The sequence below is a fragment of the Mustela nivalis genome (genome assembly GCF_964662115.1).
Source record: "Mustela nivalis genome assembly, chromosome: 10".
Taxonomy (NCBI): Eukaryota; Metazoa; Chordata; class Mammalia; order Carnivora; family Mustelidae; genus Mustela; species Mustela nivalis.
The window spans coordinates 82406444-82478532 of record NC_139029.1 but is presented as its reverse complement, the minus strand read 5'-3'; the positions used below and the strand labels follow the sequence as shown (position 1 = coordinate 82478532).

General features: G+C 39.1%; 2 long non-coding RNA genes across 2 annotated transcripts; both read left to right on the top strand.

The window, feature by feature from the left end:
• The first annotated feature begins 36754 nt into the window (after positions 1-36754).
• On the top strand, positions 36755-65364 carry LOC309842375. Its single transcript, XR_014299624.1, has 4 exons — positions 36755-37017; positions 37208-37309; positions 61787-62131; positions 64327-65364. It is a non-coding gene; the product is annotated as an uncharacterized lncRNA (long non-coding RNA).
• Positions 65365-67428: 2064 nt separating this feature from the next.
• LOC309842374 lies at positions 67429-70325 on the top strand. The gene is made up of 3 exons (XR_014299623.1): positions 67429-67694; positions 68478-68616; positions 69327-70325. It is a non-coding gene; the product is annotated as an uncharacterized lncRNA (long non-coding RNA).
• The last annotated feature ends 1764 nt before the right edge of the window (positions 70326-72089 follow it).

The following is a 72089-nucleotide window of genomic DNA, read 5'->3' as shown; positions in this document are numbered from 1 at the left end:
CTCTTGCCCCACATCCAATTAGTCAGAAAATCTCATTTGCTCTGCCTCTATACTGCATGCTTTATCTGATCAATTGTCATCTCCACTATTAGCACCTTGGTGAAAGCCCACGATTATCTCTCGCACCCTTAATTAGTCTCCCTGCTTCCATCCTTACTCCTTACCATTTGTTTCAATAAGGATTGATTCTTGTAAGGCATAAGTCAGATCATGTCAGCCCTCCGCATAAAAGTCTCAGTATAAAAGCCAAAATATTAACAAAGGCTTGCAAATTCCTATATGAATTGGGCCCCTATTCATTTCTGACCTCATCTTCTATTATACCTTCCCTCCTACTCACATAAGCTCACATAAGTGTACCACTTCAGGGTCTTTGCATAGGCCACTTCCTGGAATTCTCTTCCCTGGATACACACAAGACTAGCTCCCTCATTTGCCATAAAGCTTTTTGAACATCCCTTTCCCAATGAGGTACACCAGTCCACCCTATTTAAAATTGTATAGCATTTCTGTCCTGATCATCTTACCTTTTCTGTTTTTGCATAGTGTTTGCCACCTTCTAATACACTATATAATTTATCTCTTTTTTAAAACAATTATTTTTTGTTGTCTGTTTTTTTCCACTAGCATGTAAGCTCCATGGAGTCTGGGATTTTTGCTTTATCCACAACCATTCAGTGATGGCTATAGTGGATGTTCAATAAATATTTGATCAGCAACTTGACCTGAGAAACTGAGAAATGCATTCAATATCATCTGTTAAATTTATTGATCAAATTGCTTTACTGTGTGAAATATCAGTTTACATTGGAAGTTTGGTACTAGAACCATATGTTAAATCCGATGCCTATTTTTAAAATATCCTTTATTAAAAAGATATATATACACACATATATACCGCTGTGTGTGTGTGTATATATATACATACATTCATATATATATATATATATATATATATATATATATAAATGAATGCTTTATATATATATATAAGCATTCATATATATATATGAATGCTTCTATCACCCCTATTGTTACCCTACCATTAGCTTTTGTTGAAATGGTTGTTATTTTAAGAGTTTGCTATAGAAAAATCTTTGTTTTAATCTACATTATATTTAAAAGCAGCATTCTTTTGGTAACTAAAACCTAAAATCATGCATTTACTCTAAAAAGAGAAGTTTGAAGGGGTGATATGAGCTTCATGCCTTGGAATTTGGCATTGAGGAGTCCCCGGAATTCTCCAACTGCTGGAGACCTAGCTGAGAGCTAAGAATAGTGCAGAACGTAAACTTCTATAGTAGCAACTGTGAGAGGAATTTTTAGAAGCAGTGTGAGACTATCGCACTGTCAGAGAGTTTGAGAAATGGCACTCTTTAATTGTAAAAAAATATATTTTTAATTATTTTAATTATATATTTAATTATTTCACTGTCCTATATTGAAATGGAAAAGGTAGTAGGACCCTGCATTCTGGTGTCATTAATTACCTCTCTTCATTCATGTCTTACTTAACATTACTATGAGGGAACATAGAGCGAAGGTTTCTATTTGGCAAAAGACATGCTTATTGCCATATTCCATAGGAGTACCATCAAGTCTTCCCAGAAATGCATGTGACAATTTTATCTGACATTGTATTATAATTTGTTAAATTCGTTTTAGAGTCAGGATCCTCATTGTTTGCTTGCAGGCTTTCAAGGTTGGGTTCAAGGAAAGTCTAGGAGATTCTGGGAAGTACAGCAGTGTCGGTTTGGGTTTCCTTCTATTTGTTCTTCCAGCATTTATTTCCCTTTCGGCATCTTGCAACTTGTGTCCAGTTTGGAGGGGAATCCCACAGAGCCCTCCCTTCTTCAGGAAGTGCCTTATGCTTGGGCTCAATCTGGCTCCTTCCCCTTCAGTGGAAACCTATTCTTAATTGGCCGATTGCTGTCAGGAAAAAAAAAAAAAAAAAAAAGGAGTCTGCATGTTTTCTTGTGAAATAAGGAAATCGGTCCAGATGATATCCAAGATCCCCTCCTGTTCTAAAGTCTGGTGATTCTATGATTTTGTCTCTTTTCTGGGAAAAATGAAAACTACCGATTATAAACTTTCTCGAGAACATGGTCATCTTCCTCATGTTGTGGAGTTATTTTTTTTTTTGTTTTGTTTTGTTGATCTCTCTCTCTCTCGCTCTCTCTCTCTTTCTTTTGTATTCTTGGAAATATTAACTGGACTTGAAATAGTATTCTGCTTATGGTACATTTCACAGAAGACAGGTCTGTTTCAGACCCAGTTTCTGTTTCGATTCAAGCCCAACAGGGACTGATGGACAGTTTGGTGGCTAGGGACTTGTCCCACTCTTGGTGAATGCATTGCTTTACGGCCACTCTTGGACTCAGTGCTTCTCCACTCTTGGACTCAGCAGGGATCCCTGAGTCCTCCATAGGACCATTTTTTGAAAGGTGTAGTATTACTGGTCATCTTATGGTTTGACAGCCATGGTCCTTGCAGGCGGCCCTTTGTGAGACCATTCCATGGACTTGAAGGAAGTAAACGAGTGTTATTGTCCATCCTGAAACCCACAGGCCTCTGCTGAGATGAATTGTTGGCAAACTCTCCTTGAGATCCCTGACTTTAAAGGACTCTAGGGAAGGTAAAAGATTATAGTCATTATCCTGAGGCAAAGCTGAGCTAATTTTGCCTGGATCTGACCCTCTGGTTCCAGGGAGTCTAGTTATTCCAACCCTGTCACTACGATGACACCCTCTCACGACAACATTGAGAGTGTGATTAGCTGCTGACCCCCCCCCCCCCCCGGCACGTCCCCAGGATTTCCTTTAGAGTTCACAGATATTTCCCTGGAATTTAAAACGCGCCTTCTGAAACTCGGGGCCTTCCATTCTTTGTCAATCATCTCCTCTTTGTCGCTGGGCAGTTGCAGGCACCAGAGGGGGAGGCCAGAGCTCACCAGACACAGGAGTCTGCAGGGAGGCGCAGGGCAGGAGCCCCAAGAGGGAGAGGACAGGACAACAGGTGCCAACAGCCAGGGCACAGGCAGGACTATGTTCTCCCAGCAGGGGGCTCGGGGAACAGAGGCAGACTACCTGCAGAGCCAGCTCATGAAGTGTCATGTTATTTTCCAGAGCTTTCTTCTTTGTTTCCGTATGACTGGCAGACACCCACAGTCACACTTGATTAGAGTATTACTTTCTTCCTTACCAAGGCAGTTTTATTCTCGAAACCTGGTGAAATATTATAAAGAAAACTGTCATGATGTGCCACTTAAAGAGGCCCCATGAAGGAAAACAGATTCTTCAAAAGAGAAGAGATGATTTGGATCAAGTTTTCTCAGTACTAATATGACTGCCTGCCTTTGTGATGTAGAATGGATTTTCGGTGTGAGGGGGATTGGAATAATTTGGAATTACTATTTTTAAGGCAAACTGGGTGCTTCAGCTGGTTAAGGGTTAAGTGTCTGGGGCGCCTGGGTGGCTCAGTGCGTTAAAGCCTCTGCCTTCAGCTCAGGTCATGATCTTAGGGTCCTGGAATTGAGCCCAGCATCGGGCTCTCTGTTCAGAGGGAAGCCTGCTTCCCTCTCTCTCTCTCTCTGCCTGCCTCTCTGCGTGCTTGTGATCTCTGTCTGTCAAATAAATAAATAAAATCTTAAAAAAAAAAAAAAAGGGTTAAGTGTCTGCCTTCCGGTCAGGTCACGTCAAGATCTCAGGGTCCTGGGATCGACTGGGGGTTGGGGGGCCCATTGCATTACCTCCCTGTTCAGCAAGGAGCCTGCTTCTCCCTCTCCATCTACCCCTCCCCCTGGCTCTCCCAGTGTCTCAAATAAAATAAATAAAATCTTAAAAAAAAAAAGAATGCCAGTTTGAATTAAACAATGATTTTAGCACATGGATAAAAATGGGGAGTTGGCGTTCATTAGGAATGAAATGATTTGGCAGGATCCACTTAAGTCGTAGCTGTCAAAGGGCCTGGCATTTCCTGAGGAGGAGAAGGAGCAGAGAGTTTGAAAAATTCTCCCTGCTTTCTAAGAGTTAATCCTCAGGACGTGCCCTTTGTTGAAGTCATGCCTGCTACCTGAGATGGTGAGTTTTAAAAAAATGGACTTGCTTCAAAGGCAGCATGGGGAGTATAGCGCTGTAACCGTGACTGCTCCTCTGCCCAGATTTCTTTGAGGAGACTTGCCCTCTCCTAGGCCCTTTCACGCTTCTACACGGCTGGGGCCCTGGGCACACTGTGTGACACTGTCTTCAGGAGTTTCCTTGATGTACACCGATGTGCGGAACTGAACTTGAGTGAAGTCTGGAAGGCAGGACCAGGAAGGATTTGGATGTGAAAGTATCAGCACAGAAACCACATACAGCATACCAGTCGTACATTATTCTTCGTGAAGGGATCTTGTCTCTTGTGCTCCACGGCTAGGACTTTTTTTTTCTTTACAACCACTTCTCTTTTTAGTTTTTCTTCACTAAAGTTGCTTTGTCCTGACTTGCTCCTTCTATTAGAAAAGACCTATTTATAACACATATAGCTTTGTTAGGCTTGGAAACCCTGACTCATCGTTCTCCTTTTTAATAACGACCTAGGCTGAATCCGTGCCTCTGGACAAAGTACTCTTTTTTTTTTTTTTTTTTTTTAAAGATTTTATTTATTTAACAGAGAGATCATAAGTAGGCAGAGAGGCAGGCAGAGAGAGAGAGAGAAGGGAAAGCAGGATCCCTGTTGCCCTGTTGAGCAGAGAGCCCGATGCGGGGCTCGACCCCAGGACCCTGAGATCATGACCGGAGTCGAAGGCAGAGGCTTAACCCACTGAGCCACCCAGGCGCCCTGGACAAAGTACTTTTGATGGTACTCAGCTTTTGCTCTGGGGAAGAGAGAGTGACTAAATTTTATTTCTAAAGAACTAAAAGAGCTAGAAATTATTTTGGTAACAATAATAGGCTTAGCCTATATCTCTGCTCAAATGTAAAATGATAGTGAGAGTAACACTCGGTGAGAACTTGCTAACCCCACACAGCGTACTTTCCTTACATATATTGACACTTTCAGTTTTTACTTTAGGGTAAGTCCTATTAGCATCACCTCAAGGGAAGAGCTAAATGGTTAGTGATCTAGGTTCAGTATCTGAAGCAAGAATAAAAGGAGGGAAGGGAGACCTGGGTGGCTCAGCTGGTTAAGTGTCTGACTCTTGGTTTCTGCTCAGGTCATGACGTCAGGGTTGTGAGATCGAGCTCCACGTTGGACTCTGAGCTCAGCACTGAGTCTGCTCGAGGTGCTCTCCCTCACCTTTGGACCTCCCCCACTCCCTCTTTCAAATAAATAAATTAAAACCTTAAAAAAAAATGCAGGAGGAGGAGGGGTGGTCAGTTCCGAACAGCATGTGACAGGGGCTCTGTTGGATCCAGCTGCCCTGACACGAGGTTGTGTTCTGGGGACAATGGCGAAGCACATGAGAATCAAAGGAGAAAATCCGTGAATTACAAGTGTAGGGACACACTGTGGCTATGACTGTCATCCGGTCCAGTCTGGATGTCACTGCAGCAGCGGACAGCTGGTTAGCTGGTTACAAGAACTTTGACAGGGAGCCCAGCTATGGTGCTAGTGGACTGATGTGCCTTTTCATTCTCTCTTTTCCCTAACACTTGTTGGGGGGGGGGGCGGAAATGACCCTTGAATTGAACTGTGAAAGCCCTTGTTATTCTCGGACAATTCAGGATTAGGACTGGATGCTATTTTTAGGAGATGGATACTGGAGTTCCTGCTGGGACCAGTGCAGTTTCTAGCAATACGCTGGAGAGGTAAAGGAGGTCTGACTGTATTGATGCCAGAAGCTGGAAGAAGGTCTTACATCTATGAATAGACCTTTCTATGGGTCATGACCTCATCTAGAAATCTCCAGTGAATTCCCACTGCATATGGTTTTAACCTTCAATTCTTCACACCAGCTTCCAATTTTTTTCTAGTTGTTCTTTTGGGATCCAGTAGAGATCTTTTGTTGGATCTAAGAAGTCTCATTTCTATTTCCTGAATATGCTGTGCTTCCTGATTTGAAGCTTTGTTCCTGATTTATTCTGTGGTCTTTGAAAAGAATATCTCTTCCCCTCCCACTATCCAAATTTTACCTTTCCTCCACTAAAAAACCCCAGTGCCCTTCATGAAGCTTCTCTTTAGTGCATACGTAGCTCTTCTTTCTTTGAATTCCTCTTACACTTGCTATCTACATTGTTCCTTTGTTTCCCTGAGAATAAAGTGCTAATTATCATTAATTACCTACTCTGTATATTTATATCTCTTCACCTTTACAAAGCTTTATATTCTGACAGGATAGGGCTTACAAGACTTACCATTTCTTTTGTACTCTCCACAGGGCAGCTTTGATCAAAGGAACAAAAACTATGCACTGAACTAGAAGACCTGAATTTTAATCCTGGCTCTGCCATTTCCTAATTATGACCTTGAGTGACTTTTTCAAGCCTTAGCTTCTCCATCCATAAAATGGAATTAAATTGATGATAGCTATCTCACACAGTTATTATAAATATTAAACATCGAAGATAATCAAAATTAAGTGTGCAAAGACCAGATACATGTAAATTACTAAGAATATTTGCTCATAAAGTCTTTTTCAAATAAATGATTATTACCATAACCACACTTTTTTTTTTTTTTTAAAGATTTTATCCCTTTATTTGACAGAGAGATAAAGAGAGAGCACAAGCAGAAGGAGAGTGAGAGGGGGAAGCAGGCTCCCTGCTGAGCAGAGCACCTGATATGGGGCTCGATCCCAGGACCCTGGGATCATGACCTGAGCTGAAGGCAGACGCTAACTGACTGAGCCACCCAGCTGTCCCTGTAAGGGCTTATTTAGCCAGAGCAGCCCCACCTCGGTTGAACAGCCATTTTGTTGTTCATGTAGTAAAACTTAAATTGACCCTGACCGCCCAGAGGAAGTTATTTAAAAGCAAGTCCGGGAAACCAGTCCCAGGTAAAAAAGCCCAAATACAAAGGTGGGTCAGGTCAGGTGGAAATAACAGCCCGAATGCAGGGATGAGTTGGGCCAGGTGGAGACTTCCAATCAGTAGAACGTGCATACTGTCTCCCTAGCTACCAAGGAGTGTGGGTCCCGCCCTTGGGGTGCCTTTTGGGCATCCATTCTGACTAAGGTGATAGTCTAATTCAAATAGCTACTATGGGGTGAATTGTAGTACAATTGGCCACCCGTGCGTGACCTAGCATGACTGTGCAACTTTCTCTGTATGTTGCAATCTCATTGGCCACCTGTGTGTGTCCAGGCTCAACCACATGGTCTTTGCTCTATAAAAGTTAGTCTGTGAGGCTGGGAGGGGTCTGTGGCAATTCTACAATCCAGCTATGCTCACACTGTCAGTTCCTTCATTAGGGCTCAACTCTACTGCCTGGGAAGGATTCTCCAAGGCTCTTGCCTCTGCTCTCTGGGCTCCTGCGTCTACCTTCTGAGTCTACCTTTTTCATACAGAATGACTAGTATTCACAGCTGAGTGGTTTTTTTCCAACCTGCTTCTCACCCAAGCTGTTTGGGAATACAAAGGTCTCACATTTTGTGTTGTCTCTGTCCCTTAAAATCCAAGAAGATATAATTCTTTTTAAAGTTTTGTGAGTTTTTAAGGAATTGATTTATAATCCAGTCTATTAAACTGAAGTTACACAAACACATTTTTCAAGATAGGGTCCCCTTCACCTTGCTCTTCCTTCAAGGTTACTGAGAGATGTCATCCAGAAAATAATGAGCCACAAGGACAGACAAATGAGTGTTTATTTAGGATTAAAGAATTTCAATTCAGGGAGATACCTAAATAGTGCTCTTGCTTACAGGGAGAAAGCAAGAGATTTTTATGAGGAAAAGGAAGCAAGGTTGGGGAGACTGCATAAGTTAAGAAGAGAAAAAAATGTTTTCTTTGTGTGTTCAGAAACTAAGCTACTCTGGGTTATACATCGACTGACCACTGATTCTATCTTCAGAAAGTCCACAGCCATCGGTCTTGTGATCAGGATGTCCATTCTGCTGACTTCTCAAACAATGGTTTAAAACAAGTGTCATTTTGCCTGGTCCAAAGGTTTCAGCCCAGTTCAAAGAAAGGTGGATTAAGCAGTTTCTCTATAGCAGCTTCTCCATCTTTATTTTAAAACGGCACCAGTCATGTCAAGTTTTCACCAAGATATCCCCTTTTAGAGTCTTCAGGGATTTTTGTTTAAAGCAGCAAATCTGTGCCTCTTAGTCTTAGACCTTAGAGGACCTTTTGTCTGACTGAGTAGTTTTTCCAGGTACTGCCCGAGCTCTTTCTAAAGCCGCAAGAAAGGATATTACGGTTCTCCACTGGGTTTGGCCTTTGTGCTGGAGTGGCTTTTTGAGAATCTTGGGAGGGGTAAGAATGGGAGGGTTTCATTTTTGAACTCAGCAAGCCTTGGTTTCTTTATATTTAAATGTTTTTCTTCAGCTCATCTTTCCTCTCACATTTTCCTGTAAGGAGCAAAAAGAAGCCAGGTGGCACTCGCAACAACCTGCTGCAAATCTCCTTAGCTAGATCCTCTAGCTCGTTAGATACATTTTCTACTTTGCCCATTACTGCAGACAACTGCTCACATTTCTGTCACTGTGTAACAAGGACACTCTTCCCTCCAGCTTTCAATTACATTTCTCACACTTAGCTTTTTATTTTTTCTTTTAAAGATAGACTTTATTTTTAGAAGTTTTAGGTTCATAACAAAGGTATGCAGAAAGTCGAGTTCCCAGGTGCCTTCATCCCCAGGATGCAGTTTTGGAATATAGGTGAGGTTTGTTGGGATGGGGTCCAGAACGGATGGTCAAGAAAGAATTCTTGAGACCTCTTTGGTGCAAAAAGGTGGTTTTATTAAACCACAGGGACAGGATTCGTGGGCAGAAAGACCTGCACTGGGGTTTTGAGGAGCAACTAATATTCTGGGTTGGGGAAGGTAAGGAAAAGGAAGATTTTTTAAAAAAACTTCCTAATGCTAAAGAGAACCTACAAGATCCTGGAGGCCTTGCTATTGTCATGTTAAGGTTATTTTCCCTCTAGCAAGGCATTACGATTAAGATGGTTGGGAGCTTCCTGGAGGAAATGTCACACACATTCCACCCAGGAGTTTGGGGTAGGGGGAAGTTGCAAGGTGTCAGCTCGAGGTTTGTCCTCAAACAGCCTTCTGCTCCCTCATCACCCAAAGAGACACAGCCCTCCTTCCCCAACCACAGTGGTATATTTTTTACAATTGAACGAACCTACACTGACACATTATCATCCGAAGTTCATAGTTTACATTAGGGTTCACTCTTGGTGTTGTATGTTCTGTGTAGGCTTTGTCAAGTGTATGATGACATGTATCCACCATTGTAGTATCACGCAGTGTAATTTCACTGCCCTGAAAATCCTGTGTTCTGTCTATTCATCCCTCCCTTCCCTCTAACCTCTGGCAACCATTGATCTTTTACTGTCACCATAGTTTTGTTTTTTCTAGAAATGTCATACAGTTGCAATCATCCAGGATGCAGCCTTTTCAAACTGGCTTCTTTCACTTAGTGATATGCATTTAAAGTTCTTCCAGGTCTTTCCATGGCTTGACAGCTTATTTCTTTTTGGTATGGAATAATATTCAGTTGTCTGGCTGTACCACCGTCTATTTACCCATTTACTCGATATTTTTTATTTTTTATTTGTTTTTCCTTTCCTTTCCTTTCCTTTCCTTCTCTGCCCTGCCCATCTCTTCCCATCCTATTCTATCTCATCCTATCTTTTTCTTTCCACTCACTATTTTTTAAACTCTTACCGAAGCAAATCAGGCCTTCACAGCAGTCTCTTCCAAGTCCTTATAGGTTCTTCTTCCTTTTTTTTTTTTTTTTTAATTTATTTGACACACAGAGGGATCACAAGTAGGCAGAGAGAGAGGGGGAAGCAGGCTCCCCGCTAAGCAGAGATTCCCAGGACCCTGAGATCATGACCTGAGCCAAAGGCAGAGGCTTAACCCACTGAGCCACCCAGGCGCCCCCAAGTCCTTTAGGTTCTTACAGACATTTTTCTCAAGGTCCTTCCAGTTTCTGTCTATCAGCACATCTCAAGCCACTCACTGACATTTTAAATTTTTGTTACAGTACTATCCGTTCCCAGGTACCTAAATGTATGTCAGTTAGAGTCTGATCAAAGAACCATTACCTAGCTCTATGACTGTGTCACGTCTTTGTCCTGTGTTCATATTCATATCCGCACCACATCCTCATCCATATCCAAATCCATACTATTTCTATAGCTGCATCGATATCCATATCTACCTATCATCTACATCATCTGTATCTATCTCATTATCTATCCCTTAATATATAAAAATCAACACACACACACACACACACACACACATACTGTAAAGAAATTTATTTTAGGGATTTGACATCATGCAATTGTGAGAGCTAATTGCACAATTTATATGCAGCTTTTGTTTCTTTGTCTGGTAATGGCCCTGATGTTCACAGAATAGGCAGTTGGAGGGGGAAAAATACACAAAATAGTCCTGAAGACAAACTGACCCTGAGTCACTCCCTTCCTGACTCCCTTCAACTCCGGGGATGGGTGTATCCTACAAGAGAAGCTGGCATTCTTTGTCACAGAGCTAAACGTGCACCTGGCTCAGGGTTCGCAGAAGCTGAAGTGGAAAATCTACTGGAAGATGGAGTATTTTGTGCACTTGGCTGCTGCTCTGTGCCACCCAAGGGAACAGCGCAGAAGCACCATGTCCAGGAGGTGCAGCCATGCCTTAAGCCTGACACTGACTTTCCTGGCACAAAAGGAAGACGGCTGCTTCTTCTCTTTTGCCTTTTGTCATCTCTTGGGCTCCAGAGTCACCTAGTCCTATGTAGAGAAGGGAACTCTGAGAGACTTAGCCAAGTTGACTAGTACAATAAAACAAATTCACCAGACTGGACCATGCTCTCCCCCACCCACCCCATAGACTCTTTATTTCTTGTTAACTGCAAGATAAGATGCAAATTCTTTTCATGTTGCATTAACTAAATTCAATGGAATCCTTGTTATTTGATGACAGTTTTAAAAAACTTTCTGAAGCTTTGAAAATTTTTTGAAATGTTTGTTCAATTTCTATTCAGCCCTCGTTGAATTCCTTACAGTTTTTTTCCAGTCTCATTAAACCCTAACTTTTGCCTTATGCTTCTTTCTCCTGCTACTGAAATGTCTTTATTTTATTTTATTTTATTTTATTTTATTTTATTTTATTTTAAAGATCTTACTTATTCATTTGAGAGAGAGGAAGAGAGTATAAGCAGGGAGCCAGTTGCAGTGTTCAATCCCAGGATAGTGACATCATGATCTGAGCTGAAGGCAGATGCTTAACTGATTGAGCCACCTAGGCACCCCTATCCTGTTACCAATGTTAATTAAAGTAAAGGGATGTAGGCTAGATCAGTGTTTCTCAAACCTTAGAGTGTCTGAGACTCAGCTAGAGGCCTTATTAAGACAGAGATTGCTGGGTCCCACCCCCAAGGTTCCTAATTCCACAGGTATACAGAGATGAGAAGGATGTCCTTCTGGTAAATTCCAGGGTGATGCTAGACTGCAGAGGTCTTAGTGGCAAACTAGGGATGGGCATGGAGATTGAACCAAGGGAGGCTGAGCATGTACTATGTAATAACTGGGTTTTAGGGAGAGATCCCATGTTTTAAACATTTGGATGGCTCCCTTAGTCCTGGTGTCACATAACTTGCCTGCTACATCTAGGGTTACCTAATGGATTTCTAGGAAGTTCTCAAACCTATTCCATGTGTATTTTGGCTTTAGCAAACAAAAACAAAAACCAAAAAAACCCCAAAGCCAAAACCAAAACCAAAACCAAGAACCAAAAACTAAAACATGAAACAAAACAAAAGAAAACAGCAAGACATACTGGAATGAATGCATATCCAGACCTTTGATGAGATGGTGAAGATATGAGGGAAGAAGTTCAAATCTTATCAGCTTGCTGTAGCCATCTGGAGATTACATGTTGTGGCAGCTGATGTCAGGCTTATAAATGCTGCAAATCCATGGGAAAAAACCTCATACTTTAAAAGAAATGATTCCTAGTTTTTACTCATATGTGGGCAAGAATATTTGTTCTGACTATACCTGAAATCTACATCCATACTTGAGCTTCTGGCTTCTCTGACATTGGGTAGATTCTGATATAAGTGAGCAACAGGCAGTTTTTAGCAAAAGACATAGACAGGTATGATATACTTTAGAATGGCTTCACTTGCTAATAAAAAGGACAGTAGACCTAGGAGTCAAAAGACAAGTTCTAGCTTTGGGTCTGTTATTTGCATGCTGCAAGATTTAAACAAGTTGCATAAATTATCTGGTCTCAGTTTTCTGGACTGTAAAATAAAGGGGATGCATAAGATAATTCCAAAGTTACAAAAGTTAAACTTCAATGACAATTTTAATGGGAAAACGTGTTCATTAAGTAACAGTATTGATGTTTTTATTCTAAGAAACCCGATCAAAATTCCACTGGTATTTTTCAAAGAGCTGGAGCAAATAATCCTAAAATTTGTATGGAATCAGAAGAGACCCCGAATTGCTAAGGAAATTTTGAAAAACAAACAAACAAAAAAACTGGCAGCATCACGTTACCTGATTTCAAGCTTTACTACAAAGCTGTGATCACCAAGACAGCATAGTACTGGCATAAAAACAGACACATAGACCAGTGGAACAGAGTAGAGCACCCAGATATGGACCCTTAAGTCTATGGTCAAATAATGGTCTATGGTCAAATAACCTTTGGCAAAATAGGAAAAAATATACAGTGGAAAAAAGACAGTCTCTTCAATAAATGGTGCTGGGAAAACTGGTCAGCTATATGTAGAAGAATGAAACTCGACCATTCTCTTACACCGTACACAAAGATAAACTCAAAATGGATAAAAGACCTCAATGTGGGACAGGAATCTATCAGAATCCTAGAGAAGAACATAGGCAGTAACCTCTTTGATATCAGCCACAGCAACTTCTTTCAAGATATGTCTCCAAAGACAAAGGAAACAAAAGCGAAAATGAACTTTTGGGACTTACATTAAGATCAAAAGCTTCTGCATAGCAAAGGAAACAGTCAACAAAACAAAGAGGCAACCCACAGAATGGGAGAAGATATTTGCAAATGACAGTACAGACAAAAGGTTGATATCCAGGATCTATAAAGAACTCCTCAAACTCAACACACACAAAACAGACAATCATATAAAAAAAAAATGGGCAGAAGATATGAACAGACACTTCTCCAATGAAGACATACAGACACATAAAAATGTTCATCATCACTAGCCATCAGGGAGATTCAAGTTAAAACCACATTGAGATACCCCCTTACACCAGTTAGAATGGCCAAAATTAGCAAGACAGGAAACAACATGTGTTGGAGAAGATGTGGAGAAAGGAGAACCCTCTTACACTGTTGGTGGGAATGCAAGTTGGTGCAGCCACTTTGGAAAACAGTGTGGAGATTCCTCAAGAAATTAAAAATAGAGATTCCCTATGACCCTGCAATTGCACTACCGGGTATTTACCCCAAAGATACAGATGTAGTGAAAAGAAGGGCCATCTGTATCCCAATGTTTATAGCAGCAATGGCCACTGTCGCCAAACTGTGGTAAGAACCAAGATGCTCTTCAACGGACGAATGGATGAGGAAGATGCCTCCATCAGAAGGGATGAATACCCAACTTTTGTAGCAACATGGACGGGACTGGAAGAGATTATGCTGAGTGAAATAAGTCAAGCAGACAGAGTCAATTATCATATGGTTTCACTTATTTGTGGAGCATAACAAATAACATGGAGGACATGGGGAGAGGGAGAGGAGAAGGGAGTTGAGGGAAATTAGAAGGGGAGGTGAACCATGAGATACTATGAACTCTGAAGAACAACCTAAGGGTTTTGAAGGGGCGGGGAGTGGGAGGTTGGGGGAACCAGGTGGTGGGTATTAGAGAGGGCACATATTGCATGGAGCACTGGGTGTGGTGCAAAAACAATGAATACTGTTACAATGAAAAGAAATAAAAAAATAAATAAATTAAAAATTTTGAAAAACAGATCGAAATGACCTATTGTAGCTTTAGAACTTTAATCAGAGTCTTATAGGACAGACTAATCGGCTAATTGGTTTAGGGTGAGTTGAATTTTTTGAGGAAGGTTGAGAGGGCTGGTTGTACTCCTAGGCATGGCCATCTCTTGCTTTATGTAATTTTCTCTCATGGGTCAATACACCCAGGCACATACAAAGAAAGCCATTGAGTTAAGGTTTCAATGCATAAGTGGCAGGGTAGGTTTTGTTGGTGGAATTTGATAAAGCATTTAGATTGTTTACTTATGACCTTCATCATATTGAAATTTAATTATAAATAGCTCTGAAAAAATTTGACATTGAACGTCCTCTGTGAAGGCATCCTGTTGGAATTAAGTTACATCACTCGGTGATGATAACAGCTGAAACAATTTTTAACCTAATCTTTCAATTTAAAGACATTGAAAATGTAGATTTTTTAAAGCAAAGTAAACGATATTATTTAGTTTTTCTGGGAATGGATGAGGAATTCAAAAATAGATAATTTTTTCCTCAAGGAGAAATAAAGATTTTTAAGTAAAATGTAGATGAAAAAACTCTCTTCTTACTTCTACTATCTTAACTAGTGAGAAGGAGAAGCCCAGAACAATCTGATTTGAGAGAGAGGGATGTGGATTTACAGGGCTTAAATGAGACAGGTAATTCTTAAAAAACTACGAATAAACGTTTTTGATGCACTCCTCCTATCTCCTTTATTCTTTTACAAATAGTTTAATAAGGGTCTGCCAGGTATAAGGAACCTATGTTCTGGAGCCTATTTCAATCCCTTTGTGTTTTTCAGCTAGGATATAAGTATGTTTGATGAATTTTTAATTTTTAATTTTTAAAGAGCCCTGAAGTGAGTGTGGTCCAAGAGGAGATTTAAGGAGGCTTTAAAATCACCAGCATCCAGAGATGCCTGGGTTAGTTCAGTTGATTAAGCCTCTACCTTCACCTCAGGGCCCTGGGCTCGAGTCCTGTATCGGGCTTCTTGCTCAGTGGGGAAGCCTGCTGCTCCACTTGCTTGTACTCTCTCTCTGGGAGATAATTAAATAAAATATTTAAAAAAAAATCATAATCTTCCAGGGGTGCCTGGGTGGCTCAGTAGGTTGAGTGTCTCTTGGTTTTGGCTCAGGTCATGATCTCAGGCTCATGAGATAGAGCCCTTACATGGAGCCCCTCATGGAGATACCTACTCAGTGTGGAGTCTGTTTATCCCTCTCTATCCCCCCATCTTTCTACCCCTCCACCAATAAATAAATAAATAGTCTTCTTAAAAATTGTAATCATCCAAAGGTGTGTGACTTTTTGTTTGTATTTTCAAATTTAGAAATGGAATGGTTTCACAGTAATACTGAGCATGTAGCATGTTTTCGTTTTTTTCTCTAACTTTATAAAAGTTTATAGAGAATTACTATTATCTCTAATATTTAAATTAAAAAAATATATGCCCAAGTCTCAATGTTTAAGTAATTTGTCCAAGATCAAAAACCTGGTGAGTGGTGAAAAAGGAATTCACACTCAGATCAACTAATAGAAAATCTCACCTAGCACACATTTTCTCCTCTGATTCCAGGCCTGAGAACAGGGTAGATTACTAGATGTAGCCCCTTAAATCAGGAGCCTCTTCATTAATCTGGACCATTAGAAAGGTCCCGCCCCCCCTTTTTAAAAAATTTTATTTGTTTATTTGACAGAGAGAGAAACAGTGAGAGAGGGAATACAAGTAGGGGAGTGGAAGAGGGAGAAGCAGGCTTTCCGCTGAGCAGAGAGCCTGATGCAGGGTTCAATCCCAGGACCTTGGGATCATGACCTGAGCCGAAGGCAGACACTTAAGGACTGAGCCACCCAGATGCCCCCGCCCCTTTTCAAAAAAGATTTTATTTATTTATTTGATAGAGAAAGATCACAAGCAGGCAGAGCAGCAGGCAGAGAGAGAGGGAGAAGCAGTCTCCCTGCTGAGCAGAGATTCCCAATGCAGTACTTGATCCCAGGACCCTGAGACCATGACCTGAGCCAAAGGCAGAGGCTTAACCCACTGAGCCACCCAGATGCCCCAGGAAGATCCCTTTTATTTATTTATTTATTTATTTATTTAAGATTTTTATTTATTTATTTGACAGACAGAGATCAGAAGTAGGCAGAGAGGCAGGCAGAGAGAGGAGGAAGCAGGCTCCCTGCGGTGCAGAGAGCCCTATGTGGGGCTTGATCCCAGGACTCTGAGATTATGACCTGAGCCGAAGGCAGAGGCTTTAACCCACTGAGCCACCCAGGCGCCCAGGAAGATCCCTTTTAATATAAAAACTGCAAAAATGCTTTTGCCTATCAAGCTCCTCCTTGTTTTTCCCTACTGTATCCTCAACCCTGAAAGCAAGGGGAGAGGAATTTATAGAATTGTAGTCTTTGCAAAACCAAGTTGGTTGATTCAGGAGGCTATGACCCTAAAAACAGATCCTGTTGGAAGGAAAACTGTGCACATTTCTACAGAGCGTCCTTGCCATGCCTTGATTAGTGGCTAACATATGATCTTGACAGGACTGGCTACATAATTTTCAGGGTTCAGTACAAAATGGAAATGAGGAGACCCTTGTTCAAAGATTATTAAAAGCTTCAAGTGTGAGGTCTTTGTCAGTGTGGAGCCCTGGGTGTCTGCATACTTGTGAAGTTGGTCCTGGATCCTGAATTCAGAGAAGGGATTACCTCTCCTGGTTCTTTTTATTGGTTTACATGGAAGAGAGCTTGATATAAAGGTTATATAAAGGTCATTACTATTAATAAGGTTGTGGGATGAAGAGTAAAGATGACATTAAATTTTTAAGAATTTTAGTTTGCATGATATTTATAGACACAGACAAGCTCTAGAATGGTTAAGTCTATCATTTTGTCCTTTTCTGGGGGGAGCAAAGACAAGAGTGGGAGAAATGAATTTTACTAAATGGAGAATAAGTCCCATAATGAGCTCAGCTCTTCAGAAACTATATATGATTTCATGGACAGAGGAAGTAATAGCAACATGAAAATGCATTTTATTTATATTGACATCAGGATATTAGAGATTCCCAAGATCGAATGCAGACTTTGCCAATGATTCTAATGAGAGTACAAATGTATGACATACCACCACCAGTGTATGGGGAAAAGAAGCTGATATAAGTTGGAAAATGGAGTTCGCTTCAAAACTGTTAAGCGTGAAGACAAAAGAACTATATGCATACTGTATTCTAGCTGGTGAGTTTGCTTTTCATGGAGGTACAGGTTAACAATTATGAAACTATTTCTCATTTACAGAGATTGAACCAATAAGTAAGTGGATAATGGGTGGTGGTGCCCTATTTCTCACTGTTAGAGTGGGAGATTACAAGAGAATGAATTCTGGGGTACTGGATTAGAGTTGAAGACATCAATCTGAATTCAAAAAGCCAATTTTGAAGATACTGTATAGAATACATAACCATACTCCTTAAAACTCTAAAGTTCATGAAAAACGAAGAAAGACTGGGAAACTGTCATAGACCAGAAGGCACTAAGGTGACGTGATAATTACATACAGTGTGGTACCCTGGATTGGGTTCTGGAACAGAGAAAGAACCGTCACGGGAGAATGAAATTGAAATCTGTAAAAAAAGCCTGGTATTTACTTCATAATAACTTACTAATGTTGGTTTCTTAGACTTGAAATGTCCCACGGTAAGATGATAACATTTAAAGGAAGCTGGAACTGGGTAAGGGAGATATACCAGAAGTCTCTGTACTATCTTGGCTAATTGTCTGTAATCTTAAAGATATTATAACACATAACCAATTTATTTAAAAAACGCTGGGATCATGACCTGAGCCGAAGGCAGCTGCTTAACCAACTGAGCCACCCAGGCGTCCCTTGGGTAAACCTTTTTTTAAAAAAAGATTTTATTTTTTTATTTGACACAGAGAGAGATCACAAGTAGGCAGAGAGGCAGGCAGAGACCGGGAAGCAGGCTCCCTGCTGAGCAGAGAGCTCAATGCGGGGCTCGATCCCAGGACCCTGGGATCATGATCTGAGCTGAAGGCAGAGGCTTAACACACTGAACCACCCAGGCGCCCCATATTTTGGGTAATCCTTAAACTCTGAATGATTTGCCAATTTGCCAAAGGTTTTTATAGGGAAATTTGGGGATATTTTTTAATTTATTATGCTTTGTTCATCAAGGAATTATTCCCTTACTAGGTGAGGTGGAGAGTTGTTTCCTCTTTTCAAATACAAAATGGAAAATCAGAGCATGCATTCTTTAAACTATCTTTCAATTTTATAAGTTAGCAAGCTTTGTCAAATATGTGACATTTTCTTGCCTATTTATTAGATCAGTGAAAAGGTTTATTTGTTGATCATATAAAAATAAACATGATTATATTTTCCCTTCCTCATCAAGATTCCTATTTCTTCAGTTTATGGGAAATAGAAAAATTTATCCCATAGAGGGAAGATATTCTCACAGTGGAAAAGGAGGGAAAAACCCTCATATATTCCCTAAGGCAAACAGCATACCCTCAAAAGAATGAGAAAACGTGTTACCTTCCTCAGAAGACCGGGCCCTGAAATGCAGGCCCCAAATCACATGTACTACACTTGCACCTCTAGTCAGCCTACCCTGGCTGCCCCCCAACCTCAGGAATGGGTATTTTCAAAAAGGAAATACTTTCTTTGTGGATTTGCAATTCTCTTTGCAAAGAGATTTATCTCAGTTTGAAAGAGCTTGTGGGGTTTACAAGTCAAGACTTACTTGGGAAGGCTGGATGATAGACATCTTGTGTCTCTCTTTGGTTGAGAGGTAATCACACAAAGGATTTATAGTCTACAGCTGCACAAGGAGACGGCGTCTCTGAGGGGCAAAGACTTGTATGTATTCCAAGTGGAGAGACTGGAGGAGGGAATAGGACACATTATGGACAGTCCTGACATCTGCACCTATAATTATAGACAGAGAAGTTTCAGAACCACAGGCTGGAATCTGAAGCCAGAATGAGACGCCACAAGGCGGGAATTCTCAAGAATGGGAAGGAAGGGGGAGGGGCAGTGGCCAGATTTCCTCTAAAGTAGAAGAGACAATAGAGAAGATATTTTTAATGGGATAGGAGAACAAAAACAAAACAAACCAAGAAAGCAAAGCAAAGCAAACCAAAATACTTTTAGTGGAAGCAAACCTGGTACAGATCACTCTTTTAAAAGAATTCCCTCTTTGCTGGATTATTTCGTTTTAGCCTTGTCTTTTCCCTCCCTGCCACCGATTTCTCTCTCTTTCAGTTTATTCTGAAAAGTACTTTCTAACTGACCTTCCTAAGACATCTTAGTGACAATATAACCATGATCAAAAACTTTCCATGACTTGTCATTGTCCCAGAGAGGAAATCCAAACACTTCAACTTTCGTTTTCAAGTCTTTAGATCATTAGAAAAATCTCAAAATTTTCTTGGGTCTTGTTTTTTCATCAGTAAAATGACATTGGCATAAAGAAGCTCATAGATAATCTGAGTAGCGTAGCGTATATATAATATATAATATATATATTATATATATATATAATCACTAGTGTTCTGCTGTATCTATTTTCTATCTATCATCTCTCTCTCTTTCTCTCTCTTTCTCAGTAGAAGTAGTAGTAGTTTGTATTTAGGGTAGATACAAATACAGGGTATGAATTGTTCCAGTTTCCAATGTTATGTTGATTTATCTATACAAGTGGTTTTTATTTCAGTTACCTTTATTGAAACATGCAAAAATAAACACATCTAGTACCCAAAAGAAAAATAATCACACTTTTTCTATTTATTTGGACTTAGATCAATCTTGGCAATATTAAAAAATGAGAATGCTTTTTGGTTTCTGCTATATATATAAAATTTTCCTAAATCTGGAGATTTAGTAAATAATTGGTTTAACTTAATCTTGTGATCTTCAAAAATCTTTCCAGCAACCCCCCTGATAGCATCTGCTTCCAGTATGGTTAATTACAAAACAATTAGGTTCTAATGAGGCTTTTGCTTCCTTAGCCTGTTTACCAGCACAGTTTCAACATCCTTCTATTGATGCGAAACGTGTGGAAACGTTATTTTTTCCCCTTTTCTTTTAAATCTTGATTCTGGAAGCCCTGGTAGAATAGTTAAGGAGATTTCTTAACAGTGAATAGGGAAGTCGTTTTTTCTCTTTTGGTTTTGATTGTACACAAATTAACTCGTTTCCTCTACTGAGCTGGGAATTCTGAAAAAGGAACCTGTTAGAAATATGGACATTTCTGTTCTTCCTGACTCTTAGTTTCATTAGAAAATGTTTACATTATGTAACTTTATGGAGGCAGGATTTACCACGCATTCTTGTTAATGAAGAACTGAAGAACAAAGTAAAATCACTAATCTTGTGCTGAAAAATGTAACACCATTGCTTACAGAAGTGGCATAGGTCCAAGGAAGAGTTTAAAGTTTAATTCAGGTTGTCACAGAAAGGATATCAATAGTTGCCAAGTACTTACTATGTGTCAGACATGTCAGACATGATGTGAGACATTCCCCCCACCCCCCATATTTCATCTCATCTAATTCTTAGAGCAATCCTGTGACTGGGTAGTTTTCCGACACACATTATTAGAGATAAGGAAGTTGAGATTCAGGGAATTTTTTTTTTAAACATTTTTTTTATTTATTTGACAGAGAGAGATCACAAGTAGGCAGAGAGAAAGAGAGAGAGAGAAAGAGAGGAGGAAGCAGGCTCCCTGCTGAGCAGAGAGCCCGATGTGGGACTCGATCCCAAGACCCTGAGATCATGACCTGAGCTGAAGGTAGAGGTTTAACCCACTAAGCCACCCAGGTGGCTTAAAATTAAAATTAAAATTAAAATTCAGGGAATTTTAATAACATGTTCAAGATCACACAGACACTGAATTTCTGGGCTTAGATTTGAAACCACTTTTGTGTGGTGTAAAAGTGGGATACAAATTGTCTTCGTTTGGTGTTTTTACATACATCAGAGTCTGGTTTCCTGCCTTATGGGACTAGCCAAGTAATCTCAATTTGTTTTTCAAGAATGAATGGGCTAGAGGCACCTGGGTGGCTCAGTTGGTTAAGCATCTGACTTCAGCTCAGGTCATGATCTTAGGGTCCTGGGATGAACCCCTTGGTGTCATCATGCTCCCTGCTCAGTGGGGAGTCTGCTTTTCCCTTTGCCCTTCCCCCCAGCTGGTGCTCTTTCTCTCTCTCTTTTTTAGATAAAAATCTAAAAAAAAAAAAAAAAAAGAATGAGCTAATGAATTAATTACTAATTGTAAAGTATTGTGGTACTTGTAGAGAAAACGTAATTATTGAGAGAAAAATCATGACATTTTATATTTACCTTCTCAGATATTTTTTGCTGTTCAGACAAACCCAGGATAAGGTATGATGTGAACTGTACTCCCTCTTTAATGGCATGAATCAATGGAAAGCAAAAGGCCATTGCAAGCATTTCTGAATACAGTTAACTCATGCTTCCCTGCTGCTAACTTTTCATAAACTTTTAGATTCATGGGGACATAAAGGCCAAACTTCTGTCTTATTAAATTCTTCTTTTGATAAGAATATGTAGGATTCAATTGAAGAAAATGTTAAAGGTCTATAAGGACCTAGCTGGATTTATAGCCCTGCTTTTGGAGAGTGAATCTATAGGATATAAAGAAAAAAGAACTTGCACAACTGGATACATAACAGAGCTACAATTATGTATCATATCATATAATACACACACACACACACACACACACACACACACACACACACACACAGAGGAAAGACCTGAAATAAATATTCCAAAATGTGAATTACTGGTCATCTGTAGGTGAAGAGTTCATAGGGCAATTTCATTTCATTTAAAATATATTTTTGTGGTGCACCTGGGTGGCTCAGTGGGTTAAAGCCTTTGCCTTCAGCTCTAGTCATGATCCTGGGGTGCTGGGATTGAGCCCCGCATCCGGCTCTCTGCCCATCAGGGAGCCTGCTTCCCTTCCTCTCTCTCTCTTTCTGCCTGCCTCTCTGTCTACTCGTGTTCTCTGTCAAATAAATAAAAAAATCTTAAAAAAATATATATTTTTGTGCACTCTCTAATTTTTAAAAGAAAAATGTGTTTTTTTTTTTTTCTGTCATCAGAAGGATACAATGAATTTCATCTATATTTTAAAAAGACACCGTTCTTTTGAAAGCAGTTCTGGTGGAGAGTGAGGAGGGTGAGACTATCTCAAATGGAAACAATTTTATTTGTAAAGAGAATCAGCTTTAAAATGGAAGCAAGGCATTTGTCTCTCTGATGCCATGGCAACCAGAAGAAAACCACACAGCACAACAATGGCATAAAAATGTGCCTCCAGAGTGGGTAAGAAGGAGGCAACCTTGGACCTCTTTTTTTGTTTCCACTTCCCCCACAACAGAAGGCTGCATTGTGTTTTTCTAGCTGACTCTATGGCTTCCCAGCTAGGCTGCTGTGATGGGAAAGAACAAACAATAATAAGAACCCTTTCCTTGTGAAGTTTGGGCCTCTCCAAAACAACTGTGTGCTTTGTGCAGAAAAGTGTATTTTCTTTTGATTTAGTTTCTCCGCCTCTCCTTCTCTTGATATCTTCAAATTCAGTCACTTTATTGATGAAGTTTCATCCTCAGATGTCCCCTGGTTTGCCCTCCTTTTTGAAGCTGCAGCGTTGGGTTGCTCTTTTCTTCGTGGTCTCTGTTTTCTTCATACCCAAGGGTTCCTTCTGTGAATGTTCTCGTCTCAGATCTCAGTGCTTTTGTTGGTCTCCAGTGACTTGGCTGTCTGATACTCTCTTTTCCTTTGAAAAAAAATTTTTAACCTAGTTTTATTCTTCAGATAGATCAAATTCCTCCATGTCAGTAAAGATTGCTAAGGGTTCTTATTTTGGGAGGACAAATTCAAATATTTTGATGCTAGAGGTTGCCAAGGGTTTCTTCCTCATTAGACTTTGTCCTGTGGCCTACATCATATTACCCTACTACCATGAGAGCAGGGTCTACTGGTCAGAACTGCTGACCTCTGTGTTGGATTTTATGTATTAAAACTTCAGTTAACTCAGAAGCATCCAGCAGCCTGAGCAAGTGGCCCTCTAGTTTTAACTCAAACCAATGCTCTTCAACTAATACAAAGAAAAGGAATTGGGGAGACACTCTTCAGGGTAACCAGAAGAGTAATCTTAAAGAATAACTGGTCTTTGGGGTGCCTGGGTCACTTAGTCAGTTGAGCGTCTGCCTTCGGCTCCAGTCATGATCTCAGGGTTCTGGGATTGAGTCTCTGTGTCCAGCTCCCTGCTCTGTGGGGAGCCTGCTTCTCCCCCTCCTTCTCCCTCTCCTGCTCCGCTCGCTTGTGTGTTCTCTCTCACTCACTCTCTCTTTCTCTCAAATATATAAATAATATCTTTTAAAAAAAAAAATGCTGGTCTTCAGGGTGGCAGGTAGAGGTGCAGTCTTGGGAGTGGAAGATCCTTGATGACAGAGCTGGGCCATCACCCAGTGTGACACGCCACCATCAGAATCACAGGAGCGTTGCACACTCTCTCCAGCAGGACCCCGGCCAGCTGGTCCTTCTAGGAAACTGGTGGCAATGGTGTCATTCCTAGGAGCACAATCCAACCAAGAATGAAGATTTTATGGCCATGAGGAAGCTCACTGTGGGGGATGCAGTGCTCAGGTTATTTATTTTCCTTTCTTCAGCACCCATCAGTAAATATTGCCTTAAGTGAAATGGATTAATTCTAGCTACTGCTCTGGACTGATTGGTTGTGGGGTCTGTAGAAAATCTCTTCATTTCTTCAACAGTTTTTTGCAGTCTTCATAAGTTTCATTTGTATTGAGTTGACCCCTGTGCAAAAAAGAAAAAAAAAATTACTTCTTATAGTTATAGGCCACGATAATAAATTTTACCAGTCTCTTAATTTCCTGTCACTTGGAGTCTAGTTGGGGACCTTCGCAGTCCTGAACCATGTGGAGCCTGGCTCAGGGTAGCTTGGTGTGGAGATATAAAGCATTTATATGGTATTGTACAAATGTAAAAAGCCTACTCACATAGACTGTAAAAAGCCTACTCACATAGACTATCTCATTTGAACTTTGCTGGGAGTAAAATGAGTATCTAGACTGTTCTCGGTAATGAAGAGCCTCAAGTTGGTTCAGGAGTTCTACAATGTCCTTCTGGCAGCCTGGAGGGTGGATGGGCCCCCGTCTACACCATGTTCTACAGTCTATGTAAAATGTGCACACACGTAGGACTGAGAATGCTGGTGGGGGGAGTGTTGGGGTGGGGGCTTGGGAGGGACACACAATTCAGGTGTGCCTGAGCAAATAATGATCCAGATGGGGTCCAGTCCTTTCAGTCTGACATTGATGCTAGTGGGCTTTCCCAGGTTAGGGGAATTTGAATTAATCCAAGGTGTTATCAGAATGATACAGGTTCTTTTTCTTGTTAAGAGAGAAACAACAGAATATGAAACTATGTGAGGGACTATAAGAGGTAAAAGGTCAGAGGCTGAAATAGTTTCATTTGCTAAAATGATCTGGGGATGGGTGTGTCTTTAATGATGTTAGCCCATCAATTTAGCATTGAAATAACCAGTATGGCTTTTCTTTTTCTTCTCCTTTTTCTTTTGTTTTCTTCTTCATAGCTTTTCTTGTACAGTTCCTAAAACATGGAACAGTTCCACTTTTTAAGTTGGCATTTTTGAGAGCTATTTTATTTTATTTTATTTATTTATTTTTTAAAAAAGATTTTATTTATTTATTTGACAGACAGAGATCACAAGTAGGCAGAGAGGCAGGCAGAGAGAAGAGGAAGCAGGCTCTCGGCTGAGCAGACAGCCCAATGCAGGGCTCGATCCCAGGACTCTGGGATCATGACCTGAGCTGAAGGCAGAGGCTTTAACCCACTGAACCACCCAGGTGCCCTGAAAGCCATTTTATTTTAATATTTAAGTATTGCCAAAGATAAACACAGCTGAATACTAAAGTGGTAAAGAGAGCCTTTGATCTGTCATATATTATTGCAGTAGGGAAAAGAGTATAGCAAGAGCTGAACTCAACTTCGATTTGTAAAGTGGTGACCTGGCATTTAATAGGGAGAATGAGGGACCAGGGAGCAGAGGGAGAGGGATGCAAGAGAGCTGGAGAAGTAGAAAATTATGAAAAGAGGGAAGGGAGGGTTGGCTCTTGTGAAGCCCATCTGGGTTTGCTAATTGGCATTTGCCCAGTTAAACCTCTGTGATGGTTAATTTTATGTTTCAGATTGACTGAATCATGGGATGCCCAGAGCTGATTAAATATTATTTCTGCAATTGTCTGTGAGGGTGTCTCCAAAGAGATTAACATTCGAATTGGTGAACTTGGTTAGTAGGCTAACTTTTTAAACATTCCACAAGAGGAAGTGCCTGCGGGTTCCTTTTTTAGAAGCTTTGTGGGTTGATTTTTTTTCCTTTTCTTTTTTGTACATTTTTAATTGCAGTTTTAAAGTGAATCGTAAGAGAACCTCAGCATTGTGCACGGTAAGAGAATGTGTCAGTATTTCAGGGTTCTACATTTTATCTGTAAAATGTGACTTTTTTTTTTTTTTATCACAACAAAAGTAAAATGTTGCTTTGTAAAAAAAAAATCCCCATTGTGGGTGGGATCATCCAATCCACCGAGGTCCAGAAATGAACAAAAAGGCAGAGGAAGGTTGCATTTGCTCTCTGCCTGATTGGTTGAGTTGGGACATTGGTTTCTCCTGCCCTCGTGCTCTTGGTTCTTAGGCCGTCAGTCTGGGGCTGGAATCTACACCATCATCTCTCTGGCTCTAAGGCTCTTCGGCTGAACTATCCCAGTGGATTTGCTGCCTCTCCAGTTTGGAGATGTCAAATTGCGAGGGGCAAGGAGGAGCTCTCAACCTCCATAATCATGCAAGCCTATTCCTTATAAGTTATAATAATGATACATAAAAATATTAAATATAGCATGTCCCACATAATAAAGATTCAATAAATGTTGTTTCAGCCTCCCTTCCAATCTCCTCCTAGGGTACCTCTCCACGAAGCTAGAAGATGGGCATTGCCCAATACTTCCTTGCAACTAGGGTGCCATATATAACTTTGAGTCTTCCTATCAGATGCACTGGCTTGAGGCAGGACTTGGAAAGTAAGGCGCAAGGCAACCATTTCATAGCAGTGGATTTATACTCTCTTAGTTTAGCTAAACTTGAACTACCTTTCTCAGAATTCCCTTCCCTGAATAGTTCTGGGTTAGCGTGGGCTACGTGATCTTGCCTGAGATCTGGAAGGTGGAAATGAAGGAGCAATCATCATCTTTTTACCCTCAGAAGGTCTGTGGAGGACACCGGGCCCTGTTGCAGCTGTATATCAATAGTCACTGTCTGTGGGTCACCTTTCTGGCCTGTGGTAGGAGCCAAACCCACAGCTCTTCTAGCTCCCACTAAATCCTCCCTTTCAGATTTAATTCCTGGGCCAGGTTTGTGTGTGAAGGCTTCTCTTACAAGATATCCCATTATTCAAGTGGAAGGCTTAGAAGCAGTAAGAGGCCAATGTGGGATTCAATTTTTCTGATGGGTCCCAGCTCGTGCTTACCGGTTCTAGGTTATCCTGGTTCTCTTGAACTTTACCTTCATCTTTCCTTCCCAACCACCCGTCTTGCTGACCTGGAGCCGTCAGTCTCCAGCACCAGGTGCAGGAGCAGTAGTCATATGTAAACCACTGATCTACTCCCATAGTTGAGTAAGATCAAGTCCCTACAATAGAGCCCATATTATTCCTAGCAGTTCTGCTTTTCTGGCTAAGACACAGGGGCAGTGTGGTCCTCTGGTCAGCAGCCCTCTGCAGAGGAAGAATGATTTTGAGGGTTCAGGTGTTTCCTAAAAGCCTAGAATCTGCTGAATTCCGATAATTTCATAAGCTCCAGATACCTCCTGATAAATCCCTTTGTCCTTTTACTAGCCAGGGTGCTTTCTGTTGTCTGTTACAGAACTCTGCTGTGGAAGGTATTATTATTTCCACTTTAGCTGTGGTTTCTGTCTTCATAGTGCTTATGGTTTAGCAAAAGAGATGGTATTACAAGGGTGATATGTTCCCTTTCCTTCCATTGAAACAACTTCCTTTCATTTTTGGTGACCCTTTTTTCACTTCCTAAGAGGGAAGTAGTCTTTTTCCTTTGTTACATCAAAAGAAAGCTGGGGCAGAGAGCATCTTGCTAAAACTCACACGTAAGTTTGATGTGAGAGCCAATGTCTCATTGCTTGCTAGCTCCAGGATTTGGGGGAGTGTTGAGTCCAAGTGGCAGCTGCTTACACACTGGGTTGGGAGAAACAACTGGGAAATATCTTCTTGCTAAACATGATAGTGAAGGCAGATATCTAGTTTAGAACCTGTCAAAAGATAAGAAAAAACAAACCAACAAACAAATAGAAAAAACTATTAGAAAGCCTGGCCCGTCCTACAGCTCAATAGATGTAGCTCTCATATCATACAAAGGCAAAACCAAATTCTACCTTCTATTTGTGGCCAATTTTCACCTTTCCAAATGTAGATGGATGTTCTTATTCTAGAATGTTCTTATTCTAGGAAGATTATAAATTGAAATAACTCAGACCAAATTATAAGCTACTATTTCAAATTTAAGACATTGTCATTTGAAAATTCTAAAAGCTGTAATAATATTTTACATTCTGTTTTTTTTTTTCATCTAGCAGGATTTTTAGGGTTTTACCTCATTTTGTAAATAAAAGAATGATGAAACCTCTCCTTAGATCTTCTTTCAGTCTTAAAGTGGTTTTTTCTAGTGTATCCATCTGGTAATATAAAATAAACATTGAGGGGAATGGAACAAAAAGAAAACAAGCATCCTTCCTTCCAAAATCCCAGGGCTGTAGAGCTCTGATTTTAGACTCCATATCTTCCTAATGCACCCATGAAATTCTCTGAGTACTCTACCCTGATCAGCATTACTATCTAGTACAGACTCTTTATTCCTGAATTGAAGCTGCCAGTTTCCCAGCATGGAAACAGTGAAGTGATCATGAAGTTGACGTCACCCACTCAGGAAAGGGTGGGGCCAGCTCACAGGATCAGGCGTGGGACTTTAAGGAAAGGAGCAGCCTTTAGTTGGTTTGGGAGCTCTCGGCACACTCTTTCAGGATGGCAGATTCGGATATAACAAGCATTGGGTACTTATTACGCATTAGGCCTGTGCTACACATTTGAACATTATGTCATTTACTCATTACCACAATCTTGGAAGACTAGCTTTATGATACACCATTATCTCTCTTTCACAAAGAAGGAAATTGATGCTCAGCGAGGCAAAGAACTTGCTAAAGGTTGTGCACTAACCAGCAGTGGAGTCGGATTCATGTCAAGTTGCTCCTTTACCCTGCTGCTGGGTCGAGAGACGACGAAAGCCTCTTATCTCTTTGCCCCCTGTCCATCAGCCCCGTGGACATTTTTTGGAGCAGGTTCTTGGTTTTGTGGGTTTTCAGACAGGAAGAAGATTTAAAATCCTGTGTCTATCCCCAATCTCAGTTCTTGCAGTCAAGCCAAATCTACAACCACTAATGGTGATTCGCTGATTAGGCTCCACAAACCAGTTAACCCTTTAGTGAAATTTGTACCCCTTTGTCCCTTACGAGCTTTCTGTAGTTCAAAATAATAATACCCCACATAAAAGAATTGCATACCTGTTTATCAGGAGAGAATCCTGCAAAAGTGATCTCTGCTTTTTGTGCGGGGAAGGAACTTGAATAGCATCTGGCAGAATGAGAGTGTGGGCGTGGCAGTGGGCTGGGGGCAAGCACTTAGAAAGTTTTTCTTTTTTTAACCATTTTGGAGTATGTAACATACTAGATGCTCAGTTGTCTACTAAATAAACTAAAATATATTTCTTTCACCTCTGTCTTCCCCCAGCGACCTCTTCTCAAGAGCTCTTCTGTCTAGGTAATGACTAGCATATACAAGTTTTAGCACATGTCTGTTTAGATTAATAAAATATTCAGTAAAATTTGTTCAGCAAATGTTCCACGTATGAATAAACATTTTTACCTATTTGTGAAGTGCAGGATTCTCTTTATGTCTCTTAGATTAAGCTTGTAAAATTATGTTGTTTGAATTTTCTAAATCTCAGTTTTTTCCCCTACTGTTTCTGTTTCTGATAAAGGTGTTTTAAAAATCTCTCACTGTCATTGCATTGCCTAGTTCTTTGTTATTCTGTTAGTTTTAGCTTATAAACTTGAGGCCAGATTATTAGATGCATATATATTTATTGATGTAACAGTGGGATGTTCATTCTTATTATTTAGTGCCCAACTTTCTCATTATTTTTTCAAAACATTTACATTTACTCACTTGAGACATGAGTTTTCTTTTGATTAATAGCCTCATGATACATCTTTTCTAGCTCTTTATTTCCAAAATTTCTGCATAATTTCATTCTAACATGTTTCCCATTTAATCTATTTACATTTATTATGCTTATTGGTATATTTGGACTTTTTGCTATCTCATATTTTTGGGTTATTAGGCTTCCCATTTGCGCTTTTCTTTGTTGTCTCTCTTCTTCTTTCTTTCGAAATGAGAGATTTAAAATTAATTTATTTTTAAAATTCCAGTATACTTAACATACAGTGTTATATTAGTTTCAGGTGTACAATATAGCAATTCAACAATTCTACATACTGCTCAGTGCTCATCATGATAACTGTACTCTTAATTCCCTTCACCTTTTCACCTGTCCCCTTATCCACCTCCCTCTGGTAACCATCTGTTAGTTCTCTGTAGTTAAGAGTCAGTTTTTTGGGGGTGCCTGGGTGGCTCAGTGGGTTAAGCCGCTGCCTTCGGCTCAGGTCATGATCTCAGGGTCCTGGGATCGAGTCCCACGTCAGGCTCTCTGCTCAGCAGGGAGCCTGCTTCCCTCTCTCTCTCTCTGCCTGCCTCTCCGTCTACCTGTGATCTCTCTCTGTCAAATAAATAAATAAAATCTTTAAAAAAAAAAAAAAGAAAAGAAAAAGAAACTCTGCTCTAGAAGAAACAAACATGAATGAAAATGTAAAAGTCCTCAGGTCATTGAGATAATAACATCCATTTTTTAGAAAGGGAAGTTATGAAATAAGATCAAAGAAATGAAACAAATGTATTAAAATCTTAGAAATGAAAAATACAATATTTTAAAATTCAAAAGTATACATAACATAGAAAATTAAATTAGTATAGAGTACTGGAAAACTCACCAAAATTCAAAATAGCATGACGAAAAGAACTTTTTTTAATATGCAGAAGTGAATAAGGGCCTGGAGGACAAAAATTAAGAGTTTCCAACTTCTAACAGTAGTTCCAGGAAGGACGTTAGAGGCAATTGCGCCCACGCAATATTCAAAGATAGAGTGAATAAAATAGTTTAGGACACGAAGAAGGCTATCAGCACTTATTAAAAGAACTCTCTGAGTACAGGGAAGATGAACAAAGATAAATCTGTATCATGACACATCAGAGTAAATCAGAATATTAATATGCAAGGAGAAAACTTTTAAGAACTACCAAAGAAAATGAGAGATTACCTAAAAAGCATTGACTGTCAACACTTTTTAAAGTCTTTTTATTGTCAATAGATTTTGCATTGGTAGCAATAGATACCAGAAAATAGTGGAATGATAGCTTCTAAAACCTTAGGCAGAATAACATTCAACCTAAATTCTACACTCAGCCAAGCTATCTTTCAAGAGTATGAGAAAAATAAAAATACTTTCAGACATAATAAGAATACCTATAGACTCAATGTAGATAAGAATTTCTGTATGTACATAGAGAAGCAAAGGTGTATGTATATATCCTACATGTAAAATTGTATATAATCATATATGCATATATATGGATGTGTATCTATACATATATAGTTTTAGCTTCTAAACCAGGGTAGGAACAAAAAAAGGGCAAATATGTAAGACAAGGGCAAATATGTGAAACTTGCTGCAATCCACCTTCTTTATTGTGCACAGGGACCAAACTCCTGGCTGGTGCTGTCTGCACCTGTATCCAGAGTCTAGTAGACTCTCCATCTCATACTGCTATCTGCTTCTGCTGCACAAAGATGCTTCTCTTATTTGTAAGCATGGTTTTGTGTGTGGATGTTCTCTTTCATATATTATCTGTCAATGCAATGGCTGGAACAAGGGCTTTGGGACAATAAGGAGAGGCTCGGAGTGTGAACTGCTAAAATATATTTTAAAATTCATGGTTCCTGAAAATATGATTTTTGGTGGCTCTACTCCAGGATTTCTCCATCTCAGAACTCATGGCATTTTGGGCTAGATAATTATTTGTTAGGGGAAGGGGGCTGTCTATTGCATTATAGAAGGTCTAGAAGCATTCTGGGTCTCTATTCACTAGATGTCAATAGCAACCCCCTCCCACCCAGTCGTGATGAGCAAAAATGTGTTTAGATCTAGCCAAATATACATGAGGAGGGTGTGTGTGTGTGTCAAAGGTGCACCCAGTAGAGAACTATAGCTCTTGTTTGTGAATATCTCTTTTTTTTCTGTCTAATTCCTGGTCATATAAAATCAGTATTTGATTCTTTACATATGTAAGGAAAATTTACTTATTTTTTTGTTTTTAATTTTTTAAAAGACTTTATTTATTTATTTGATAGACAGAGATCACAAATAGGCAGAGAAGCAGGCAGAGAGAGAAGGGGAAGCAGGCTCCCCGCTGAGCAGAGAGCCCGATTCAGGACTTAGTTCCAGGACCCCCGAGATCATGACCTGAGCCGAAGGCAGAGGCTTTAAACCACTGAGCCACCCAGGCACCCCGTAAGGAAAATTTAAACTGATTTTTTCATTTAATTTATCTTTTTAGAGTATGTATTGCTACAGCATTGGATTTCTAAAGCATTCAATTGACAAGGGTATCAAGATGATACCCTGGTTTGGATGTTAGTTGCTTCAGATGATATAATAACTTGGAAGAATGTTTTAGAGGGCATCAGAAGCACATAAATGGTAGTGAGCTTGAGCACTTGTGATGTGTCCTTGACCTTATTTTGTTCTAATTCCTTGGACAGCACTGCATCTAAGATACACCATTACTTTCACAAATAGTTTCACTTAATAAATGTCACCTGCACTCACCCCACTGTTGACAGGACAATTCTGTCAAGTGATGGTTTTGGAGAGACAACCCATGGCTGAGGTTGTTGTATGAAATGCTCTTCACTTCTGCCAGCTCTGGCAGCCCTAGAAAAATGACTTGATGTTCACTGATCTTACTCCTTTCTGAGTGCTCTACTCATTCTCTCAGGATATCTAAGATCGGCTACGGTTTGACATGTTGAGAGATTCATTTTGCACGAAGAGGAACATTTCTACTTCTACAGAAGAAAGACTAACATGTGAACCTGTCTGGTCTGGGATGAAGTCTGAGAAGGTGGTAGATACTTGCTACCTTACTGTAAGGAGGAGCCATGATACAGTGTGCTCAGAGGGATGGCTGGAAAGGGCCAGGTCTTGCTGAAGCTGCTGGCAGAGATCAAACAGGTTCAGCCTGAAGAAGTGGAGCCAGATCAGAGAGACAGGAAAACAAAACAAAACAAAGCAAAAAAAAAAACCCCAACAAGCCCAAAGTGAGCATGTCCTCTCACGAAGGGACCCTGGCCTTGGAACAGAGAGTGCCCTGTTTCTGTTGTCTCAGTCTGACAGAGGAAGTTCTTTCTAACAGACACTCACTGTTGTCCTTGTTTTGTGAGGCAAGTTGTTTCCTTAAGGTCTGGAGTGTCTTGTTCCACTTGGGTATTAGATGGCTGTGTGAACTAAGGTGTGGTTTTGTGACCTTTGAGACTCACTGGTGATGAGTGCAATGTTGTGGATTAGTCCGTTGCCAAGAAATACTTCCTCTCCTCATGAGTTTTTATTTTCCTAGCTTTATAGGGCCTTAAGTCCCAGAATGCAGTCCTTTAAAAAAGAGAGAGAGAGAGAGAGAGAGAGAGAGAACACTACCTCTCTCTACCTGTGACTGTCATAAAGCTTAGAGGTTGTAACACTTCGATGGCCTTCTCCAAAGGATGGTTTACTAGGATGAACTTCACCTTGCCTTTACTTAATTAGTTTTCTAACACCTCTTTCTCTAAATAAGGGGTCTGATTTCCAAGTCATAACTTCAAGTGTAGCAGTATGATGTATTTATGCATTTATATAAGGTATGATGATATGTTGGTATTAAAGGACTATAAATAAAACATCTAAATTAATAAAGCATTTGTTGAGTGGATAACATATATTAGATTTCCATGGCTCTGCTCAAACATGAAAGTATTCCTCGATCCCAGAAATGTACCAGAGGCAATCTTTTTTGTTCTAAACTCCTATTTACATATATTTGTACTTTTCTTATAGCAATTTTTTAATCTTCTCTTTTTCATTAAAGTAACATACATTTGAGACTTTTATTTACTAGATTGTAAGTTCTTAGAGAGCAAGATTCATATTTTGTTCATCTCCCTTGCTCAACTTTGACAAGGTGTAGCCAGAGGTGGGCAAAAGAGGTTCTTAATAAATATTGGTTTTAATTCCATTTAAATATTAGAATTAATTTTTAAAAGGGCAAACGAGGAATCATGCACACAAGTCTCCTCAATTTCTCCATTATTTCCCCATTTTGTGATGTTAATGTAAGTACTTAGCTTTGGGGGAGGGCAAGAATACACGAGAACTGTTCTAACACATCCTTATTTGCAGCATACGTTGAATACTTTCCTCCTATGGCTTATCTTCAAGGCTGGGATAGACAGCAGATCCTTCACTACTTGGCTTGGCCTTTTATATAATATAGACACACAAAATTGCTTGAAAAAGACTTTTCTGTGCCCCAGTTTTCACATTGTCTAAACAGGCAGAAACTGCATCTGCCAATAACATTGATCCAGACGCTCCCATGCATTTTCCATATGGAACTCTATTAATTGGGGTTCAGCCAGAGAAAGAGAACCACCATGAATCTGTCTAATCATTATGGGAATAAGATTTTTTTAAAATGGGAGGAACTGAGGGAGTGAAATTTAAAAAGGCCAGTGGGGCCCATTTTTGTTTTTTGTTTTCTAGGAAAACTAAGAAATAGCCACATCATTGATAGATTGCAACTACTGTAAACCAACAATCTTTTGTCAGTAATACTGAGTGCTTTTCACAGCATAACTTTAATGTTATTAGGATAAGCAGCATATCCTGCTCCTCACTAGGAGTAAGTAAGAGGAAGGACAAAGGGGAAAAAAGAAGAAAGAACCCTTTTTTGATACCACTTTGCAGAGCAAAGATTATCACATAGTAGGCACTCAATAAATAGTTGTGGAATAAATAAATAAATTGTTAAGACTTGAACATTAAGAGAAGATTCACATGGATCCATGGTAGGCTTTGTTGAAGTCTATGTCAAAGATAGACTCAGTATTGGGTGATCCAGGAGGCCCTTTCCACAGTAGAATAGTTTGAGATGTCCAGATAGGGCCTAATCAAAAGTAGGGGTAAGGGCCTACTTATCCAGAGTGATTCCATCTTGGATTCAACAGTCATTTTGTTGTTTATACCGTAAAATTTAAACTGTCCCTGCCCCCCCACCCCAGGACTTACTAAAAAACAAGCCCGGGAAACCAGTCCCAGGTAACAAAGCCCAAATACAAGGGTGCTCAGGCCAGGTGGAGGTATCCAATCAGTGGGGGCGCATACTGTCTCCCTAGCTACCAAGGAGTATGGGCCCTGCCTTTTGGGCGCCAATTCTGACTGACGTGATAGGCTAGTTCAAATGTCTACTATAGAGTAAATTGTAATTCAATTGGTCACATATGTGTGGCCTAGCATGACTGTGCAGCTTTCTCTGTGTTACAATCTTATTGGCCACCTGTGCATGGCCAGGCCCAACCACATGGCCTTTGCCCTTAAAAGCTAGTCTGTGAAGCAGAGAGAGATTGCCCTCTCTGTAAGAGGTGTAGCCCCAAACGTTTGGTTTGATTCTTGATGCTTGGCGCGAAATAAAGCTTTGCTTGACCTTGGCTTTGTATCAGTCTCGCTCCTTTAATCATAGACCCATTATTGGGGGACCTTTCATAGGTGGGCCTGAAATATTTGCATCTGTTCTAAGGCAGACTAAGGAATTTGTAAGGTCTTAAGTAGGTGTTGTTCCTATCCAACTCATCAGACTTTCTTCATTGCCAATTTCATAAAGCTAGGTTGTAAATTGTGGGACTGCTCTGGACTATAGTGAGAAGATTATAATCCTACAGGGCCCAGCATCCATGTTCTTCACCAGCAGGGCCCTATAGCCCATTTACTATGAAAATCACATGACCAAATGAGCTTGGTGTTCTCCTCAGGTAGATTCTGTTATCAAAACTAATATTCTCTAAACTAATATTATTTAGTTCTAATTAGTTCTAATATTATTTAGTTCTGTAATATTAGAGTTTGTCTAAACTTATATTATTTAAGGATGGAAGTTTTAGGAACCTTGAACAATATGGGCTCTGACTGGACTTTCATGACCAAAGTTCAAGCATTATCCTTTGTGGGTGATAATAATACAGCATGAGGTCTGAGTGAAGCTGTTCAAGGTCTTCGTTCTGGAGTCAGACCTGTGTTCTTGGCACTAGTGCTTACTGTGATGTTGAACAAACTACTTAGCTACTTTAAACTTCAGTTCCCTTATCCTTCAAATGAGACTAATAATGGTATGAGGGTTTATTGTGTAGATTGAACGCCCTTATATGTTATGTCATATACGACATGATACAATGTATCTGCCACGTAGTAAACTCTCATGAAATGGTAACTCTTTAATTTTATTATTATAAATGTATTCTTTGGCAAAAGACACTTCCTATCCAATTGTCCTTTGAAAACATCAAAGCCTTTCATTATGATGCATTCAGTTTTCCTACTTCCTGACTTTGTCTACAAACAAAGTATTACCGATTCATCTTTTGAGGTCAACCTCCTTCATGAAGCATGTCCCCAACCTTCCATCTCATTTCCATTTTCATCTCAACCATCTTGGCATTCCTACCATCCATATTACTAAGAAATATACCATGGTATTTAATTCATTACTACTTGTTTTTCTTTCATGGCTCTTTTCTTCTCACTAGAATTTTTAAGTACCTTAAGAGCAAGGATTGCGCTATATACCACATTTGTGCCATCTCGAGTATTCTATGTGGTGCTGGCAAAGAGCCTATGCTCAGTAAACAACTGTTGATTTTACTTTTTATTTGGAGGGTGATTAAAATAATGTTCTTCTGCTCGAATGTATCAAAGGACAGCTCACGAGATGTCACTGATAGCTCTGGACTGGGTCTAGAGAGATGATCCCTGGGCTTAATGAGGACCAAAGGGATTCTGGCCACACATCACATGTGCACAGGATATGTAGGGGACCAGTGAACATTCAATAAAAGAATCTGGTTTAAACAAACCAAATGATCATATACCCTCTGCTCAACCCTGGGTATTGTTGGTATAAAGCCAGTGGTGTGTGGCTGGAGAGGTGGGGAAGACTCGGTTGTCTGACCATACGGTATGCACCATCAAAAGTGCTCTCTCTTTTCCAACAGCTCCCAGGCTTCTAGCAGGCCAAGGGCAGGGCCTGATCTAGAATAGAAAGTTGACAGACAACAGAACACCGTGCCTAAGCAGGACTGAGAGAATGGAAAAACTGATCCACAGGAGGTCCACCCTGCCAATTCAGCGGCCGTTGGAGGAAATGCTTTCAAAATAGAATGCGTGGAGCCTGGCAGGCCAGCACAGGAAGACATGCCAAAGCTTGCAAGCTCCCTATCAGAGACAGGGTGGATCCCGCATGCTAAATCATAGCTTTTCGAAAGGTATGGTACCTCCTAACTATCTTCTGTATCACTGCCAATCTTTCAGTATGGTCTAGATTGATACCAGGTAGGCAGAGACCAAGGAGAGTAAAACAATTCAGGTGCACAAGTTGTAATGGATGGCTTGCAGCTTTCCTTTCAAAAAATATATCATGGGTATCCTGCTTTATGCTAACTTTCCTATCCTCAGTGGACCCGGGTGCCAATGGTGAACTCCAGGAATGCAAATGGATTGTTGAAGTTAAGCACTTAAAGTTTCACAGTCCTTCTACTTGCTTCTGTCACTGAACAGGTGAGTGGATTGTGGCAACATTTCTAGAGGCTTCTGCTTTAGTTTCATAGATGACATGCTCAGTGGCAGATCTGTAAATGACCACAGTGGCGATCTTATGGAAAGGGCTGGCCTGTTTCTTCTTGATTGGGAAGAAAGAAACCTGTTTAACCAGATGACTTAATCCTTCTTCCTGGGAGAAAATACAACAAAAGACTAACAAATGCAAGAATGATGCCAGTTTTCCCTGAAGGAATTTCTGGGGAAGAGATGGGGGATAGTGCTGTTGGAGGGATAGGTTATGACCTGCTTGGAAGACATAAAATAAAATTGTGACTAAAAACTCAGAGTAATTTTTTAACCTGAGGCCTAAAGTAGTCGGTTCAAAGGAAAACAAATTCAGGGATGCCAAACAGAGATTATTGGCTATCAGATGAGAGAGAAAATGAGCCATTGTGATTTGAAAATAGCCAACACAGTAAGTTTCTTCTGTTTGATTCATGAAAGTCAATCTCTCATAGTACCTCACTGACCGTTTGGGGGAGCGGGGAAGGACCTTCTGTAGAAACAGAAATGTGCCTTCTCTCACTTCAGTTCCGTCAAACATACAAAGAGGCCCCAGACACAGAGCTTTCACTGAGTGATTAGGAAATCTTTATGGATACACCTGAATGAGAAAAGGAGACCAATTTTTGATAATCCAGTGGGACAGATTCCTTTTCTTCACCTTTGGCTTTAAGTATCCCTGCTTTCTAATGTCAGGTCTGTGATCAGAGGACACCTGAGAAGTCTTTGTAAGGAAAATGCTACACTCTGACTTGTCACATGTGTAGATCAAAAGAAGTGGCAGTGGCCTGGGAGAAAATTCAGTCCTTTTCTGTGAACAGGAGACTTTGTTCACACTCTGAGATGGTAAGAAGTGTTACCTTCTACTTAAGTCACTTCTTAAATGAGCTGAGACACTTAGACCATTTCCTGCCAGTGGGGTGGCAGGAAAGCTGACACTTCAGGAAGACTCCGATGGTTTTGAAATGATTTTTCAGAACTTGAGAAATTTGTATGAATGTCCTAGAATATCATTGTGTGAATATTTGTGTCAGGAGTATTTCTGAATTCAAACGGCCATATTGGCAAGTAATTCAGGAGTAGAGAGTAAAGTCAGTGCAGGAGCAGAGAGCAGATAGGATTAGGACACAGAATTAATAAGCCTGAAGTATCGGTGAATGACATTTGGGTGAGACATAGAACCCTGAAGGAAAGAGACTTATTCTCCGCAGCTGGAGAAAACCAGAACAAAACAAAACAATCCGTTACTTATGTCAAATTAAATTTCAGAGCAATTACAATTTAAATGTAAAAAAACCCCATAATGATAGTTGAAGTTTATGCAGGAGTTTCATAATCTAGGAATAGGGAAGGCTTTCTAAAAATGACATCTGAAGGAGCCTGGGTGGCTCAGTGGGTTAAAGCCTCTGCCTTTGGCTCAGGTCATGGTCCCACGTGAGGCTCTCTGCTCAGCAGGGAGCCAGCTTTGTCCTCTCTGCCTGCCTCTCTGCCTACTTGTGATCTCTATCTATCAAATAAATAAATAAAATATTAAAAAAATTAAATAAAAATGACATCTGGAGCCAACATCTAAAGAAACAATTTGCAGGTTGGTTGCATGAAAATATTTCTATGACAGCACTGTGAACAGGGGACCTGGGTGGCATAGTTGGTTTTGCATCTGACTCTCAGTTTCAGCTCAGTCATGATCTCAGGGTCCTGAGATTGAGCCCTAGGCCGGGCTCTGTGCTAAGTATAGAGTCTGCTTGAGAAGCTCTGCCCTCCCCCCATTTTCTCTCTCTCTTTCAAATAAACAAATGAATAAATCTTTAAAATAAGTACTATAAACAAATTTGAACAACAGATAAAAAGTACTAAGCTTTCTTATATAAGAGGTATGACAAAAGAGGCATAAAATCAATAAGGAAGTAGTGGACACTTCTGGAGAAAAACAAGAAACAATATACAGGGCCATTAAACATATGAAATAAAGCTTAAACTCATCAATGTTGAAATAAATGTAAATTAAAAGAATGCTTACCGTTTTATCATGGAAAATATTTAAGAATTGATAATAACCAAGGTTTAGTATAACAGGCTAGGGGCCATCTCAATACACTATGGGAGAGAATTAAACAATGGTACAAATTATATGAAGAACAATCTTGCAACCATTGTTTCAAAATGTAAAATACGTGTACTTTGTGGCCCTGTATTTCTAATTTTAAAAATTATTTAAGGATGGAATCACCAAGAAGCAAAAGTATGTATATAAGATGCTCATTGCTATTTTATTTAACATGACAACAAATGGAAACTACCTAATATTTCACAGACTAATGGTGAGTTTAAAAAAGCTAAGGCATAACAATGAACAACTTTAAACTATAATGTAAACATAAATTTAGTCATATTAAGACATATCTGTGATGTATTTGGTGAAAAAAGAACACAAAGAAACACTTATAATAATACTCAAGTTATGCACTCAAATTTTAATATGATTTTTCCCCCAGCATTTTATTAAGAAAATTTCAAAGATACAGAGAAGTGAAAGAGCAAGAAACACACGTATAGTTTCCACCTAGATTCAATAAGGGCTAACATTTTGCCGTACTTATTTCTCTCTTTCTCTGAACACACACACACACACACACACACACACACACACACACACACACACACACACAACCTTGATCCATGAATGTTCTCTAATCATTTATTGGGACCCAGATCCTGCCTGATCTGATTAGAGGGACTTCCATGCCTTTGCATCCCTCTAAAGGCAGCCCATTCTATTTTTGATAGTGTTCTCTAAGGAAGTTTCTCCCTCGTTTGCATTCAAACCTGCATTTAGGAGGGGAATTTATTTTTTTAAAGATTTTATTTATTTATTTGACAGACAGAGATCACAAGTAGGCGCGCCACCGAGCAGAGAGCCTGATGCGGGACTCGATCCCAGGACTCTGAGATCATGACCCAAGCTGAAGGCAGAGGCTTTAACCCACTGAGCCACCCAGGTGCCCCTCGGAGGCGGATATTATCACTATAGTTCAGCTATGACTTTTTCTCAGGTAGGAGGGTGCTGAAATACAAAAATTTAATCTCTTAAATTCAATCAGGAATATCTCAATTCTAGCTTTTATGTTTCGAAAAGTAGCAATAATAATGTCTTTGGCAGATTTGTCTTAAAAAAAAAAGTCTGAGTCAGATTTTAGAAAGAGAAATCCGTATTAATCTGTCTTTCCTATTCTGAGGTGGGGAGGGAAAGAGTACCCCCTCAGACAGACATCTTCACCTGTGGAACAGCTTTCCCTCATACGGTCATGGCCAACCACCACTAAGCAAAACCACTGTGCTCTGGGACTGTTCCAGTCTGTCAGGGAGGCAGATGCTAGATAAGAAGATGCTGACAGGCCTTCTGGTGTCCTTCCAAGCTCCCCTTCAGAGTTCAGCTCCTTTGTCTTGATCTCCTCATCTCTGCTAACCATCCCCTCCCAGGTGGGCAGGGCAGGGATTGTTCTTTTATGTCTCTCTCTTGCTTGGTAAATCACCTCAGCATGGATTAATACAACCGATGTTCTTTTCTCTTCATAGAGTGTGTATGTGTGTGAGAGAGTTGAGGAGGAGGGTGCTTTCAGAAATTGGGAGGCTGGATGACTTGTCCTCTGCAAACTCCCCAGGTTTGGTCTTGGTCTCCTCCCTTCTCTCTTTCCCTAGCTTCTTAATGCCCATTTCCACTTTCTTTCTATTTCTGTGTCCGTGCTATGCTCCTCTTCTCACAGGGACTTTCTCTTGAGATTTCTCCTCTGTCAAAGATGTCACTTGTCTCAGTTCCTCTGGGGACTGATAATTCAACTGTGAAGTGAGATTTCCTTCTTCAGAGTTGTCTGTTAGGTTCTCTGACAAACAATAATGTTCTCTTTAGGTCTGGTTTACTTCAAAATGTTCCAGTGGGGCAGAAGTTTCATAAATCTCTCTCAGCGATGGTATTTGGACTCATGGTTAATGAATACTAAAGTTTTAACAGAGGTTCAGGTACCAGGTGAATGGCAGATTTCCTGCTCATTGTTATGAGTCTTCCATGTTAGTTTCAGGATTGGCTTCCAGAGATTAGGTTTTAAGTTAACATAAGGGTAAAGTCCCACAGACTGGATATAAGTTTAAAATGGACACAGAGTAGGGGGAAGACATTTAGCTTTTATTCAAAGCTCATTATAATCTTAGGTTGTTAAGGGCTGATTAAGGTAAGAAACTGGAAAATTGTCATTTCAATCTTTATCAGATCATTTGTCATGATTCTCTCATACTGTTATGATATATATACTCTCTCCTGTCTTCCAAAGAATGTCAGAATTTGTGGAAGGTCCAGAGATTCTTGTCAGTGTCATCATGTATTTACTTTATGGGTTATTCGAGGTTAGAATAAAGTACATGATGAATTTCAGTTCAATTTCTCTACCAAAATATCAAAATGAAAAGATATAAAAGGTATTGGATCACTGAAAAGGAAATGAAATAATAAAATTATTGAATGTTTGTTACATCTGCCAAAGTAGCAAATGAATCCATTCCTGGAAGATTCAAAACTTTACAAAGATATACACTGCAATGTTATCTATCAGCTAAAGAGTAAATATGTATCAAAACAATTCAATTGAAGCAATATACTAAAGTTACTAATGAATTACATATAAAATACATCAATGCTATGATAAAAAGTCATTTTAGATATAGCATTTATACTATGTTTTTAAATAAATGGTTAAAAGATTATTTAATGCTGAGACAGAATGATCATTTGACAACCTCTCAAGTCCTAGTCTGGTATTTTATTTCTAGAACTCTTACATATTATATTTATATTTTTGGTAAATTTTATTAGTGACTGTTTCAGCACCAGACATTATATCCATATCAGTTGCAATGAAGATATCTATATATATGAATTAAAAAAATAATCTGTTCTGATTAGCAGAATATTTTGGCAAAAATATTTCATATTTATTAAAGAAGATAGCCCTGGTAATTATTAAAAAAAATCAGTGCTAGGTAAATCAGCTTTGTGTTGAGCACCCAGTACATATACAACAGCACAGTACACATTGGGGAGACTACAAAGTTGCATAACAGTTCCTTTTTCTAGGACCACACAGTCTATGATTGGTGTACAGATTGCATACGTGTAAGATAAAAATAATCAGTTGTGAAAGATAAATAATAATATAAGATAATATGTAATGAGTGGTAAGTGGAAGATGCTGCTAACAAGCATTGTACTAGGAGCAGCAGATGGTTTTTTGTGTTGTGAAGATGATAGAACATTTTCTAGAGGAAGGAAATTTTGTAGAAAAATTGGGGAGGGTTTTTTTTTTAAGGATTTTATTTATTTATTTGACACAGAGAGAGAGAGATCACAAGTAGGCAGAGAGGCAGGAAGAAAGAGAAAGAGAGAGGAGGAAGCAGGCTCCCCACTGAGCAGAGAGCCCAACATGGGGCTCGATCCCAGGACCCTGAGACCAAGACCTGAGCTGAAGGCAGAGGCTTAACCCACTGAGTCACCCACGCACCCAAGTGGGGAGTGTTTTTACTGAGAATGGGTAAGCTGATGTACCACAGATCTGCCAACTTAAGGAAAAGAGAGAAGACATTTCAAAAATTAAGTAAAAATGTTATTTGCTTACAGAACTTAAATTGTTTAAATGAGGATTCCCCCCAAGGCAGGTGACATGAATTTTGTCCCAATCAAGACCTTGACCACTTAGCCCTTCATAATACAAGATGCTGTTTTAGGCTACTATAACTAGATAATATGCTGTAAATTACTCTGGGATTTCGAAATTGTCTGGTTGCATTTCTACAGAGCTGCTGTGTTTTCCCTAGGAGGTGTTGACTCAATAATTTATATTCTTATATATACACTTTTTTTTTTTTTTTTTTTTTTTTTTGCAGATACTTAACTAAGGCTGACATCACTGGTTGAGTATTTCTTTGTAGAATTCTTGAATATCTACCCACACAAATCAAAATTCAGAAGAGTTTACAGTGGAAAGTTAAATACCAAGAATTTTAGGCATGTTCTATACAAATAATTGACTCTATGTAATCTTCACCTAATATGTCTGATTGGTATTTAAAAATTATATTAAAATTTATTTTCTATTTCATTGCAGTTTATCAAACTGTTATAGACTTTAAGGTTTACTGTTTACCCAGTCAGTTTTGCCCAAACCATCTTATCATCAGAACCTTTTCCAGGGTGCCTGGGTGCTCAGTGGGTTAAGCTGCTGCCTTCAGCTCAGGTCATGATCTCAGGGTTCTGGGATCGAGTCCTACATCGGGCTCTCTGCTCAACAGGGAGCCTGCTTCCTCCTCTCTCTCTCTCTCTCTGCCTGCCTCTCTGCCTTCTTGTGATTTCTCTCTGTCAAATAAATAAATAAATCTTTAAAAACAAAAAAAAAAAGGAACCTTTTCCAGGTAACAACTAACCCTACCATCCAGAAGAAAGGTCTTTTCAGATTGCAAGTTTAAATCTTTCAGTTTTATTTCATACTTCAATAATAGCTGTAATTTAGCTAAATAGCCCTTGGTAATTTCATCCAAATGAGTAGTCTCCAGGAGAGAGAAAGTATATTTAGCGTCTAGGACTTTGTAAGAAACTATAGAATAATTCTTAAACTGCCCTTCCGAGATACAAAAAATACACAAATAATAGAGAGATCTACTTAGAGACAAATACAAGGTGGAAATACTCTTGTAACATGGTGACTGTAGGAACATCCATTAAAATGTAGATTGGGAAGTGAACTGCTAGACTTAAATTCAAGGACTGCCTAGTGTGGAGAGAATTATTTACGGAATTTGTTTTCTGACTGATAGAAAAGAATGGGATCTGGATTCTGACAGACCAGGGCTCAAACCTGATCTCCGAGCTTTAGGAGCTGTATGCCCTGAGCATCTTACTTTGTCTCTTGGCGCCTCTGTGTTTCCGTCTGTAAAATGAAGGTATCACAACTCATCCTCGAAGGAAGTTGTGCGGCTTCCACATCTGTGTAAAGAGAGCAGAGAAATGCTCTATAAATGTCAGTGCTCTATTTTCCCTTCCCCACATGGGGCAAATGCTCCATCTAACTACTGCATGGACAATGGTCTACACACTTTGAAAATCCCTAGATAGATTTAAAAATAAAAGAAAGCCAGAGGAAAGATTTTCACAAATCTGTACAGAGAGAAAGCAAAAGAAGTCAGGTGGGGAATGACTTTTATTTCAAAAAGAGCTTGGATGGAAATGAAGGAAACTCAAGGAGGTACCGAAAGAACAGTGGGCTGATTGTTAGAGTAATTAGTGGCAAAACTTCAATGTCAGGTTGTTTTTGGATCCCCATGTTACCACAATAAACCTGTGTGAAGTTTCTCCCTGTGGGTGGCAGCTGGCCAGCTCCGAGTGCAGATATTTACGTGTCCTAGAGACAGGATGTGACACCACATGGGCTACTTAAGACACAGGGCTTGAGGTGGGCTGATGAACCCTTAATGCCCAGCAAGAGTGATCCTGCCTGTGAGTTAAGAAAGCCCTGGATGTTTTGAGAAGACTGCCAATATAATCCTGGTTGGAGTGTGATTTGATAAAAAAAAAAAAAATCTCTAAAAATACTTCCTCACCTGCTGTCCTGTTCTTGCAAGTTTTGCTGTCAGGAATTTTTTTCTTCCAGTGAAGGTATTATCATTTTCAGATGTTCTCTTTTGAAATGGAAGAATCTGCAAGAGGTTTTAAGGCAATGAATTTTTGTCCTGTTCCTTTACTTAGTCCTAGTAGGTGAATCAACTTGAACCCGAGCTTTACTCCTTCCAGGACTGAAGTATGCTGGATATGTCTGGTGAGATGCCTGGGCAGTTCACAGGACTGTTTATACAAGCTGAGCATGTCTGGGTGGAAACTTCATCCTAAAAGCAAAAAAAGCCAGACCCCATGCTTGGCTGAGTCATAAAGTCTTAGACATTGAAGAGGAAAAATGACTTTGAACACAAAATTGTAGAGTTGGTCTTTTGACAGGGAAAGAGAGTAAGTAAAAATAGAAAAATTCCTTTCACCAAGAATATAACTGGTTAAGCTTGAGAAACACCTTGTGAGGATCCCCATCTTTAGAGATAAACCCAAGTAGGAGAGAGGCATTACCCTCTTCGGTTCACAGATCACCTTGAAAGCCCTGGTTGTCTGTGGATCAGTGGCCTTGGCTGGGTGAGACATTCATGGACTTTGTCTGGGGGCTGGAATTTCTATGTTAAGAGGTGGGAGAACCTTGTGAGATCTGCTCAGGTTGCAGATGGAAAATGTATGTATATGATCAGAGTTGATATCATATGTATAAGGAAAAAATAAAACAAAGGCTTAGATTTTTAAATTCAATTATATTTCTATTCCCTGAGTGGCAGGGAAAGAAAGACTTGGGGAGACCATGATTAAGAATTAAAACACCGAAAACCTGGGTGGCTCAGTGGGTCAAGCCTCTGTTTTTGGCTCAGGTCATGATCTCGGGGTCCTGGGATCGAGTTCTGCATTGGGCTCTCTGCTCAGCAGGGTGCCTGCTTCCCCCTCTCTCTCTGCCTGCCTCTCTGCCTACTTGTGATCTCTGTGTGTCAAAAAAATAAATAAAATCTTTTAAAAAAAGGAATTAAAACAGCTGGGGAAAGAGCACCCTCCTTCTCTGTGGATCAATTTTGGTCAGGGACTGATTTATGAATGAAAAAAAAAAAAACTAGCTCGTTAAAGATGTAGAAAAAATTCTGAAAGAAAAATCTATTTAGAAACATTTGTTGAAATCTTGTCAGAAAATTTTACCAAAAATTAAATAAATGAAAGCTTTTAGTATCTTCATGTACCTTGAGAATGACATCTTTGCTCTAAGAATTATTTGACTCAATTATATAATGAATGTAAATTTATGCCTTTTTAATTAGACATTTTTAATTTTTGAAAATGAAGTCAGGTTTATACAAAATTAGACTCAATGTTCTGTAAAGCTTATATTCTCATCATTGGCACTATCCATACAGTGGCAGTAATTTGAAGGATGAGGTAAAATTCCTGGCTGGGATTTATGAAGCCAAAACGGGAATTACTTCAAAACGCTCAAGTGCTCAAATGATCTGACAGGGGTAGAAGAAATATTGTAAGTTGTATTAGTCATCAAGTTATCAGTGTTATTTTAAATAGTTGTGAATAGGGCCCTAGGAGTTGGATTTGATGGGAAAGAGAAAGAGGCTGCTAGAAGAAGTAGAAAGGACATGGTGGGAATGTGGACTAGATATGTGTGTTTGGGAACTTTGGGCAGCAGGAGATGAGGTGGCTGCGAGGAGTGCCCTGGCGGTGGGGGGCCAGGGAGAGGCGGGTGACAGTGATGGCGCCTTCTTTAATACCCAACTTGGACACACACCTTAGAGACACACTCAGGGTTTCCTAGGAGATTCATGAGGCAACCTTTAAAATAATATCTTGACAGTTAGTGTCCTACTTCTTAGAAACTCAAGCACTTTACCAAACACTGCACATAGCACTCAATTATAATGATTACATTTCCAAGAAACCAATGTAGGTTTCAAGAGTTTAGAAAATTGGTGACTTTAGAGATTCTCTCTCTCTTCCTCAATTCAATGCAACAAACATTAGTGAATATTATTATGTGCCAGGCACTGTGCTGGCCCCTGGGCATAAGAAGATAAATAATAAATGAACACTTGAAGAATGATTCAGATGGGTAGGCGTGTGGGTAGGGTTTGGGTAGAGACAGTTGTTGGCATGGGGCTTTGTTGAAGAGAAAATATATGGCAGATAAGGAAGAGGGGAAGAATATTTCAGATAGGGCCATTGTTCAGGAAATAGTGGGTAATATGGTAGGATATAAATACAGGACTTGGAAAGAAATCTAGTGGAAAAGTAAATATAATTTTGGCTTTTATTTACTGAACACTTTCTTGTAAAACTGGGTTAATGTCAGATTGCCATGCCTTCAGTGTTATGCTAAGAGACTTACACTTTTTGATTGGAGTAAGAGAAGAGTGATTCCCTGTGATAGAACTGTGAAGGAGTTTACAAGGCTATAGCCATGTAATCATGTCTATAATCATTGAATACTTGGGGTCAGGCATTGGGCTGACTATGTTAAACATTATCTCATTTATTAGGTCAGAATTTATTATACTCGTATGATGAGATGTGATAAGGGACCTGATTAGATGTTTAGTGATAGGGATAGAAAGGGGCAACAATTTATATAGTGTGAAGAAAGTACTTTGGGACCTTAATAGTTCATGCATTCATTCACTCACTTATTCATTCAACAAACATTTCTTAAAGTACTCTTTGCCAGGCTCTGGGCTACGTGCCAAAAGCCAGCTGTATGTGGTATGAACTTACTATGTGCCAGGAGCTATTCCAAGTGCTGTGTCTTATTATTATCACTACTACAGATGAGAAAATAAAAACATGGAGAAATCAAAAACTTATCCAAGGCCAGAGAGCTACCACTCAGGGCTTGATCCACATTGTCTGGCCCCGGAGTTTCATCCCTTAGTCCTCCACACAATGTCCCACAGGTAAATAAGACTTCTGACCTAAAACACGTTATATTTTAGTTGGGTAGAAGGACATGGAAACAAATAACTAAAATGCTCCAAGAGTATAATTCTAGTACGTAAAGTGCCATGTGTTATTTCCAGTTTTAGGTTATTTTGAATAAAACTGCTGTAAACATTCATGTTCAGGGTTCTAAGTGCACAAAAGTCTGCTTTTCTGGGTTAAATGCCTGAGTGCAACTCTTCTCGGATGGCATGGTAGCTGTGTTTAGTTTTTGAAGAAACTGGTAAAGTGTTTTCAAGGGCAGTTGTATCATTATACATTCCTAGAGGCAAAGTGTGAATGATCCAGCTTCTCTGCATCGTTGCTGCCTTTGGGGATTGTCACATTTTTTTGTTTTAGTCATTGTGATCGGTGTGCGGTGATACATCCTTGCAGGTTTCATTTGCATTTTTCCAATGGTGAATGGTGTTCAGCGTCTTTGGATGTGCTTATTTGTCATCTGTAGATCCTCTTTGTTGACATGTCTCTTCATCTTTGGCTTACTTACCAACCGAATTTTTTTCCTGTTGAGTTTTGAGAATTCTTTATATATTCTAATTACTAGTTACCAGTCCTCTATTGGATATGTGGCTTGCATATATTTTCTTCTGGTCCATAGCTTGAAGTAATAAGATCTTTCATACAGCAAAAGGTTTAATTTTGATAAAGTCTAAACTATCAATTTTTTGTTTGGTACCAAGTCTAAGAACTGTGTCTAGTCCTTAGTTGTGAGGATTTTCTTGTACATGCTCATCTAAAAGTTTTATAGTTTTATGTTTCTCATTTAAGTCCATGATCTATTTTGTGTTGATTTTCATATAAGGTAAAGGTTAGGTCAAGTTTCATTTTTTTGTTGTTCTTTTTTTCCCCTTTATTTTTATTTTCTTTCACCTATGGATGCCCAATTGCTTCAGTAATTGGTTCTCTATTATGTTTCATTGATCTGTGTGCCTATCCCTCCAACATTACCACACAGTCTTGATTACTTCAGTTATAGTATAAGTCTTGAATGCAGATAGACTGATTGCTCCCACTTTATTATTTATTTATTTATTTAAATATTTATTTATTTATTTGAGAGGGAAAGAGAGAGAGAGCACATCTGTGTGGGGGGAAGGGCAGGGGAGGGGAAGAGAAGCACACTCCCCCGAGTGTGGAGCCAGATGGACTTGGGACTCCATCCCATGACCCAAAGATCATGACTGAGCCGAAACAAAGTGTCAGATGCTCAACTGACTGAGCCAACCAGCCACCCCTCTCCCTCTTTCTTTCTTTATTTTTTTAAGGTTTTTATTTTTATTTTTATTATTTAATTATTTATTTTTAAATTAACATATAATGTATTATTTGTTTCAGGGGTGTAGGTCTGCGATTCACCAGTCTTACAGAATTCAAAGCACTCACTATAGCACATACTCTTACCAATGTCCATCATCCAGCCACCCATCCCTCCTACCCACCCTCAGTTTGTTTCCTGAGATTAAGAGTCTCTTATGGTTCGTCTCCCTCTCTGGTGTCATCTTCTTTCATTTTTCCCTCCCTTCCCCTATGACCCTCTGTAATGTTTACAAATTTGTCATACCAGTGAGATTATATGATAATTGTCATTCTCTGATTGACTTTTTTGCTAGCATAATACTCTCTAGTTTCATCCATGTCATTGCAAATGGCAAAATTTCATTATTTTTTTGATGGCTACATAGTATTCCATTTTGTGTGTGTGAGTGTGTGTGTGTGTGTGTGTGTGTGTATCACATCTTCTTTATCCATTCATCTGTTGATGGGCATCTAGGTTCTAGGTTCCATAGTTTGGCTATTGTGGACATTGCTGCTATAAATATTTGGATGCATGTGACCCTTCAGATCACTACATTTGTATCTTTGGGTTAATTACCCAGTAGTGCAATTGCTGGGTCATAGGAAAGCTCTATTTTCAACTTTTTTGAGGAACCTCCATACTGTTTTCCAGAGTGGCAGCCCCAGCTTTCATTCCCACCAACAGTGTAGTTTCTCTGCATCCTCTCCAACATCTGTTTTTTATTTTTTTTTAATTTTTTATTTATTATTTTTTTATAAACATATAATATATTTTTATCCCCAGGGGTACAAGTCTGTGAATCGCCAGGTTTGCACACTTCACAGCACTCACCAAAGCACATACCCTCCCCAATGTCCATAACCCCATCTCCCTTCTCCCAACCCCCTTCCCCCCAGCAACCCTCAGTTTGTTTTATGAGATTGTCACTTATGGTTTGTCTCCCTCCCAATCCCATCTTGTTTCGTTTATTCTTCTCCTACCCCCTTAAGCCCCTATGTTGCATCACCACTTCCTCATATCAGGGAGATCATATGATAGTTGTCTTTCTCCGCTTGACTTATTTCACTAAGCATGATACGCTCTAGTTCCATCCACATTGTTGCAAATGGCAAGATTTCATTTCTTTTGATGGCTGCATAGTATTCCATTGTGTATATATACCACATCTCCTTTATCCATTCATCTGTTGATGGACATCTAGGTTCTTTCCATAATTTGGCTATTGTGGACATTGCTGCTATAAACATTTGGGTGCACGTGCCCCTTTGGATCACTACGTTTGTATCTTTAGGGTAAATATCCAGTAGTGCAATTGCTGGGTCATAGGGCAGTTCTATTTTCAACATTTTGAGGAACCTCCATGCTGTTTTCCAGAGTGGCTGCACCAGCTTGCATTTCCACCAACAGTGTAGGAGGGTTCCCCTTTCTCCACATCCTCACCAGCATCTGTCATTTCCTGACTTGTTGATTTTAGCCATTCTGACTGGTGTGAGGTGATATCTCATTGTGGTTTTGATTTGTATTTCCCTGATGCCGAGTGATATGGAGCACTTTTTCATGTGTCTGTTAGCCATCTGGATGTCTTCTTTGCAGAAATGTCTGTTCATGTCCTCTGCCCATTTCTTGATTGGATTATTTGTTCTTTGGGTGTTGAGTTTGCTAAGTTCTTTATAGATTTTGGACACTAGCCCTTTATCTGATATGTCGTTTGCAAATATCTTCTCCCATTCTGTCAGTTGTCTTTTGGTTTTGTTCATCTGTCCTTTCTTGACTGGTTTATTTGAGCCATTCAGACTGGTGTGAGGTGGTATCTCACCGTGGTTTTGATTTGTATTTCCCTGATGCCGAGTGATGTTGAGAACTTTTTCATGTGTCTGTTGGCCATCTAGATGTCTTCTTTGCAGAAATGTCTGTTCATGTCTTCTGCCCATTTCTTGATTAGTTTGTTCGTTCTTTGGATGTTGAGTTTGATAAGCTCTTTATAGATTTTGGATACTAACGCTTTATCTGATATGTCATTTGCAAATATTTTCTCCCATTCTGTCAATTGTCTTTTGGTTTTGTTGACTGTTTCCTTTGCTATGCAAAAGCTTTTGATCTTGATGAAGTCCCAATAGTTCATTTAAAAAAATTTTTTTATTTATTTATTTGACAGATAGAGATCACAAGCAGGCAGAGAGGCAGGCAGATAGAGAGGAAGGGAAGCAGACTCCCTGCTGAGCAGAGAGCCCAATGTGGGGCTTGATCCCAGGACCCTGGGATCACGATCCGAGCTGAAGACAGAGGCTTCAACCCACTGAGCCACCCAGGCACTCCCCAATACTTTATTTTTGCCTTGCTTCCCTTACCTTTGGCGATACACACACACACACACACACACACACACACACACAAATAAGGGTAAACATGATGAAGGGATGGAATATGAGTGTAAAGATGAAAATGAAAAAGATTTTAAAAAAGAATTGATAAGAAGTTGGTGGAAAAAGTGAAAAAAAAAAAAAAAGGAGGAAATGTGATCAGGCTGGAGCCTAAAACAAAGCCATATGCTAGATTGAGAATATATTTTGGTCTGTTAGAAGAAACTGTATCCCAAAATTTTAAAGAAATAAAAACTTGTATGAATACAAAAAAAATTAGGTAAAATACAATGAAGGGATAGAATATAATTATAAAAATGAGAATTAAAAAAGATTTTTAAAAATTCATAAGATAAAGTAGTTATAATAGGTTAAAATGGGAAAGAGGACAAATTTAAAAAGTAGAAAAAGAAAGTTAAAAATAATTTCACTTTGAAAGACTAAAGAATCATGGGGAAAAAGCCATGAATCCTATGTGCTGTATTCCCCTAGCATTGCTATTTTGTAGTTCTCTTTGATCAGTAAACTTGGTCTCGGCTGGATGTTCTTCCTAATCTTCTGGGGAAGGGGCCTGTTGCAGTGATTCTCAAGTGTCTTTGCCTGAGGTGGAATTGCACCACCATTGTCAGGGGCCAGGCTGAGTAATCTGCTCAGTTTCGCTCTTGGTAGCTTTTATTCCCTGATTGCTTTCCATAGAGCTTTGAAGGGCAGGAATGAAAATGGTGGCCTCCTAGTCTCTGGCCCAGAGGAGCTGAGAACTTGGGACCTCACTCCTCAGTGCACCGTCAGAGAAAAGCAGCCAATCACTCCTGTCTCCCTGGCCTCCAGCCGCACTCCCATCACACCCAGCCTGTGACTGAGCATTTCTATCTCTGGCGCACGGTCTGTTTGGAGTCTCCAAACCCAGCAGATTTCTGTTGTACACTCCCGCGCCACTCTTCCTGGTGGAGGAAGGAGAAAGTCTCCCTAGATCTGCCACTTGTGGGGTCCCTGCTTGAAGAGAAGTGGCTTGGATCACGGTTGATGGCAGCCCCGAGGTGAGAGGCTACTCCTCAGCTCCATCTCTGTAGTCGGCTTCCCCGCTCTGACACTTGGGAGCTCTGCCACACTCAGGCACCCCCAGTCTTTCTGTGACCCCAAGGTTTCTGAGGGCACACTGACCCAGTGAGGGCTGAATCCCTCGCTTAGCCACTGGAGTGATGTCCCTCCGTGGACTAGACTTCTAAAAGCTCCAATTTTGTGCTCCACTGCTCTCTCACTTGGTGGTAAGTGGCTGACAGAGGCTCCTTCCCCCTGCAGTCTATCTTTCCAAATATCAGCTTGGATTCACTTCTTCACATGTCCTACCTTCCAGAAAGTGGTAGCTTTTCTGTTCATAGAATTGTTGCTATTCTCTTCCATTTCTTGTTGAGTTTGTAGGTGTTCAGAATGGTTTGATAACTATCTAGTTGAATTCCTGGAACCGGATAAAATTTAGGTTTCCTACTCCTCTGCCATCTTTTTCCACCCACCTCCTCCCTATTTATTTTTTATAAATTGTTTTAACTATTCCAGTTCCTTTGTCTTTCCATATAAATTTTAGAACAGTCTTGTCTATATCTATAAGACATCTTACTGAATTTTGATGAGAATTGTATTAAATCTTGTATATAGATTTGGGGAGAAGTAACAGCATTTTGTGCCTACTGCTCCAATCTATGAATCTGTTATGTCTCTTAATTTAGTAGATCTTCTTTGATTTCTTTCATAAGTGTTTTTTACTTCTCAACATATAAGTCCTGTCCTTGTTTTGGTAGATTTACACCTGTTTTTTTTTTTTTTTTTTTTGAGCAATTTTAAATGGTATTGCATTTTCAATTTCAGCATTTATTTGTTCATTAAGAATATATAGAAATATAATTGATTTTTGTATGTTAATGTCCTGTGCCCTTGCTGAATTCATTTATTAGTTTGGGAAGTACTACAGGTTCCTTTGTAGATTCCTTAGGACTTTCTACATAAACAATCATATCATCTGAAAATAGAAGCTGATTCATTTTTTTCTCTCCAATCTCTTTGCCTTTCCCCTCCCTTTCTTTCCTTATCCTTATTTACTAGCTAGAACTTCCAGAACTATAGTGGAAAGAGGGGTATCACTGCCTTGTTTCTGGTCTGGGTGGTGGGGATAGATGTGTGTACAGTCAGTCTTTTGTCATTATCTGTAGTTTTTGGTAAATTTTAATAATCAAACTGAGGGAGTTCCACTCCATGTCTAGTTTTCTGGGAGTTTTTAAAAACCATGAATGAATAATGATTATTTTCTAATGCTTTTTCTACACCAATTGATATAACAAAATGTTTTCTCTTCTTTAGCCTGTTAACATGATGGGTTATATTGATTGATTTTTAAACATTAAACCAGCCAGAATAAACCTCACTTGGTCATAGTGTATAATTCCTTTTGTATTTTATTGAATTCTATTGGGTAATATTTTATTAAGGATTTGTGTATCTATGCTCAAGAAGAATGTTGATCTGCAGTTTTCATTTTTCTAATGTCTTTGTCAGATAATGTTAACTTTACCAAAGTGCTAGCTTTCCCCTATTCTGTTATTTGGGAGACATTGTGCAGAATTGGTATTTGTTTTTTAAAGTTGGATAGAATTCTCCAATGAAACCACCTCTATTTCAAGATTTCTTATTTGGTAGTTTTTACTTGGTGAATTCAATTTCCTTAATAGTTAGAGGTATATTCAAATTATCTACTTCATATTAGCTTAATTGTGGTAGCTTGAGAAATTGGCTCATTTCTCCTACTTTGTCAAACTTGTGTATGTAGGATTATTCAGTTTCCCCCATTTTCCTTTTGGTGTCTGCAGGGTCTGTAGTAAGATCCTCCATATCATTACTGGTATTGGTGATTCATGTCTTTTCTCTTTGCACTTTGTCAGTGAGACTTGCTAGCAGCTTGTCAATTTTATTGATCTTTAGAAAAATAGCTCTTTACTTCATTGATTTTTTTCCCTCTGTTTTCCTGTTTTTAAATTCAATGATTTCTGCTCTTTATTTTTCCTTTCCTTTTGCTTACTTTGAGTTCAGTTTGCTCTTCTGTTCTTCTTTTTCTAGATTCTTGAAATGGGAGATTAGATTATTGATGTGAAACTTCTTATTTTCTAACATATGCCTTTCATACTATAAAGGTCCCACTCAGCCCTCTTTTAGTTACAACCCACAAATTTTGATATATTTCTTTTTCATTTAGTTCAGTGAAATTTTCTTTTAGTTGAAGATTTCCTCTTTCATCTATGTATTATTGTGTTGTTTAGTTTCCAATTTTGTATATTTTCCTGTTATGTTTCTCTTATAGATTTCTAATTTGATGTGGTTGGAATATGTACTCTGAATAACTTCAATTTTTAAAAATTTGTTGAGATTTTTTTTTATGTTTTTCATACCAACACTCATAATGTTGTGTTCCTTGTACCCACCAACCCCAAAAAACACCAAACAATTTACAGCTTTCTAGACATCAACTGGGTATCTTATAATTTAATTTAGTTCTGCCACTAACTAGTCATAGGCTTAAGGACTCAGTTCCATAAGACTGTCCTTGCTTCAGACACTAGTTGCAAGTAATGGGTCTCCATGGTTTGGTTCAACCTGGCTACAAAGTTGAGGTTTGCCACAAACCTCCCTCAAATTTGATAATTTGCTGAAACAGCTTGAAAACTCAGGAAAACATTTACTTGTGCTTATTAGTTTATTATATACAAATCAATAGCCAGATGAAGAGGCATAAACAGCAATGTCCAGAAGGATCCTGAGCAGAGACTCTTCTGTCTCCAGGAAGTTGAGGTGTACCAGTTTTTTGGCATATAGATGTTTTCAGCAACCTAGAAACTTCCTGTATCCTGCATTTAGGAATTTTTGTGGAAACTACATCATGTAGGCATGATTAAGTACTAACTCAATCTCTAGACCTTCCTCCTTCTCTAAAGAATGTGGGCGGGGCTGAAAGTTTCAAATTCTTTTTTCTCCTAAAGGATGTATTATTATTATTATTAGAGAGACAGAGGGAGGGAGAGAGCGAGCAAGCATGCGAGTGAATGGGGGGAGGGGCAGAGGGAAAAGGAGAGGGACAGAATCTCAGGAAGGCTCCTTGCTGAGTGAAGAGCTTGATGCAGGGCCCAATGTGGGCTCATCCCACAACCCCAAAATTATGGCCTGAGCAGAAATCAAGATTTGGCTGCTCAAATGACTGAACCACCCAGGGACCCCAGAAATTTCCAAGCTCCTAATCATGGCTTGGTCTTCTGGTTATCAGCCCCCATCCTAAAACTATCCAGGAGCCCATTAAGAGTTGCCTCATTTGAACAATAGAAATGAAGGGGAAATCAAGACATTCTCAGATAAAGGAAAACTGAGAGAATTATTTGTCATTAATAGACTTACTGTAAAAGAATGCATCTCCTTTTTTTTTTTTTTTTAAATCACCCAGGAAATTCCAAAAGATTTAGGAGCTCTGTGTCAGGAACTGAAGTAAAAATTGAAGTATTAAGAAAAAATGTTGCTCCTAACATCCATATCTCTTAGGAAATTACAAGGTTTTTAGGAGCTCTGTGACAGGAACAAGGGGCAGAGACTAAATATGTATTTCCTGTAATATCACACTTGCCTATATGGTGTTATCTGAAGTTCATATGCTGATAATGAAGGTTATAGATGTGAGGTAAGGAGGAAAAAAGAAAATGATGATAGTTTGGGTTAAGCACCATAGAATACATTAAAAAGGGAAAAATAAAAGAAAGCTGGGTACCCTCTTATGGTTCCAAATCATAAATTTTTGGTTACAAAAATCTGTAGAGTTTATCCCCTTGTGCTCCCTCACACTCACCCCACCCCACCCACAATTTCTTACCTTCAGAGAGGCAAGGACAAAATCCAGATTCACATAGCTCATGAATGGTGAAAGTTTATTCAAACTTAGATCTGTCTCCAAAGTTTATTCTAAAGCCTACATAGGTTAAGGAACTGAGAGTTTGGTATTAATTACATGGCTCCCTTAGAGGTGAACATGGCAGAATTTAAGAATAAGGGGCACCTGGGAGGCTCAGTGGGTTAAAGCCTCTGCCTTCAGCTAAGGTCATGATCCCAGGGTCCTGGGATCCAGCCCCACATCAGGCTCTCTGCTCAGTGGTGAGCCTGCTTCTCCCCTCTTACTCTGCCTGCCTCTCTGCCTACTTGTGATCTCTCTCTGTCAAATAAATAAATAAAATCTTAAAAACAAAAAGAAGAGTAAATGAAACAAGATGGGATTGGGAGGGAGACAAACCATAAGTGACTCTTAATCTCACAAAACCAACTGAGGGTTGCTGGGGGGAGGGGAGTTGGGAGCAGAGGGGTGGGGTTATGGACATTGGGGAGGGTATGTGCTTTGGTGAGTGCTGTGAAGTGTGTAAACCCGGTGATTCACAGACCTGTACCCCTGGGGATAAAAATATATGTTTATAAAAAATAAAAAATTAAAAAAAAAAGAAGAAGAAAAAGATGATGTTGGTGTAGATATGAGCTTTAGGGAAGATGGAGAAGAAGAAAGAAAGTCAGAGGATATTTTTGCTAATCTATATTGCCATTTGCTGATTTTTCTGTGCCAAGGATTTATTTTCTTTATAAAGAAAAGAATACCTACATTATTTTTTGTTAGGATTTTTGTAAGGATAATGCAGGAAAAAACTGTAAAGCATCTAAGGCAGTGTACAAATACTCTTATATGTTCAAATTTAATACTACTTAATATCCTGAACATAATTGCTTATAACTTTTCTGTTCAATGAAAGGAAGTCAAATTAGAAACATAGCAAATGAGTATTTTCTAATAATTCGAACTCCTTAAAGTGGAACTGGAAAAAAATACTCACATTCACTTTTGTATGCATTAAGCCCCTGGAAGAATAAATAGGACATTTATAATGTTGGTTCTTTGTTGCAGAGTGGGGTACAGTGGGGTCTAGCTGGTCTAGCTTAGCTTTGTTGTTGAACTGGGCAGATGGGTTGGAGGGAGACTTTTGCTTATACTATTTTATAGTTAAAAAAATCTGATCCCTGTGAATATATTGATTATCTAATTTTATAAAAGAACAAAAAAGGTAGAATTGGCAATCTTAAGAATTTACCCATACCCTTTTCCAGGAGTGTTTGGGTTGAGAGTGCCTGCCCATTAACCAGGGAAGTTGTAGAGAGCTATTCCTTCCATGAATGAAAAGCAGAATTTGATGGCCTCTATTGTCCCTGTGGTATGATTCCTGAAATTTGAGTGGATTCTCTATTCTCCCAGGCTTTATTCATGAAATATACACTAAGCACATGCTATAGTGAGTTTGTTTATGTAGTGAAATCCAACAAATACTGCTTCTAATTGCATGCTTTGTCTACTTTTTATATTGGCTAGATCACCTTTGTCAACTAAGAAGGCTTTGCATTAAAGGAGAGATTCTGCTACACCTAAAATCACAGAACTAACGTTGAAAACATTGTCCTGTCAATACCTAAGTGCCGATGTAGCCCCTTGATTGATGGGAGCAGAATGACCTATTGACCCACATTGGCATTATCCAAGGGCCAACATTATCAGTCAGTTCTCCTTTCATAAAGGAGACAGGGTGCCCAATATCATTTATTTATAGAAAGAAACTGCACTGGGCTCCTTATCTTTCTTAGTTTGACTTTTGTTCTGACTTGTGAATCCTGTTTTGGATTCTAGTGCTGTTGACCTCTCATCTGCTGGCCCTGACATGAACTATGCTCTGTGGCTAGGTTTAAATATTTGCTTTGTCTCTGTTTAGAATTATACTTTCTTTCCTCTTCAATCTCTGATGGGCCTTGAAAATTTCTTTTCAACTTTCCAAAGAGAACCCTTTTTAAAATCACTGTTATCATGGAGTTGCCTCTATAATTATTTTGGCATTAAATTTCATTCTCTGTACAACAGTAGAATTACCACATGATGTAAAGGGGCCCCTTGTTATTGTCATCTGGTCAACCCAGTATTGTTGTGGAATCTTGTGACCTTTTACAATGTGTCATAATTGTAATGAACTTTTATTTGTGTGTTATTTTATTGAGCACAGTTCATCAAGGTTGATAAAATAAAGTACAAATATGCAGAAGCACTGTGGATTTCCTTTCCTCAAATCAATTTTCCTTTCTCTCAGTTAAGTCTGGAAAATGAATATTACTAAGACGAAACTGTAAAAAATTTACCAATATTGACATCATCTGTCTAGTGAGTGGGTAGTAAAGGACTCACCTTTTAGAAGCAAATGGATCCTTTCAGGTAACTTCAGCACCAAACAGTATGCCAGAGATGTTCACTCTTACATGAGTTAGGCAATTTATGATCAGATTTCCCTCAACTTCAAAAGTTGCAAGTACTGCTAGATAACTGTCCGATCAAGCTCATTTCATGCAATATTGAATAGAATCCAAGTTAGTCTTCAGTCGGTTGGCTTCCACAGGAGGCACCTTTCTATAATGACTCAGAATTGAGAAATTTTTATCAGCCACTCTTAAGAGAGGAATGTTGTGAAATTGGAACACATTTTAATATTAAGAGTCTGCTTTTACAACTACAGATTTCCCCAGGGACAGACTTTTTATTACCAATTGATTACTTGGTGCTACATCACTAGGCAAAAATTCCCCAGAGTTCAGTTACCTCTTGGTCACATTTAGTTTGATAAGAATATTTAACTGAGGAGTGTACCAAATATTTGCCATGCCTTGTTCCTTAAAACTTAGGTTATATTAAAATAATTGTAAGATACTTTTTGCTTTGGATTTTTGTAGGCTTGTAAGCATCAGATTTATAAGCACTAAAACAGAAAAATATATAAAAAATAAATACATTAAAACATTTTTATCACTAAAAAGGTAAGATATTAATATAATTGTCATATACCTCAATACTTATTTATTTCAGTTAAAATAAGTAAGGAGAATAACTTTCACAGTTGACTTCTGATTTTAGAGAAACAATAGGCTAGTCATAAAAATTTTAGGCCTTGACTGACAATTCTATCATTTTATTTTAGCATTCACTGTTGCAAAAAGTACTGCTGAAACTACCTGATTTTAACTGTTTTGAAAAACACTTTCTCAGAAACTTTGGAATTCCTACTTTCTGCCCCATCAGCTCTCTGTTCTTTTGGGATTTCAGTTAAAAGTAGTTAAGACTTTCTCACTATAATATCTCCTATATTACTTACCATCTTTTCTGTATTTTCTTTACTTTTATCTCTCCATGCTTCACTTTGATGATTTTATTCAAATTTTGCTCTTTGTTCACTATTTCTGTCCTCAGCTGTGCATAATTTAATTTTAGAGTCATCCATTGACTTTCTAATATCAGTTGTATTCTTCATGTCCAGAATTTCCATTTGATTTTATTTTATAGCCTATATTTTTTGTCATATTTATTAATATTTTTTGTCTTTTTTGACATATTAATAAAGGCTTAACGTCTGTGTATCAATTTTCATCATCTGAATCTCCCAAATCTGTTTTCTCTTATTTCTTTTGGTTTTTAATTACATTGTCTTGTTACTTTTGATGTGCTGAACAATGTATTATGAAAACTATAAAATTAATTGGAAGCATATGAGAGTGCTGTCTCTGGCCTTACTAACTGTATTTTTTTTTCTTATCAAGAGTGTAGGAGCATTAGCCATCCCAGACCAACTCATTCTAATTATAGAAATTAATATGATATGAAGTTGTGTTTTAGTCCCTGCAAAGGTTGAACTATTTCTGGTTTATCCTTCTTCCTAGACTCAACCCTTTGGGATTATAACCCAAAGTGTAGAGTGTTTCACCAGAGAAAGTTTGTTCCCCTATCATATAAAGTTTCCAGAATGTCAGTTCAGCATCTCAGTGTCTTTTCTAAAAGAAGCAGAAGTCTTCAGAAAAAGTGGCCTTGAATGCAGGGATTTCTTCTCTGGGTTCCGTTCTCTCCCATGATCAGTTTGTATTTATAGACAATGTTGATGAACTAAAAATCAAATTGTATCTTCTTAAGCCTTAGTTATATTATTCCACATCCCACCTCCTCAAGAAACTTATGATGAAACCTTAAAAATCCATTTTGGATCTGTGTCATTCTTTGACCACATAATTACCTTGCCTCAGCAGATGTACAGAATCTATACATGGACCCTTTCTTGATTTTATTGATATTTATCAGAATAAATACTTGAAGGAAGTTTCTGCCAAGGGATAGGAATATTTTAAAAAATTTGTGAGAGAAGAAAGTTTGGTTTTATTGATTTTTATTTATTCAGTCTACATAATTGGTGGCATTAATAATTTGATCGTCAATTTGCCTTGTTTTGGATAAACTAATGTATGTCACAGAAGTGGACATATTGGGTAAACTTTTGACTTTTTGACATGAAGAAAAATAACAAAGTGCTAAAAAGAGGCTAGATAGAGATTCGTAGACTCTGGATTCAAGAACTTGCTTGGTTACTCATTATTTATGTCGCCTTGGGAAAATCACTTACTCTCTTCAGTTTTCTCATTTATAAAATATAGAGAATAAACTTGAGTCAAAATTTTTCCTCACAGTATAATCCTTTTTTTCCCAAGGGAAACTTACATAGAAAGTCAAAATTAGAAAAACAAACAAACCCCCAAAACCACAGCTAAATTGGATGTGACATTGTGGTTAGTGTGTGTGTGTCCTGGGTTACAGCAGGTGCAGATTTGCCCTGCCTTTGCTTTTGGGGTGGTTCCAGGATTTTGTGGAGTAAATAATCATGATGTCTGTTCTAGGTCTTCAGAACACAAGTCTAAGAGTGATGTTACATTCATTGCAGGACACTGGTGAGAACAGAGATTGAAGGTTATTTGAAGGTTAGAGCATTCCTTGAAAGAAAATATTTCCAAGTGATTTCTGCTGATGCTCTTTTCATGAACCTGTTACTATTTCTGGCAACAACTCAGCAATGAGGTTGGAAGTGGCTGCCATAGAACTTGAAAAGAGAGAAGAGATTCACACTGAGGATCAATAGGAAGAGATTCACACTGAGGATCAATAGGAAGGGGATAGGGATTCAGTGAAGGATATTTTCCAAGATGACTTTTCCAGAGAGTAATTTAAAGTGTTTTCCTTTCTTTTAATTCAGGACCGATATTCCTAAAGACATGAGGCTGGTGATGTATTTCTAGAAGAAGCATCATAAGCAAGTCATTGTTTTTGCCTGCTTGACCTTTACCATCCTGATGCCAGCAATTACCCTGTTTACTGCTATCTAAAAAGAAAAATGCTGTGTGGAAGGTCTTGTCTACTGTTATTTGAACATTTGGAGAAGTCATGGAAGAAAAATAAAAGTTGATTAATGTGATCAGGAGAGAGCAAATGGAGAGAACTTCAATAGCAAATTTTTTTCTTAACATACTAGGTAGTTTTGACCTAAGTCTGTTTGTTAGGCTATGTTGAATTAGTGGGTGGCAAACAACAACAAAAGATGGTAAGTACTGTGATTACAACTAAAGAGGGTGGTACTAAGCCTGCTGGTGGTGACAGATTTCTTTGACTTGGGTAGATTTCAGAAGATTGAAATACAGGATGACTGGTTTCTCTCAAGCAAGCTTTTTCTAGACTATCTGAAATAGATTGATTGAGTGTTGCTGAAAGTTTAATAATCTCAGAGTGATCTAGAAATGGAAAAAAAAAACTATAAATTTTTGACATCTAAATACTGGGTCAGAACTAGATAGAAGTGAAAAAAAGGGTATAGCTTGTTGTATACTCTCCTCTTTTGTCTTATGTTAAGGAAATAAACTATATGTTTGAAGTGGGTCCAGCTATGGTCTGTAAACATACACAAAATTTTATAGTTTTTCAGCAGGTTAAGAGGGATTTCTTTAATACATCTATCCATCTATCTACTTATCTATCTATCTATCTATCTATCTATCTAATCACCTACCTATTTTCCCACAAATCTATCAGATCTGAAAACTGGAAGAATGTGTAGTTTTTCTTTGTAACTTTCTTGACCAGGTGATGCTAATACTGCAAAGTATCTCCTTCCTAGCAGACTATGACCTCATTGTGACCTGGCACTCAATTTATTGAAACACCTTGTTCATTATTTTTAAAGCCTTTTAGGGAAATAAAAGTGAAGATATAAAATTGGTTTTGTCTTTGTTTTTGCCTTAAAAAAAAAAAAAAGATTTATTTGTGTTCAGGGAAGGGGAAAAGGGAGAGGGAGAGAGAATCTCAGACAGATTCCCTACTGAGCATGGAGCCAGACGCAGGGCTCAGTGTCATGATCCCAAGATCATGACCTGAGCTGAAAGTAAGAGTCAGGTGTTTAACTGACTGAGCCACCCACGTGCCCCTGTTTTTGTTTTTTGTAAGGAGGATAACTTTCTCTTTTGCTAACCTAATAGGGAATTTAACTTTCATGTATATTCCAAGCTTAATTCTTGCAATAGAACTCACCTACAGTGTCCCTGTGGTTGGAATTTTAAACCTGCTATCATGAGCATAGCAATTTATCTCTGTGGCTGGATGGGGCTTAGGAAAAGAGGCACACAGAGGGGATTTGACAAATTTAAAATTGGCTTTTAGTTTGTATGTTGAAAGAATTCTAAGAGCAAGAAATTACGCCTTGAAAAGAGTTAGGAAATAACTGTTCAAAGCTTTTTACCAGTATATTTTTCACAACGATCTGTAATTTTGAAAGATGACTACAGTCGAGTGACCTTTTTGTAGACTGGAGAATTGAAATAGTCCAGCCCCTCTGTTTAATAGATCACCAAGCTCATTAGTATGTTGAGGAAGGACAAAATTATCCCATGCCCCAAAGTAATTAGGAACTGAAGTGATTTTTGTAGTGAAGCCCAAATTAAAATTTAGCTATAATTTTCATGAAATTCATTGGTTGATGTAGTATTGTCCCTTTCATTGCTGAAGCCAGTAAGCTGTAAGAATATGATAATGCAATATTGAGAAGGAATTTTGATTCTATTCACTTCTTTATTTGGCTGCCTAATGATTCTGGAAGAGAAGATAATAGAAGTGGATACCTCATTTTATGCAATTGGAAAAGTACTTGATAATGTACTTCAAAAATATATTAAATACATTTTAAATGCACTTTGGGAAATATTTATTTATAAGACTGTTAATATTTTGTAAATTAAATATTTCAGACTCATGCTTACTATATTTGTAAGTTCAAGTCTTTTCTATTTCTTAAACTTAAATTTGGACATATCTGCCTCTTGAAGTGAGGGTAGATGGGAAGGAAATAATAGGTAAAAGAAAGATAAGAAGATGGCTAACGGGGGAAGAAAGTAAAACCCTATCTGGAAGCAGAATTCTTCATTGTAGGTGTTTGGGAAAAAGGAAAAGCAGAACTCACAATGCACCTGATGAAGGTGAGCAATCTTTAAGAAAGAGAGCAAACAACACTGTTAAGACAAAACCTTTTCTGTTGTGTACTAGGGAGAGTGAGATTACTGTGCCTATCTGGTGAGTCAGGTTTATCAGTGACTATCCTTGTAGGTGTAAGCAAAACAAGCCCACTTGTAATACACAATTAACATCTCCCTTCTACTGCCACAACCAGTCATGAATGATCCAATTTTGAGTAACAGTGTTTATCTTGAAAGAGCTCACAACACTTCACAGACACTTTCTCTCTTTCTTTAGATCTCTCATGCTTCCAGACAAGCCCACACTGCATCTCCACCTCCTCAGCTCACAAGGAAGTTGTTGACTGACAGACTCAGTGTACGAAGCTGCCCAGCCCTGCCAAATGCTGGGTTTGGAGCTAGCAGGAGGTGCTTTTGGGTGTTCTGTTGGGATCTCCCTCATCATTTTTTCATAGCCTCTCTGAATTTGCTCTTGCCACCTGCCCAGGTCTATGGTAAAATGCACACTTGGAAAGGTTGCAGTCAACTCTACTTCTAAGATCAGCGAGCATGTGATACGCTTCCCCATCCTCCTTTGCCCCCTTCCTGCTCTCATTGCCTCCCTGGAAGGCGGTGAGAATGTCTACTTCACTGGAAGAAATATTAAAGCCCAGAGAGTATTTGCTGCATCTTCTGATCATTCAATAACTGTCAAAGAAGAACTGGAGTTTCCTCTGTCCTCCTCACAACTCCTAAATGTGGAGTCACTTCTCCTTATCGATGTTCAACTTTCAGTAAAGAGCAGATACTATTTTTTTGAAGAGGCTAAGAAAGCATGAAATACTGACATGAACAAAGTTCAGAAGTCTAATTAGTTGAGTTATAACCCAGCCCTTGCTGGCTGATTGGCTTTGTCCTGTAGTTGCCTAATGTATAAAGTAAGATGATGAAGCCTAGCTCGTGGGAGAGCATTGCAAGAATGATGAATAGTGGAAGTGTTCTGTAGGCCACAAAGATTCACAAAATTGTTATAGTTACTTGGATTTTTTATTTTAAGGATGCATGCTTTCATAAAAATCCAGAAAATTTAGCAATTTCTCGTAAAATTAGATGGCGGGAAAGTTGAGCACTTTATACCATTTGACTTTGGAGCAGGCAAAGGCAGAAGGAAAATGGAAAAAAATTCTGATTCGCCCTACTATGTCTTTTAGGTGATTGCAGGGGGCACCATCAAAAGTTTACACTATAGAAAAATGCTAGTTTACTAGCAGCTTCTGTTTCTCTTGCTGCACCTTATTTTTGCATGGATCTGAGGAAGTTAAAAGCAGTGATAACATTAAAGGTCAGATGAATTATTACTATAGTGTTCAGGCCAAATTTCTGATAGAGTTTTCCAAAAATGTATAAAGAATCATTCTTAAGAGCCTGTCTCAATGAATTGTTCTTTATTTGCCATGCGGAACTTTGTAAATATTTAACTTCCTTCAGAGGTTGGAATGTACAAATATGATTTATTATTTCTAATGATTGGAAAGAAGCTTGGTATCTGCAAACAAAAGGTATGAGTTGAAAGAGAATGCATAATACAATGCATTTCTTTATTAGTGCAGATCACATTCTTTATAAGCTGGCAGAACAGCATCTGAAAAGAAAAAGTGAGTGATTCTCAAGATGATTTGTCCCTTGGTAAGCTCAAGAGGTGGTATTTAAAGTAGAAATAACTTTTCTTCATTGAGTGCTTATTATGTGCAAGGCTCTATTCGGAGTAACCGCTTTATGTGCATGTTCTGCCGTCTGCCACAGAACACAGACTAACAGAGGATGCAAACTGGATTGTGTTGGAAATGTCACTTACCTATCTTGGTATGTTATCATGTCAGTTATTTCTCATTATTTTAATGATAATTCTAAAGATCCTTGAAAAAGAAAAAGAGAGAGATGGACGCACAGATAAGAGAGAGAGAAGGATTAGAGGGGACAGACACCGAGAGACAAGAAGAAGGAGGAGGAGGTGGAGTGGAGGAAAGAGAGAGAAGATGGAGGAGATTGAGACAGATTAGTTGTGAGATTCAGGACTTTGTGGGGAAACATGACTCATGACACATAACAAAAACACAACTTCATTACTGTCTCCCTCAGGTTTATTTCAGACATTCAGTGAGCATAATTATCTCTTGCTGGTGAATCAGAACTTGGGTAGGTTCCATTAACTTTTCTGCTCTTATTAACATATCCTACCAACTCTAGAGAAACAAACCAAGTCTCAGTAAATAAATCAGAGTTGCCAAGTCTAAGATGTTAATACACAATGAGCTTGATTCAATATCAGATGTTTTCCCCCTTTTCCAACTCAGGCTTTCTTCTAGTTGACAGACATGATGGAAGAGACATTGTTGGCTTCTCTCTTCCTATGCTTTGTGCTTTCCTCCTCTTTAACACTTTTCTCATTCCAGTTTTTGAGCTTGTTCTTGACCCTATTAAGGTTTGGGAAGGCAGATGGAAGAGGACAGAAAAGATCATAAACTGGCTCTTCTGGGCTGAGTACTTTTCAAATGTGATTCTCTCTCTGCTGGGCATTTTTGTGGGTTCCTCTGAGCTTCTCATTCATGGAGACCTCTCACATTTAGATTTGTTGACCCTCTCAGACCTATCTCTACAGTGCATGTTCACTTCGACTCCCTTCAAGTGTCTTCTAGCTTCTTGTTCCTGGAATTTCTTTTCTTCTCCAGTTGTCCCTACCTTGCTGGGCCCACTCTGCTGTCATGGTAGCTCTGTCTACCAAGGGACTTGACTCTTATCCACCAGAAACATTCATACATCCCTTATCCCACAAAAGTTTGAGAGAAGAGCTCCATGTCAGCAGGGCCACCCTGCCACAGGTCATTCTGTCTGAGGATTGAGTCAAGTTTCAGTCTTCTGTGCCCATCAATTGCGAGGGAAAATCTAGTTGTGAAGAACGTGCCACGGGGAGTCCATTTACTCTGCTGGAGAGACATGAGGTAGACACTTCTCTATCCTGAATAGGTGGGAGAAAGCTCAAAGCATAACTTTCTCTGAAGAAGTCTCCTTCCAAATATTTTCCCACTTTCATTCTCTCTCTCCCTTTATCCTTTTTATATTTTCAAGGTGAGTGAGGTGGATCTATAACTTGGGAAACTACTGTAACTTCTTGATGGGGAGAAACTCTGCATATGGTGAGCTGTCTCACCCTGTTTGGCATCTGATACAGATCATACTTATGGCTCAGTAGAAATCAAGTCAGGAGTAGTCCTCCTCTAACTATGTTAGTAATGACCTGCTTTGCAGTTCAAATAAGCGTGACAAGGAAATAATCAAATTAAGTAATTCTAATGGTTTTATTAATTATAATCTCAGAGTCTAATATGATTCTAGATACAAAAAAGTACCTAGCAAATGTTTGTTTGCAGAAGACAAAAAGAGGAAAGGCAGACAAGTCACCTATTATAATCTGATAAATGTACCCATATGCCAATGCCCTGCTTTCCGCCCTTTAGCTTCTGCCAGCTTTGCCCTTGATCTTGCTCTTAGTCCCAGTGGTCATGTTTACTCTGCTTGTAAATGCTGTCTTTCCTTTGACTAACTGAAGCTCTGAATTTGGTCATCTATCTCTGCAAGTTCACATTTGCTATAAAACCTGGTTTTGGGGTAAGTTTTCACTACTTTGATGATGAATCTTGACTTATTTTATTTTTTAAAAATATATTTTTTTAAGATTTTATTTATTTATTTGACAGACAGAGATGACAAGTAGGCAGAGAGGCAGGCAGAGAGAGAGGAGGAAGCAGGCTCCCCGCTGAGCAGAGAGCCCGAAGCGGGGCTCGATCCAAGAGATCCAAGAGATCCAAGAGATCATGACCTGAGCCGAAGGCAGAGGCTTCAACCCACTGAGCCACCCAGGCACCCCTAAAAATATTTTTATGTATTTATTTGACAGAGAGGTAGAGAGGGAGCACAAGTAGGCAGAGTGGCAGGCAGAGGGGGAGGGAGAAGCAGGCTCCCTGCTGAGCAGGGAACCTGATGTGGGGCTCTATCCCAGGACCCTGGGATCATGACCTGAGCCTTAGGCAGATGCTTACCTGACTGAGCCACCCAAGTGTCCTTACCTATTTTATTTTTTATTAACTTACCAATTATTGAGAATCTACTATAAGTCAGGCATTAGGTAGGCACTGAGAATACAAAACTTAAAAGGATATAGTCTTCATATATTAACACAATAACTGATGTACATACAGTCACTAAGTGCTTTAGGGGAATTATGTCATTTAATACTTATAACAACCATGAGCTAGATGTTGTTATTCTCATTTCCATTTTACAGATGACAAAACAAAACACAAGAAGGCTAAATAAATTGTTCAGGCTCCCCTAAGAGTAGGATGGGTCTGGAAGTCTCATTTTTTTTTTTTTTTTTTTTTCCCCAAGCAGGCTCCTAAATCCAGCATGCAGCCCACCATGGGGCTTGAACTCATGACTCCGAGATCAAGACCTGAGCTATGATCAAGGGTCAGACACTTAACCACCTGAGCCATCCAAAAATGTGGTAGTCTTATTTTTAACCAATATGGTATGCAACTTCCTTCATCTACTTGGTTCTGCCTGATGTATTGAATAACTTCTGTCTGCTTCTGCTGTTGAGTTAGTGCATTAGTACTGTGGTAGGAGTTGGGGCTGGTGATGGTAATGAAGCTTCTTTTTTTTTTTTTTTTAAGATTTTATTTATTTATTTATTTGACAGACAGAGATCACAAGTAGGCAGAGAGGCAGGCAGAGAGAGAGGAGGAAGCGGGCTCCCTGCCAAGCAGAGAGCCCGATGTGGGGCTCGATCCCAGGACTCTGGGATCATTACCTGAGCTGAAGGCAGAGGCTTTAACCCACTGAGCCACCCAGGCGCCCCAGTAATGAAGCTTCTAATGAAATTATAGAGGTGCAATATTGTGTGGGATAAAGAACATTGGTTAAAGTCATGGCTTCAATATTTAGCTGTGTGTGCTCTTTCATATTATAAGAAAGGCATAAGCCTTAATTTTCTAACCTGTAAAATAAGGATAATAATGATACCCACTAAAGATTGTAGGGAAGGTGAAGTAGAATTTAACAAAATATGTGACACTCAGGAAGCATTCAATAATTTATAGCTATTATTTTTTTGAACTAAATATATTTTAAGATATAATACACTGAAAATATTCAAGTTTGAGCTTCTTTCTGGAAAGACCAAGGTTTTGCTCTTTGTAGGACATTTGAAATGAGAAACTTTTGTTATTTCTATTTTAGAGAAGAAGAAAATGATGTGAAAAAACTGCCAGAAACCTGATAAGACTGTCTAAGAATTTGGTCTTTAGAAACAAGATTTCTTGCCTCTCTGTTCATTCTCTGTTTGTGGTGTTCATAGCTCAATGAAAAACAAGATTTCAACCTTTTGTTTCTTCTCCCCGAAATGTTTTTTACCTTGAATTCCATACCACTAGAAGACCTGTGTAATTCATGCATTTTCTACCTAGTCTGTGATTTTAAAATGGTAAGACTGCTGCATAGTGAGGCCCCTCCCATGTTGGGGACTACAGGCACAATGGTGAAAGGTAATGGGCTCTGCAAACATGCACAAGACATGCATGGGGTGCGAAGGGGAGCTCACAGAGGTAGACATTCTTTAAATTCCTAAAAGACAGTAAGGTAGTTAGTGAACGACACACCCTGTTTCAGCTATGAATAAAAATAAAAAGGCCTGTGTTAGACACTGAGGTTCTATATGGAGCTGGGTTTGGCTGTTGGTGATGCTAAGATAGTTTAGCATTTGATCTTTGGATAAAAATTGGCTAAGTAGAAGATTATGTCATCAAAATGAATGGAATGCTTTGTGACATTGGAGGACATGTAAAATATGCAAACTCATTCTCACAAAAGGAAATAAAACACATTCCATCTCTCTGAGGTTACATGAACCCCAAAAAGAAACATAGATTTGAATTTAAAATTATTTTCTTTAAATTTAAGTCTTTTGTAGGGCACAGGTTTTAACTTCAGAAAGAAAAAATTATCCTCTAAAACATGAGGCAGGGGCACCTGGGTGGCTCAGTGGGTTAAACCTCTGCCTTCAGCTCAGGTCATGATCCCAGGTCCTGGGATTGAGTCCCGAATTCCTGGGCTCTCTGCTCCGTGGGGAGCCTGCTTCCCTTCCTCTCTCTCTGCCTGCCTCTCTGCCTACTTGTGATCTCTGTCTGTCAAATAAATTTAAAAAAAAATTAATAAAATCTTTAACAAAACAAAACAAAACATGAAGCAAAGTTTAATTTCTTAAATCTCTACTGTTCTCCTTAGTTTATTTAAAAGGTCCATAGGGAGTAAATCCTCAGGCATGAAAATGTCCTTTAGCAGAATGTCATAGTTTCTATTATGAGTTTCCCAGAAAGCCCACAGCATCTTAGGATATTCTTGAGAAAGCACAGTGGAGAGATGTCTCTTCAGTCTTGTCCTCTATAGGCGAATAAGAAAAAATTCAGTGAGGGGAGAACTTTTCCATTTATCTCTACATAAGAAGGTAGTGAAGGAAACAGAGAGAAAGAGGATAGGCAGCCTCAGAGAATGGAAATAAAAGGGAGGCCCTCAGAGCAAACCACTTAACAGCTTCTCTGTGGCCCCAGTGTGAAACCACATGCAGATCTATTCTCAAGCAAATGAAGTAATTTTCCACACTAGTTTTTAAAAAAAGAGCTGGGTTCATCCATCAGACTACACTGCAGTTTTCAGGAAGATCCAAACTGTCCATTTTAACTATCATATTGATGACATCTAGCTTAGGGTCTGGCTGATGAGAGATGAACTATAATATTTGTTAAATGCATAAATATGAGTGATCAAATTTCTCCCTCTTTATGTTACTTTTGGTATAAAAAGCTAAAGTACTTTGAATTTAAATACAAATGTGCTTCTTTTAGCTTAGGGCAGTCCCTGCAATCTATTCATTTTACAATTGTTGAGCCTTATAGACCACTTTAGCAAAAACATTCCTTAGAACATTTATCTAAACAATAGCAATCTTTATTGTAACCAATTAATCTGAAAAACATTTTAACTAATTTAAGTAGAGATAATTTCGTATTGGCATGTGTGTGAAAGGATGTAGGCCTGCTGGATCTGAATGTTCCTTGTGGGGAGCCTCACCTGCTGGGGCTGATTAGATAAGGCCAGTTGAAGCAGGATTACAAAGATTGTATTGGTCTGTTCAGGCTGCCATAACAGAATACCATTGGCTGGATGACTTAAACAAGAGAAGTGTATTTTATCACAGTTTTGCAGGCCAGAAGTCCAAGATCAGGATGTTGGCTTGGTTGGATTCCAGTGAGAGCTCTTTCTGGCTTGCGGATGGCACCTTCTTGCAATATCCTCACAGAGCAGAGCAGAGCAAGCTCTTTGGTGTCTCCTCTTACAAGGGCACTAATCTCATCATAAAGGTCCCATCCTTATTACCTCATCTGAACCTAATTACCTTGCAAAGGTTCCATCTCCAAATAGCATCACATTGGGGGTTAGGACTTCAATAAAGGCATTTTGGCAGGATGTAACTCAGTCTGTGGCATTTATGTTGAGTTGTTTGGACTTACTTTTAAGCCACTGAGCAACAGAGTAAGATCAAAGTCTATGTTTCAGGAGGATAATCCGGAGAAAGAAGGATTGAAGAATTGTTATGACTAGTGATGTGGATAGATATGAGCTATGGATAGAGGAGCTGACTATAAATAAGATGTCATAGATTTAGAATAAGGTGCTGGCAGTGGGATCCTGGAGAAAAGCAAAAATCAAAGATTCATGAAAAATTAAGAATCAACAAGTTTGTGCAACCACCTAGATACAGGGGATGAAGGAGAGGGAGGCATTAAAGTATCTCTGAAATTTTGAGCGTGTGCAATATAAAGAACAGTGATGCTGTTGATAGATCCAGGGACCTTTTCAACTTTTGATGTGCAGAGGATGAATAGTTGAAGGAATAACCCATTTTCCCAGCTAGATGACACTTGTGTATATGCCCATCTACGTCTA